Below are 71,729 nucleotides of genomic sequence, written 5' to 3' on the forward strand. Positions count from 1 at the left end.
AAAATTAACATCAAGAAATCAATGGCATTCTTATACACCAACGATGAACTCACAGAAAGAGAAACTAAAAAAAAAAAATTCCATTTACCATTGTAGCAAAAAAATTAAGATACCTAGGAATAAACTTAACCAAAGAAGTAAAGAACCTCTTCACAGAAAACTACAGAACATTGAAAAACGAAATAGAGGAAGATATAAAAAAGTGGAAGCACATATCTTGCTCATGGATTGGAAGAATTAACATCATTAAAATGTCCATACTACCCAAAGCAATCTATAGATTCAATGCAATCCCCATCAAAATACCAACGACATTCTTCACAGAACTAGAACAAATACTTCAAAAGTTCACATGGAACCAAAAAAGACCCCACATAGCCACAGCAATCTTGAAAAAGAAGAACAAGGTTGGCGGGATCACATTATCAGATTTCAGGTTATGCTACAAAGCCACTGTAATCAAAACAGCCTGGTACTGACACAAGAATAGACAGATCAGTGGAACAGAACAGAGAACCCAGAAATTGACCCAAGACAATATGCTCAGTTAATATTTGACAAAGGTGGCAAAAGCATACAGTGGAGTCAAGCCGTCTCTTCAATAAATAGTGTTGGGAAAATTGGACAGTTACTTGCAAAAAAATGAAGCTAAACCACCAACTTACATCATACACAAGAATAAACTCAAAATGCTTAAAAGACTTAAATGTAACTCATGAATCTATAAAAATTCTAGACGAAAATGTAGGCAACAAAATTTTAGACATATGCAGCAGAATATTCACTGATACCACCCCTAAGGCAAGAGAAACAAAGGGAAAAAAAAATGAACACATGGGACTACATCAAACTCAAAAGCTTCTGCACAGCAAAAGAAGCAATCATCAAAATGGAATGGGAACTCACCATATGGGAGACCATAATTGCCAATAATGCATAAGATAAGGGATTGATTTCCAAAATATATAGAGTACTCATACAACTCCACAAAAGGAAGACAAAGAACCCAATTAAACAAGTGGGTAGAGGACCTAAATAGACACCTCTCCAAACAGGACATACAAATGGCCAAGAGACATATGAAAAAATGCTCAACGTCACTAATCATCAGAGAGATGCAAATTAAACAACTATGAGGTATCACCTCACACCTGTCAGAATGGCCGCCATCAACAAATCATCAAACAATAAGTGTGGGCGAGGGTGTGGAGAAAAGGGGACTCTAGTACACTGCTGGTGGGAATGCAGACTGGCACAGCCACTATGGAAAACAATATGGTGTTACCTCAAAAATGTTAAAAATGGAATTGTCATTTGACCCAGTGATTCCACTTCTAGGAATATATCCTAAGAAGCCTGAAACACTAATTAGAAAGAATATATGCACCTCTATGTTCATAGCAGTGCTATTTGCAATAGCTGAGATCTGGAAACAACCCAAGTGTCCATCAGTAGATGAGTGGATAAAAAAGCTGTGGTACATGTACACAATGGAATACTATGCAGCTGTAAGAAAGAAAGATCTCTTATCATTTAAGATGACAAGGAGGGACCTGAAGAGTATTATGCTAAGCAAAACAAGCCAAGCAGAGAAAGACAAATATCACATGATCTCACTTATTTGTGGAATATAATGAACATAACAGTTTGAGGAATGGGGTAGTCCTAGAGACGTGGAAGTGGAGTACAGACTGACAATCCCCAGAAAAGGGGGTGGGGGGAGCGATAAACCACAGAACTTATATGCATGTATTCATGAACAATGGACATGGACAACAAAGCTGGGGACAGGGCGGGGAGGGTGGGGGAGGAGGGAATCAGTGGGAGAAAAAGGAGAAACATCTGTAACAAAAATAAATAAATTAATTAAATAAAAAAATAAGTACACATAAGGTAATACACAATTAAATTGTTATTGAAAGCCACCAAGCAGCAAAATACAAGTAAAGATGTTAAAACCTATGTGGTCAGTGTTAACCAGTTATTGGAAGGAACACATCAAGTTAATAACTGAAAAATTAACCTGATGTTGAACAAAATACAGTTTGTCGAAATTTATCTGTTAGCATTTACCAAATTCCTACAACAGGTTGGAATTTCACTGTTTTAAACAAGAAAGAGGGAAAGTTGAGAAAGAGGGAAGAGAGAAAAATTATCAAGTGAATCAAATGATTTAATAATAAAACAATATTGGTGAAGGAATTGGATTGTGAATGAGAAAAAATGAACACTGGATAAGGGGGCTGAAGAGCAACCAGCAAGGAGTCAAAGTTGCTATTTGGAAGTGGTGATTGGCAGCTATTAAGAATTTCCAGAGTGTGGGTGAGAAGAAACAAACCTCTGTGCCTGGGGGACCTCAGCTGGGTATCAGGAAGAATCGCTGACTGTAAATGTCAAGAGCTCTGGTTTACTGGATCAAAGGGAGGCTTCTGGGATGTATCTATCCTTGGAGTATTTTTCAGCCTCAAGCAAGAGACTGTTTGGGAGGTTTTCTGCAGCCCTGTGGATAGACTGGACGGCCTGCTCAGAATCTCATGTTGCTGAGAGGCGTGCCGAACACAGCTGCATTCACAGTGTCCTTGCCAGCTGCTGACTCCCAGCTCAGAGGCCGAAAGGAACAACTAAGTCTTTCACTCTCTGTTTCTCACTTGGACCAGTCCTCTGGTGTATAGTGTGGTTTTTCAGCTCTTGAGCACTTAGGTACTTTTCTTCTGAGCCAAGGGCCTCCTGGGAACAATGTAGCATCTGTGTGTTGACAGTAACAGCCTGTGAGCCAGAGACACTTGGCCAAACTCTCCCTCCCACATGGGCTGGATTGCACACCTGACCTGCAATAATCCATGCTTAGTCAGCACTAACCTGCCCCAGGGCCAAGTGACCTGCTCCTCCTACCCCTTCCCCAACCTGTTACCTGATTCAGTTCTGAGCAATTTGGCTATATTTGTAGTAATCCTCATGCAGATGGTCTCTACCCACCTCCCATCCCACCCACAGAGTGAGCAATAACACATTAGTGGCTCATAGCCTGACACTAAACAGTGGTACTGAAGGGTGAGGTACCTACTGCTCAGTTGGGCAGCTGGGTATTTACAAAGGTTTGCAAAGAGATGCCAGTCTTCTCCTATAACATTATTGCCTTTTATTTATCATGTGATTGTTGATTTACATGGGGGAGTTAGGAACGCCAAACAAGCATAGAGGTTTTACAGGGTCTGTTTCTGCTGAGTTCAGAACCTTGGGAACATCATTTGACTTCTGGCAAAAAGACAATTCCACAAAGGTGTTTAAAACCGTCCTTTTGTTCTTGGCCCAGAGTGAAAGAGGGGGACATGTGCTTATGAGGAAAATAGAGTTTCAACTCTTCGGTAACCCTGACAGAGAAGAAACTGTTTAAGTCATGTGCAGTGTCCAAATTCAACATTAAATGGCAAGTCAGAGCAATTCCCTTCGAGTCATGTCCCTTCTTCATAGTGGTTTTACAGTATTTCTCTTAAAGCCTCCATCCAGTGGCATCATAGTGGTACTACAGCATATGGCCTACATGATATGGATGCATAAGAGAAAAATGAATGGGCAGTGAGAGAATAGAGGCAAATTAAGAGAAAGGACAAGGAGAATACATGAGAATTTAAAGAATAAAATGGAGCTCTGTGTGTGTGTGTGAGGGCCTGATGATTTTGTTCTTTGGTGTCTCTGTGGTTTGAGTTGCCCTTCTTTATTCAGCAGAAAGTAGATACTTGGTGTTATGCAGAAGTAGCACAGAGAAATCAGAGTTCCACCTTATGAGTCTTTTCTTCTGATTCATGATTTTCTCTCTGAAAAACACCATGACAAGATATTTAGATCTGGAGTCCACTCTTATTTTTGAGCTCTAGGATTAGAAAATTTAGCTATTTAGTTACTCCTGGAAGCCTTAAATCTACCTGCAATTTTTATCTCATAAACTCCTTTAAAATTTTTTTCTTCTTTATTGATTTTTTTAGAGAGAGAGGAAGGGAGAGGGAGAGACAGATAGAAACATTGATGAGAGAGAACATCGATTGGCTGCCTCCTGCATGCCCCCCACTGGGGATTTGGCCCACAACCTGGGCATGTGTCCTGACTGGGAATCAAATTGGTGACCTCTTGGTGAATGAGTCGATGCTCAACCACTGAGCAGCACTGGCCAGGATCTCATGAACTCTTTATATGGGATTTGATTTGTTTCCCATTAATATTGTTCAGAGAATGGTGAAATCCAAAATTCAGCACCTTTGAATAGGCAAGACTTTCCCCCAAATTCTTTTGTAGTTCTATTCACATGACTATATCCTAAAGAGCATCCTGACTTTGTCTACTGTGTCCTCATATACCTTTGCTCTTAATTGACCCCAGTGGAGTCCAAAGAGTTTTTATTCAATAGGAATATTAGAGACATAGGAAGAAAGCTCAACTTGCCTTCCCTGTAGTCTCACACTCACCAGCCTTTTCCCGCCTAGGAATCCATCACAGAAGTTCTGCACGAGCTCTATTGAAACTTCTGCCGTGGTCAGTGTATCCCACTCCTCATCTAGAGTCCGGTAAATGGCCAAAGCAGGCAGTTCAGACTTCTTTAGTTTGAAAAATGATATCACCTTCCCATTTTCCTTTACACCACTGTCCACCAGAATAAAAAGAACCTGCAGTTGGAGAAGTTCGAAAGAGAAGGTCTATCTGAGATTCCGGGGAGAAAATGACACCTCGTAATTGTGGCAGTTTACTCTGACTGAATTTATAGTTTGTGCCACGTAATTTAAATCTCAGTGGAATCAGAATGCATTTGCTCTTGCTTTGTATTGCTTGGGTATTTTTATCCCTTTGATTGGTTTGGTTTAATTTTAAGAACACAGAATTGGAAGAGACTTTAGTGATGAATTTTAGTGATTAAGTAGAGCCTAATGGTTAGAAGTGGAGAATAATTTTAAAATTTTGCTTCTGGTACTTTTTATCTGTGTGACTTTGAGCACATTACTCAGCCTCTCTGAGACTCAATGCTCTCATGGGCAAAATGGGCTTTTTTGGGGGGAGATTAAATGAGAGGACGCATTTAGTATTTCTAAGACATTTTTGGCATAAAGTAGGTGCTTGACAAATGTTAACTATTTTATATTATTAAATCAAACCTTCCACCTAAAGTAGAAATCTTATTTATACTATTTTGGTTAGAGGATTATTTATATTTAGCAACACTGAAATTTACAGTGTTATGGAAACAACCACCAGAAGTTCAGTTTATTTTATCATCAGACAGTTCTTATCATTGAACAGGTCATTTAGCTCAATGCAGTGACCTTGAAGTTGTTTACTGGTAAGTGATATAAAGCTGAACTGTACAAGGTAGGGAAGGGGAAGAAATATATACTTATTGTCCATTAGGCACCAGGTACTGAACATTCATTAGGTACCAGGTATGTGATACTGTTTGATATAGAAAATAAGCACTGAGGTCTAAAACTTTAACAGATTATGGCAGAAATAAAAAAAAAAAAAAAAGGTATGAAATAGGTGATTTTTATTTTCCATATCTTTGAGTCTCTGTTTTGTCTTCACTTCTCAATGTAGGAAAAAAGCAACAGACGTTACCAGTAATGGAAGATGTAATTATACAAGTCTTAAAAAGTACAAAAAACAACATCTTTACTTTTAAATCAGAGTAATGTGATTTATTATGTCCCAGTTCTTACTTTAATCTCTTAACCAAACTAGTTTTCCTTATTAATCTCACTGCCCTAGCTCCACCTCCCCTTTTGTACTGCTCTGGTGCTGAGTTTTCAAAAAGGTGTCTCACATACCAGACTTACCTTCCCCTGGAAGAGCTTAGCTGCCTTCTGGTATCTGTGCATGCTTTCTTCATACTCTGGGGAGGCCTTGTTCATCATTAGGAGAAGATGAATCTGAACCATGCTGTTAAATAGGCCAATCACAGTCTGGCAAATTGAAATGTATTTTAGTAGAATAAAAGAGAGAGGGAGGAAAACAAAACCCATTAGTGACTAGGTAGACTGCAATATAAATGAGAGTTGTTAATCTACAGCACAAATGGTAACTAGCCTCGAAGATGCTTATCAGGAAGGCTCACCCTCTGGTTCTCATGCAACCGTGTTGACCCCTTTCCCTAACACTGAATAGGGCTGAGCGGGGTAACCAGTGAGATATTACAGAGACGATGGAGTGTGACTTCCAAAGTTAAGTCATAAAAGACATCATAGTTTTTGCTTTGCTCTCTCTTATATCACTCATTATGGGGAAAGTCAGCCCCAATGTTGGAGAAATTCACATGGCAAGGGAATAAGACCTCCTATTAACAGCCATCATTGACTTGCCGGTCAGGTGACTGAGCCATCTTTGGAAGCAGATCCTCCAGCCCCAGTCACACCTTCAGATGCCATTGCCTCCCTGACCAGTGACTGTACCCTCACAAGATGCCCAGATCAGAAGCATCTAGTCTAACCACTCCAAGACTGTTGACCCACAGAAAATATGTGTAATCAATTATTACCGGTTTTAAGCTGCCAAATTGGGACAATCTGTTATGTATCCATAGACAACAAATACACCATGTAATATACTTGTCACTTTGACTACATATTAGTAGTGCATACTTTTGAGTGTCCACTGTTTGCTGGGCACTGTTTTCAGGTCTCTATGTATAACAACTAATTTAATCCTCTAAGTCACAGTTTTATAAATGAGAAAATTGAGGCAAGAACTCCCAAAGTCACATAAACGGTGGACTGGGATTAATACCAAGCTGTCTGGCTCCAGAGTCTGTGCTCTGAACCATCAAGATGCACTACCTCATACACAGCTGAGTGCAAAACCACCTCTGAAGCAGCTCTGCGCGCAGTGTGGTTGAAGCAGTCTACTTCAGGTCAGCCATATGATAAGTTCTTCCGGAGACCAGAAGCGGTGGCCCTTTTTCCTGATTTCCTATGAAGCTGTCAGTGATAGAGGTGGGTGGGATAGCATGAGCCAGTGAGGAGAGGAGAGAGTGAAACCCGGGCACCGGGTCCCTTCATTTCACTTTCCTGAAATAGTATTACAAGTGTCTTTATTTAAATAAGTCCCATTCCATTCCACCTCTCCCTTTAAAAAACAGAAAGCATTGCTATGAAACCAGCACACGCAGGGAGAGAGAATATGGGGGTTAATGAACCACTGGGCAGAGTCCCAGGATGGTAGGAAGGGGAGCAACTAGGTAGGATTTTTCTGGAAGCTACACATTGCTCTGTACAGATTCTCTAGCTCTCTTGGCCAACACATAGGCAAGAGGGTCCCAATAGGTTCTTTCCCCAAAATTTCTCCCTATCGTTCAAAACTAGTTCTTAGATTTTAAATTTCGGAGACCAGGTATTAAATAATTGTCTCTTGTTTGATTAGATTCTGCTACTTAAATTTAGAGCAGCATTTACCCCCCCAGAGCAGACATGGGGGGTAATTCTTGAGAAGAGTCAATAAATCAAAGCTAAGTAGTTAAAGGTGCTGTTGTCTTAGCAGAAGGGATTAGACATATCAGAAGTGATTAGTTTAATCTTAAAACACAGCCTGATAATTCACCTTGAAGCCAAGGATTGAGTGTGTGCATTAAAGTGCAGAGAAGGCCAGACACATGGCTGTGAGTTCTGCCCAGTTGCTACTGGTGCCAATCTCTGCACCAGAAGCAGCCGAGAAATAGCTATGCAGTGTGGGCAGGTCTCTAAATGAGAAAAGTACTACTTTTGGGAAATGAAGAAGTTACAGTAAAATTTAAACTTGCTTATCTAAAGAAATTCTTATTTAATTTCTTCTTGATGTGGTTTGCCTTCACTATTAAAGTGCAACTTAAAAAAATATGTTATTGTTCTCTACAATAAGAGCTGGCCCGGGCATAAGAACTCAGGAAGTTCAGTCTCTGCCCCTGCCTTAGCCTGCAGAACTCCAGGAACCTGAGGCCATGAACTCAGGGATCATAAAATACGTTTTTCTGGTTCTACGTGCACTCCTGGAAGAGCTATAGACACAATGATGAGAATCATGATGGTCTAGGAGAAAAGTGCCTTTTCAATTATTGCTGCCAGCACCCCCAGGGTGTATGTGTCTGAAATCTTAGCAAAAGTGGAAATGGAGTCACCACTCCACGGAGACAAACATGGTGTGAGAGGTGGACAGGAATTTAGTCAACAGGAAAAGGGGTGTTTTCTGTTGAAGGCTGTGTAGGGCAATGGAAAAACCACAGGCTTCAGTCAGACAGACCAGTCATGAAAAAAGCAGGGACAAGTGCAGAGGGCTGTTTCTGAAGCTCAAATTGTTAGTCATATGGCTTTGAGGAAATTACTTCACTTTTCTGAACTCCCCTTTCCTGAGCTGGAAAATGGAAATAGACAATATGGATTAACGCATCATGAGTTAAATATTCTGCCTTGAATTAGGCCTTTTTTGCTTACTGTGTGATCTTGAATAAGTCACCTGGATTTTGAATGTTCTCTTCTATAAAATGGGCATAATAATTCCCTCCCTTCTACCTCAAATAATCATAAGTGAGAACAGGGTGGGAAAGGGTATTGTAATTTCTAAAAATCATGACACGCATGTAGAATACTGTTATCAGAGAATGCACAGCAATTCTGAGCTGATGTAGATCACTAGAAATTAATACTCCATCACTCTATGATCTCTGTCAAAGAAAATAAAGGTCAGGTTGTGTAAGGTAATTCTATAAGCGGTAGAGTGTTAGACGGCCAGAATATTATCAGGACAGGTAATAGACCTATACTTTTACCCAGCCTACATACAGCATGCAAAACTAAAAGAAAACAAATCTAGAAAGAAAGCTGAGTCCCTGAGAGTCTAGGTACCCTCAAACACATGAGGGTCTAGGTATGTGCAGGAGGTGGTGCCAGACCTGGAACTGTTAGTTACTGGTCCACCAGGAGGTAGGCACAAAAAATGGGCAGAAGTGCATCAAAACTTTTATAGAAATTTTACATAACGGTGACATCCAAATATGTTATCAGTACGCTCTATTTTTAAAGAAATTTTTTGTCTCTTAATTTATTTTATTGCACTTCCCAAAGGTATTGCTTCCTGATACTTTAGGGGAAAGGGGGCCTTCCACATAGATTGCAATCCCGTTGAGGAGTGTGATCAGAGTTGCCTTCATGGAACACTCTCAGGCAGCAAAACTCAGAGGTTTTTGAATCAGTCACCTTGATTGCATCATGCTCTCTTTTCTTATTAGTCCTGTGATAGGTCATTCAACTTTTTTGATTCTGTTTATGTCTTTGTTGAAAAGGGACAAGTCTCTCAACCTTATAGGTGTAGCAAGGGTGACAACATAAACAACTAGTTGTTCAGTTTGTTGCAGATATTATTGGTCAAAGTATCAGCACTCCTGGAGGAAAAGACCTCTGCTGTGGAGACAAGCACCTCCCCTGACACAGGGACTCAGGGCCTATTGTTTACCACGGGGTTGTACTCTGTCACGAAGCGGAGACTGTTGATCTCAATGAAACGGCTTAATTTGCTGTCATCAATGCTTTCGATGTCTTCTGTCCCTAAATTCAGTTGTTCGTTATCCACCTGGGTAACACAAAAATAATAAAAATTGTCACTGTTCTGTCTCTATTCATTCATTGACAAATGTTTCTGGACTATCTACCATGTGTCAGGCCCTGACTACAGCTCCAAATGCAGAAAGGTAAATAGGAAATGTTACCTGCCCTGGAAGAGCACACTGTCCTGTGGGATACAGAGTGAACAGACATGTCCCACAGAATGTAGCAAGTGTCACCACAGGGGCATTATAGGCCCATATGCCATCCGAGGAAGAACAGAAATGCTTTCAGGAGCAGATAGCTCCCTTAGAAGGCTATAAATGCATCCTTAAATTTTATATATAAATTATCTTATCATTCAGCTCAAAATATTTTTAAATTTCTGTTCTTATCCCTTCTCTAAACTATTGGTGATTTAGAAGTGTAGTTTTAAATTTTAAAGTAAGATTTTCTGGTTATTTTCTTGTTATCAATTTCTAGCTTAAGTTTTATATTTTATATCTTTTGTCAACTTCTATATATGTTATATGTGCCTTTAATATTGTGTATATTCTACAGTTTTTGGATGTAATATTCTGTATATGCACATGTGGTCACACAGTCAATTTTATAGTTCAAATGATCTCCACTCTTACTGATTTTTAAAAATCAGTTAATTCTATCAGAAAAGAATGTTAAAAATCTCTCACTCTGATTGTACATTTAACCATTTTTCTTACAATTCTGCCAGTTATTCTCTCTCTATATTATCGGGTGATGCATTACATAAGTGCAAATTTAGAATCTTAAATCTTCTGGGAAAATTTAAACTTTATCATTATGAAAAGTCATTCTTTATTCTTTTTTTTCACCTTTATTTTATTTTATTTTTGTTACAGATTTCTCCTTTTCACCCCCATTGACACCCTCCTCCCCATCCCCGCCACCCTGTCCCTGGCTTTGTTGTCCGTGTCCATTGGTTATGCGTACATGCATATAAGTTCTGTGGTTTATCTCTTCCCTCCCCCCAGAAACCCCACCTCTGGGGGTTGTCAGTCTGTACCCTACTTCCACATCTCTGAGTCTAACCTATTTTTTAGACTGTTATGTTCATTATATTCCACAAATAAGTGAGATCATGTGGTATTTGTCTTTTCCTGCTTGGCTTGTTTTATTTAGGATAATACTTTCCAGGTCCCTCCATGTCGTCTCAAAGGATAAGAGATCTTTCTTTCTTACAGCTGCATAGTACTCCATTGTGTATATATACTACAGCTTTGTTATCCATTCGTCTACTGATGGACACTTGGGCTGTTTTCAGATCTTAGCAATTGTAAATAGTGCTGCTATGAACACGGGGGTACAAATATTCTTTCTGATTGGTGTTTCAGGCTTCTTAGGGTATATTCCTAGAAGTGGGATCACTGAGTTATATGGCAGATCACTTTTTAATTTTTTGAGGTAACACCGTATTGTTTTCCATAGTGGTTGCACCAGTCTGCATTCCCACCAGCATGTATTAGAGTCCCCTTTTCTCCACATCCTCACCAACACTTGTTGTTTGATGATTTGTTGATGGCGGCCATTCTGACAGGTGTGAGGTGACACCTCATTCTTTATTCTTTATGTCTAAGGATGCTTGTTGCCTCAAAGACTACTTTGTCCAATATTAATATACTTATTCCAGGTTTCATTTGGAAGTGTTTGCATAGTATATCTCTATCCTCTTATCTTTATATTTTACACATATTCTCTCAGTTTGGTTGTTTCAAATATCTTTAGTTTGCCCTGGCTGGTTTGGTTCAGTGGTTAGAGCATTGGTCCATGGACCAAAGAGTCTCGGGTTTGATTCTGGTCAAGGACACGTACCTTGTTGCAGTTCATCCCCAGCCCTGATCGAAGTCACGTGGGAAGCAACCAGTCGATGTCTCTCTGTCTCTCACGTGAGGTTTCTTTCTATCTCTCTCCCTCCCATTCTATCTGAGGATAAATGGAAAAGGTGAGGATTAAAAAATATATCTTTAGTTCACCTTTAATTTTAAAGGCTATTTTAGCTGGGGGTAGAATTTTAAGTTGACAGTTTCTCCCCCCAGTTTTTGCAAGATACAATTCTTTATATTCTGCATTTCATTCTTTCTTTTGAGAAGTCATTTGTGAACCTTAATATTGCCCCTTTGAGATTACTTTGCGGATAATTTATTTTCTCTGATTTAAGACCTTTCCAATTTTCTTTGAGAATCAGCTATTTTCTTTGAGAATCAGGTATGGTTAAGGATTATATGTAATAATATGCATAATTATATATGTCTGCAATTGTCTGTGTGTGTGTATATTTTTATATTCATATATGATAATTCTAATATAATTTCAAGAGTTGATATAACTTGAATCTGTGCTGCATCCCTTGGTTCTTCCTTGGTTTTAGTCTCTTGTTCTAATTGTTCTTTAGGGTCTAAAGTGGAGCAAAGGGTATATTACTAGATTTACTTCCTACTTTGTCTTCTGGGCTGTGGACTTCAACATCAACTTTTCTGGCTTTTTTGAGGGTCTTAAAAATGCTAATAAAACTCTCAACCTCTTGGCTGCTGCTTCTGGAACTTGCAAAAGCCTCCCAGATGAAAAGCACCCACAATATAGGGTTTACCTTTTAGGTTTCCATTTTCTAGATCTTAGTCTAGACATTTTCTCCTCTCTTGATAATTCTTTAAAACCCGCATTTTTTGGGTAGAGGTTTTTGGGTCTAGCTTTTTAAAAAATTGCCTTTGGTAGAAGGGATGCCTTATTTATTATCTCAGATTTACATTTTAGAACTACCTTTCCACCATACTCAGATATATTAAAAGATAGGGCTTCATATGGCCAATCACTGTTCCCAGATTTTCTCATTCATTTCCCCCAGTCTATTCATGCCCATAAAAACACAAGGTAGTGCTTCCATCAGACATAGCAACTACGTCTACAAGTACAAATGATCAGGGCCAGGTCCTGAACAATTTTGTTTCCTAAAATAGTTTGGATCACTTTTGAGATCCTTGAGCCACCACCTACCTTTGGAATCTCTTTAACCTCTGTTTCTTACATCTATTATATTATATAGGTTGTACCCAATCATATCTTGTCAAGGATCAGAATCATCCTTTATCTCAAGACACACTCTCCCATTCTACCCAGCAAAGTCAAAGGTAAGTACCCTTTTAGTTTCTGAATGAGGGAGTTTAGGCAGAAGGAAATTTAAGTCAATAAACAGCATGAGTCCAAGATTGTTCTTTATTGTCAACCCTACAATGACTCCATTGTCTATGTTTCACTTCTTTTGTTCAAGATGGTCTCCCATTGGGTTAATTAAAAACAATATGGACCTCCAAGAAGCTCAATGCACTCTTCTTGGTTAATTTTATTAATTCTCGGTGTGTCTAGTCATTCTTTTAAAATCCATTTGTTTATGAATTATTTGTTGTACGCCTTGTATATGTTAGGTGCTGAGGCACAGGCATGCTGACATTCACTCAAATAGCAATTTAATTACTTAATTTAATTTTATGAAAGGTGTAAGAGATCTTTCCTTCCTATCTTTGCAACTGTTATTTTTTTTTTTTAGTTTCTTCATATTTTATTTAATTTTTAATTCTTATTCTATTTATTTAACTAAAAAGGTGCAACAACAGTTTAAAAATCTGTATTTTAATCACTTTATTTTATGACCGTTTTCACAACTCAAATGTATCAAATAAATGCTGAGGTGCAGAAAATATTCACGTTTCAAAAAAGAATTTTGAAAAAAATTCATCAAAACCAAAGGAGATTTTAATTGTTTTAAAATTTACAAAGTTCTGAGTAGAAAGCTTGGGGCAGAGTATAAAAGCAAGAGAAAAGGTTTTCTTAGGTGAAGTCCTTGCCCACTCTCCTACCAAATCTCCCTCCCAAGTCCATAAGAGTGACGAGAGGAATAAAATAAGCACGTATAGATCTTTGCTGCTTACGACTTGGTTTACCAACTGGCATGTCTATTCCATACTTAAGTGTTTGCTAACTGCAACCATCGAAATCATCATTATTATAACCACAGTCGGAGTCTTTTAATACATAACGTGTCTAAGTACTTCCTGAATATTTTTCTAGGAACCTGGTGCCTGCCCTTCTGACAGCTGCCATCGCTGTGCTCTGGGCCAGGACCCCTCCCCCAGCTCTCTTTCCAGTCAGTCCCTCACATTTCCCAGAACAGGAAAACAGGAAGCGCCAGTTACATTAGGTATTGCTGGACCTGCTGGTCGCAGTATATTGGAAGCAGAAGATATTAAGTGATAACATTCTCCAAGAAGCAAAGAGCTCTAATAAAAATCACCTTGAAGTCTATCCACTTTGTAGCACTTCTTTTAAGGAAACACTCCGGCTTATTTCATTATTTCTTCAACTAGTAAACTCCGGAGCCTTCCTGTGTATGGCTCCTGGAAACAACATTTGAACAGGAAATCTCCCTTCTGTAAAGGGAGTTATTTGCATAATGCGCTTGAAAGAAAAATCTGACCCTGGAACTAAGAGTTAAGAAAAAAATTTTTATGTATTTTTTCATTTTTTGGAAAGACTTTAACTGGAGATATCATATTATTTTTCTTTCCAAGTGAAGAGACACCAGAAGAAAAACAGAAACAGTACACCAGAAGGTTTTCCACCTTAAAATATAATTTTGAGTTTCCCCAAGAGTACCTGAAATGAATTATATTTTAGACACTACTTATATCATACCAACAGATTTAGTCATTCCTTTTCTGTCAATTAGTACGTCAGCAAAATTCCTTTCAATTCCTATGTATTTCTCTAGTTAACCCAGTTTTTCATAAAATGCATTAAGGTCATCTTAGTTTACACCACAGTTATAGTATTAAATATCTTGTATAGTACTGAGAAGTCATTTGTTAAACAAATGCCCTTGTGTTCCTGGGTTTCTTTTTATAAGCTGCTTAGCTACTAGTTCTATCTGATTATTTGGCAAAGTGCATTTCTTACAAGTATCCAACAAATAATTGTAAAGGGAATAACAGAATGTCTCTGCTATATTTTCATTACTATCCCAACGGAACAAAGTTAGACTAATATTTTATTTTATTTTTTAAATAGAAGTGATTGAGAAAACCCAAAGCAGGTTAAATGTTAAAATAATATCTGAAATTCCATTTTGGGACAGGTTCATGGCTTATTCAGCCCAGGACTACGTCTCTGTTTGGACAATAAGTGTTCTTTTGACGAATGGGAAGGGTCTCTCTGCAGGCCCACTCACACAAGACGCGCTGCCATCCGTAACAAACAAGCTGTCATTCACGACTTCCTATTGTTCTATTTCACATATATTTTTCCTGATGATATTTACATAATCAGCTTGTACTATTTCCGGACAGTGATGCATTCCACGAATACAGATAGCATTTGCTGGTCTGTCATTTTTAGGCCCCGGCATTTCAAGCATCCAGTCATATTAACCATTATAGTCTTATTATGTTTTCACTCATTTAGTTTATCTCTACATATTTTCTTACAGTTGAAAATTCTATCTGTCTAAATTCTGAAATTTTCTTGACAAAATAAATAGTGTCTGGATTAAATCTTGACCAATCACCCTGGGGTTGATCAGCAGTGCCAATGAGATCTGGAAATGGTTTAGAGAGAGTGGATAAAAAAAGCAGGCTTTAGGATGAGGGGCATGAGAGTAGGTAGAATCTAGGAATAAAAAGAAAGGTTTTCTTCAGGAACAGTGCTTTGGAAAGTTGCTGTCGTGTCAGGAAAAGTCATGCTCTGAAGTGAGCAGTACAGAGTATAGACCATGTGTCTGTCGCGTTACAGTTGTGAGACGTTGGACAACTGAATCAACCTCATTGATAACGCAGGGGTATCAATATTGATACCCCTTGTTTTCCTTATTGATAACGCAGGGGTAACAATAATTATTTCATTTGATCCTTGTGAGAATTAAATGGCAGGACAATGGAATGCCTATCATGAAGCAGGCCCTGAAACAACGTCCAAATCTAAGATGAAAGGAGGTACCAAAAAGCTTGTACCAGCTCACGTTTCCCAATGTAAAGAATAGTTTCGGTTGATACTCTCTCTCTCTTTTTAAAAGGTATCTCAAACTCCTGAATAATAGTTCTACTAAAATATGGACTCAACTTTGAAAGTGTGAACTGAGAAAAAAGTGTTTATCTAAAAGCTGGAATGGCATCAGTTGAACCCCTCCCAGACCTGCAAATGGAGTAGGGCAAGAGCCAGTGTTTGTTTTTGGTATGGTACAAAATAATCCTGTGCGCAGAGGTCCCCAGAGTTCATTCAGAGCAGGTCTGTCACTAGTGGTAAACAAAAAACAGACGCTAAAGAAGAGCAAACAGCTCTGGGAAGTCATCATCAGGACTTTATAAAGAAAAAAATTGTAAGCAAAGTTACAACCCCTTTAGAGGTTGTAAAGCCTGTAGCGACATTGGAAGCAACAGCACTTGTTTTTCTTCCCCACGTGCGTATCTTGGTAGCACTAAGACTTTAAAGTCAGGCCTTCACAAGATCTATAAACCATAAACCAGGAAAGAAGTATTTATGGAGCCGTAGCTGATTAGAATTTTTGTATTGAAGGGTTTACTACCAATGGTTGGACTGCAACATGAGGGGCATTAACCTAACCTTACGTGTCTTTCTTACCAAAGCTTTTCACGGAAGAGCTTGATCCAACCCTTTGTCACAATGGTGAAAATGCAAACCTACACCTGCTTCCAGGTGGGGAAAGGGCTGCTGAAGGTACTCACGCACCTGCAGACAGATTTTTGGAGGTGAGTTAGTTCCTCAAATACTTTGTGAGAGTCTTCTGGGTACTAAAGACATATTGTAGACCTTTGGAGTGGAAAAATGAATGTCATTGTTTTTGCCCTTGAAGAGTGAGGGAAAAGACGAGACAGACACAGAAACACATGACCTACACTGTGAAGTGGTAAATGGAAGCAGAGGTATGAAAATCTGGAGGAATAGTTAGGCCAATCTGGAGATTCCAGGGAGGTTTCTGAAGGATAAGATGCCTGACCGATGCACTGGAATGTGAGGGTAAGGCCCAGGGAGGGGGAACACCTGGGCAGTGGGATTCCAGGCAGAGGACTAGCCTGTGTGAAGCAGTGGAACTGTATCATCATACTGTGTATAGTTGGGTGTTAAGAGGGTAAAGCTCAGGGTGGGAATGTGCTGGAAGAGGGAATAGAGAAGCAGATAGTGGCTAGGTCACAAAAGACTATATGTTTCAAAGTCTTGATTTTTTTACCTTGTAAGAAATGGGAAATATTTAAAAAATTTTAAGAAAGAAGTGGCATGGTCAAATTGCCATTCTAAATTCATCATTGTGATACCAATTTGGAAAATTACTTTTAAAGTAATAAAGGAAGATCAAGAAGCTAGGGATTGTCTGTGCCAAAGATGCTAAAAGTCTAAAGGAAGAAGGAAGCAGACAGGGAAAAAGAATACAGGCTCAGTAAGACAGGAAGTACAGTCAGAAAAAATGAGAGACTGAAGGACCATAGCCATTCAATAAAAAAGTATTTTAGAGGGAAGACCGTGATTCAGAAGGCGAAGGCGATATATTCAGTTTTGAACACGTTAAGATGGCAGTGCTTACGAGTATATTTAACCAGCCAGCATTTGAATTATGATAGATGTCCTGGCTAGAGATAAAACATTCCAAACCCTCAGCAAACATTTAATAGTCAAATGCGAGAAAAAAATTATATTACCTGAGGATTACACATTCATTCATTGATTCATCCACATATTTAATGAACACTTAATGGTCACCTGATACATGGTAGGCATGACTTTAGGCTCTGTGGCTGAAGTAATGAACTAAACAGTCTCTGCTTCTATGAAGCTTGGATTCTATAACCTACACTGGAAAGAGCATTGGGTCAGGCAGCAGTGTAGTTAGAGGAAGAGAAGGTCTCAAGGAGAGGAAGAAAAAGAAGAATACCAGGAGAAGTCAAGGAAAGAGAGATTAAAGAGAAAAAAGTGGTTAATGTGTCAAATATGGCAGAGATGTTCGGTATAATAGGACTTAAAGGTGTTCATTAGATTTGGAAATATGGGAATGTGCTGACCTGGATGAATTTTTTTTTTTTTTTTTTAAAGAATAGTTTATTGATTTTTAGAGAGAAAGAAAGGGAGAAAGAGATAGAAACATTGATGTGAGAGTGTAACATCAATCAGCTGCCTCCTGTACGCCCCCTAGTGGGGATCAAGCCAGCAACCACAACCCAGGCACGTGCCCTGACCGGGAATAGAACTGGCAACCTTTCGGTGCACAGGATAATGTCCAACCAACTGAACCACACCAACCAGGGCTAGATGAAAGCAGTTTTAATGTAGTGCAGGGGATAAACTAGATAGCAGTGTATTTAAGAGTTAAAGAAAGTTGGAGACACCGAGTACAAAATACATGTAACAAAGGTTTGGGTGAGAAGTGAAAGAGAGAGAGGATAGAGGCTAGAGGGGAAGGACATTCAATCCAGAAATCTTGAAACTATCTTTTGCTCAATTTTTCATTTCCAGTGGACTCTGGTCATCTTTTTTTTTTTTAAATCCCCACCCGAGGACATTTTTTTTCTCATTTATCCTAAGATAGAGCAGGAGGGATAGAGGGAGGAAGAGAGAGAGAGAAACATCGATGCCAGAGAGACACACAGTGGCTGCCACCCACATGACCCCAACCGGGGCCGAGGACAACTGCAACTGAGGCATGCACCCCCAGTGGGAACCAAACCTGGGAGTCTCTGGTCCGCGGGCCGATGCTCTAACCGCTGTGCCAAACCAGCCAGGGCCAACTCTGGTCATCTTTACTTTGATACTCTACCAATAATAGAAACTCAGCAACTAACCACAGCATCCCAAATCCTTATTTCCATATAGGCTCTCACTAGTCCTAGGTACCCTACCTTTAAGCTTTGCCTCCTTTCCATCATTGTGATATCTAATCTTTGCAGGACCTGCCTTTTCTTCACTTTGTGTGTGATCTCTCTACTACAAATCCTGAGTACATGATCTGTTTGCCAGCCTAGCAAAATTCTCTCCACTTATGTCTTTCTGCCTGGCAATCCATCCTATCCATCTCCAAAATCATGTTGCTAAAATACATTTCTATTCATGTTAGTCCTCTGATCTAAAGCCTTTAGGGTCTTTTTTGTGCCAACCAAATTAGTGAAAACCCATCAAGCTGGTATTCAAATTTCTCCACAATATGATTTCAATCAAGCTTCTCTGTCTTACAGTCATTTCCCCAAAGCAGGTACCTTGAGATCCAAAGTGTCCTGATCGCTGTTTCCCAAGTTACATTTTTGTTCCCATTTTGGCCATGAATTCTCTTTCGTCTTGTCCAAAAGTTATCTAGTCTTTAAACCCCAGTTCAGTTGTCTTTTTAATAAATATTTTGGTCAGAATACCTACACTGCTTTTATTCTTTGAGCACTTATAATACATTACCCATAGTGATGCTATTTGTATTATAGATACTTGTATATTATGTTTATAATCTCTACTCATTTTAAGATCTATGAGAGAAGAGAATATACTTAAGGTGTTTTTATTATTAACATCTTGCATAAGATATACAGTAGTTGTTTAATACATGTGTATCAATGTAAGTGAACTCCCAAAGAGATAAAAATATACATTTTGGAGCTCAAATAGATTTTAGAATTGATATGGTCAAACCATTTTATTTTACAGATGAAAGAATTGGAGTCAAGAAATGTTAAGTGACCTGCCTAAGTCACATGGCTGGTCAGCAACAGATCCCCTCTCCTGCCTCTCAGTCCAGACCTCTTTCCATTTCATGACAGCATCTGTTTGGGAAGCTTGAGTTGAGCCGTCATCCCTGTCATCGTTGTTCCTGACGCTGGCATCATCGTTAGTGTTAAAGACACAGACTTCTTTCTAGTCTCACAAGTTTGTGAGTTCACAACCTAAAGTAAGTAAAACTAGGAGAAGGCTCGAGATGCCCACCCAGCTTACCAGACGGAAGAGGGAAATGGTGTTCTCCGTGATGTTGTAGTGTGCCTGAACCTCGGAATCAGTGCTGATTCCAAATGACACGTCGTGGAATTTTTGCACCACTCCATGGAATACGGATACTGCTGGTATTTCTAAATCCTAAAAACAAGGGGAAAGAAAACCCCACAGAGATTATTTTGGAAGAAAAAGACATGGAAACAGAACAGGGAATTGAAATGTGCTCATTCATACCAGAAATCAGAAACTTGATTTCGTTTCCAAGTTGATTATGTTAACTGGTAACTACAAAATTATGGCTAAGCCCGAGACTCCTGTCTGGCCTTACCATAGCACTTGCAATTTATCAGTAGCTAAGAGAGGCCTCCAAATCACAGGGGCCTGCAAAATCGTGCAGTGTTGTCACTGGTATATCCGAGAAGGTAAATGCTTTAGGAACAATTTGTGGATGCAAAGAGAAATGCAAAAATAAGAAAGTGTTATCAAAAGGGCCAGAAAAAGGAGAGGAAAGAAATAAAAATGGAAGTTTAGAACTTTTGTTCACAAAGGTTTGTGCAGGGTGTGAAAGAAGTTTTCCTTCTACTGTGTGCAAGCCTGAGGTATTGTCCATGAAAGACACTGTTTACGAGTTGCTTCAACTCTGGGTCCCAGGCCAGGCAAACCACTTCTGAGCAGAGTGCAGTCTTACTATATAGCAAACCGACATAATTTTCCCTGTTGTCACAGGACCATTGTCCACAGCAGCTCCAGGTCATAAACAGGAGTCACACATTCTACCCTGACATCTCTTTGGGCTGAAGGAGATGTGCAAAGAGAAAAGAAGATGGAGCCACAGGGCTGGTACTTGGCTCATCTGAAAGGGTGTGTGGAGTTCATTGGAGCCTACCAACAATCGTTAATCTAGGCTTCCCCTTTTTTATTCTGCTCCTTAAAATGAAATTGCTCACAGATCAAACATCGGCCTCTGGTGGCTGTTTAAGTTATTGCACCTCCTCCAGTTCCACTTTCTTGCTCCTCCCTGCCTTGCAGAGGCTGGCTGTCTTTGTCGACAGCTCACATCTCTCTCATCACTGAAAAACGTGCTCTCTTCTCTTCCTCTCCAACTTACACCTCTCCTCACCGCTATTTCCAGCTGTGTACACAGAACCCACAGCATGGAGGGCCTTGGAATGAATGAACGGAAACTGACAAGGTCTGCCATGAGAGAGAAGGGGCTTGATCCGCTGCAAGAATCACCAGATGTTGCCTCCTGAGAAAGATAAAAATATTGGAGTGCTGCTCTAATTTATGTCTGCTTTCCTTATCCAGGCAGTCAGTCTGGAAGATGGAGGCTAACACCGTCAAACTATACAATGTCATCCATTTTCAACATTCAGCAAAAACAGAGAGATAGAAGAATGAGGGACTATCTATTTGGTAAGGCGTTAGACAGAGGTCATTGTGACTAATGCATTGCCTGGATGATAGAAGCTGGGTTTACTCTGGCCCCTGACTCCGCAATCAGACTCTGACTTAAGTTGCAAAGCATCCATCGATGAGGAGACCCAGTCAGCAGCCTCAGAACTTTTGAGAAAGACATACTTGAGAGACCGGGAATGTCTAAAAATGGAGAGTTCTTGAATGAAAAAGGGGAAAGCAAACTCTCAGCCCTTTGGCTTTTAATGTAGTGTCATCTGGCCAGCTGGGGACTCTCATGGCTCCTTTGAGGACTAGCATTTCTGGTTCTTTGGGGGGAGTAAGTGGGGTGTCTGGACAAACCTGGAAGAAGCCTATGACAGCCACCTCGGAAGCAGCAATGAATTTCACGGCAGCTGGGACATCCGTGAGCTGCACGGCTTCCTGGGGAGCACCGGAGCCATCTAGACACGCAGAGAGACAATGAGCGAGAAGCAGGAGGTGCCAGGCACCGAGCAGAGAAGCAGCAGCTCTGAATAAGAAGGGCATCTATTCTGCCTCTCTTCACACCAAAGCCAAGCGGCTCGAAGGGTGCAATTGTTATTCCAACGCTTTGTTTACTTTTGCCAACATACAGAGGGTGACCCCACCTTATGGCCGCTCTCTGAAGGATAATGCCAGTCTTTCTTCCTCTCCGCTAGGCAATACAGGTGTTTATCCAGCATTTCCTAATACATTTCCTAGGTTTAGAGGAAAAGTACGAAGAGTACTACCTCGTTCTCTTATTCCTGTCCCTTCTCCTATCACTTTCACCTTATGGCCACCCAAGTGTTTTTGGTATTTATTATTTTTATTTATTTATTATTTATATTTTTACCTGAGGATTCTTGAATTTCTGCAGCAACATCTGGGGACAGCTTGCACGTGAAGAGAAATAACAGAAACAGGCATCTGGATGGTGTGGCTCCCATTGTCCTTCTTCTGCTCCTGACCCAAGCCCTGGGCTTGGTGTTGGGGCACCGACTGGGGCACTGACTGGGGCACTTAATGGGCTGCTGTGTTACTAGAGCTTTGGGAACTTTGCAGCTGGCTCTAGGGGGACCTTCAACTTCTGAGATAAAAGACCGAGTTTAGTGACAGGGCCTCAGAACAAAACCAAACAAAAGAAAGTCAAGTCAGTTTATTTAAATAAGAAAACAATATTCTATGCCAGGCATTGACCTAAGCACTAGAGATACAAAAATGACTCGGATCTGATCCAGCCTGTCCCAGCTTAGATTGCTAATGTGAGAAGTGGACAAATGAACAGATCATTTACATATAAAATGAAAAGTGAAGAAAATGGGGAGCTCTTAGGGTGCTCTGAGAGTATGGACTAAGGCTACTCAGGCCAATGGTGGGACTCAGTGAAGGCTGTTTTTCCCTGCAGGGGATGCCCCAACAGAGTACTGAGTAAATAATTTTGCCAGGCAACAAAGACGAAAACGGAGTTTCATGTAATGATCCAAAGCCCAGAGATGCAAATGGAATGTGAGAGAGAATTATTAGCAACTGAGTATTCCAAAGAGAAGGAGCTGATTCATATGGGCAGAAGGACATGCTGGGGCCAGATCGCGGGGGGGCTTCGGGACTAAGCCCAGGTGCTTCCATTTTATTTTGTAGGTGATGGAAATCCATGGAAAGATCTTAAGTAGGAGAGAAACAATGTCTGATTTGGCCGACAGGCAGTGGGAAACATAGGTCTCAAGATTAGGCAAAAACTGCCATATGATAATACTATAAATAAAACAAATTGAGATTTTCTTCACTCATACTTTTAAGCTCATTGCCCATTGCAGGAACAGAGGACCCACACTGTTCCTAGTGATGTAGGTGCCCTCTCTGTTATGTCCTGCCCCACCCCCTCTGAGGGAACGCAATCGTTAACCATCCAGTCACCATTTGTTCAATGAAGAAAGCAGGGCAGTGAGGGTCTCAGGTCATACAATTGCTTTATTCTCACTCTCTTGAGCTGTTTAAGTGTCTCCCAGAAAAGAAGAACCCAAGTGGCAAGGAATGTGGCTAGGGACATTTACTGAGCCAGCAGTAACCACAGGAGAATCCAGGGGTGGGAATGAGCACTGGAACCCAAAGCAAAAGGGTAGTTAGTGATTGTTTACCCATTTCCTGGACTCTAGTTCCTCAAATGGGAATAAGAGGAGAAATATTAAATGATCGTGTATTGAGGAACAGAACTTCGCAGATCTGGCTATGATGGAGGATCAGAGGAGTGGGCAGGATTAAACCCTGGGGTTTAAGCATCCAGTGCCGGGGACCACTCTGAGAGACTGTGTGGGAGAAGATGCATCAGTAAGATGATGTGAGGGGTGTTGGGGAAGAGGCCCAGCTGTGATCAGGGAGGAGAGATGGGGCTGTGAACACGACGGAGAGGGTTCTTCCAGGTGACAGGGCGTGACAGGGGAGGATAGATGTGCTCATTCTGTCCACTCCTTCTTAATGGACAGGTTCCACTCCCAGGTGAGGTGGTCGTGCTTGTCATCATCGGTGAAGAAGGACTTATTGTGGTAGGTGCCTCGGGCTAGCATGCCTTTGGGAGCTTCCTCAATTGGAGTCAGGAACTCATACTCTTCTGGCCGAGGCCCGTAGCTGCCAACCATAAATGTGGCTTTATCCACTGGGAAGAAAGAAAAGTTCATTAGGGAAAGAGTCTGATAGAGAAAAACAAACACTGTGGCCTGGAGAACTTGGAGCACAGCTTAGAGTGATCAAAGCCAAAAGCAATGTTTCCCAAGCTTGGCTAAAATCAGATTTACCTGGGGCACCGTTTTTTTTCCCTTAAAAAATTTTTATTTTTTATTTATTTTTTACAAATTTGAACACCTTTTAATACTAGTTTTCTTTGAACCAAAGACAATGGTTCAGTAACCTGCTGTGGATCCCAAGAATCCGTGTTTTCAAAAAGTAACATAGCTGATTCTGAGTATCAGAAAAATTGCAGAGCCCTGGCCAGTTTAGCTCAGTGGTTAGAGTGCTGACCTGCGGTCCAGAGAGACCCGGGTTCGGTTCCCACTAGGGGCACGTATCTCGGTTGCAGTTTGTCCCCGGCCCTGGTTGGGTTGTGCGGGTGGCAGCCACTCGATGTGTCCCCTTCACGTTGATGTTTCTCTCTCTCTCTCCCTCCCACTCTATCTGAACAAAAATTGAGGAAATGTCCTTGGGTGAGGATGCAAAAGAAAAATTGTAGAATCAGTGCCTTAAATCAATGGAGATGAAGAATGTTTTTATGAAGATGAAGCAGATTATACCATAAGAAAATCCCAGGCGGTCAAAAGGTATACAATTCTACTTATAAGGTAAATCAGTCCTGAAAATGTAATGTACAACATGGTGACTATAGTTAATAATATCATATTTGAAAGTTGATAAGAGAGTAGATCTTAAAAGATCTCATTACAAGAAAAATATTTATAACTTTGTGTGCTGGTGGATGTTCAATAAACTTATCATAGTAATCATTTTATAATATATATCTATATCTATATCTATATCTATTTATCTATCACCTATCGCTAGACAGATATCTCAAATCTTTATGTTGTGCACCTAAAACTAATACAATGTTAAATGTCAATTATATCTCAACCAAAAAAAAAAAAAAAATCATACTAGTTGAGACCTGGGTTCTTTCCTCAGTTCTGTAACTACCTAAGTCATATGACATTTTTTGGGCCTCCATTTCTTTTTTATATAATGAACTTCAAGGGTCTTTTATCTGAAGACTACCATTCGATAAACATATCAGTTGAAGCAGATAAGATAACAGCTGGTAATCAGAATGAACAGAATTCATGGGTGGAATAATTTGAAGGAAAGGGAAAAATCAATAATTTGGTTAAAAAAAAGCAAGAATTGGGACAAATGGTGAAAATAGCCAACCAATATTATTGATAAGTGACTGGAATGTGTATGAAGACTAATAGGGGATTTGAAAGTATAAATACAGGCAGGTAGGTGGGCAGGCAGGCTACGTGCAGTCAGCTGGTAAGTGTTGTGAACACGTCTGCAGGAGCAGCTACAGAAACGCCAGAGCCCAGTCCCCTAAGTGAGGCGACACAGTCATTAAGCCCCAAGGAAATAAGGAACTGAACTGTTCTTTTCATAAGACTAAATATTGGAAAGACTAATTAAGATCTTCTAGGCCAACAGTCTTCTGTAGGATCTGAGTAAATGAGTGGTTGTCTATGTTATGCAAATTTATCAGACACTTTAATTTCCCCCTCTCCCTTGTTGATTGATTTGGTGGCGCTGGGGCATCAACGTTCCACACCTCTGTGGGAAGAGAGCCCCTCAGGTAAAAAAGAACTGTCAGCTCCTATCAGCTCCCATTGGCTTTCACTTCTCCATGCCCATAGGAAAAGAAGAGAACAGAAGACAGGTTCCCAGGGTGTGTCCAGTTTAGGTAGCTTGTCAAGAATGACTGCAGAATACTTTCAACAATAAAATAAACAGACAAACAAATAAATAAAATGTAAGCTCTCTTCCAAAAAAAATATATATATATATAAAAATAAAAAAGAAAGAACGAACTACTGCAGATTAAGTCACGTTATATTATTTGTTTTAATTAGATAGCTTTTCTCAATTCCAGAATTTTTTCTCTTTCTTTGTTTAGGAAATTAAGCCCTCCCCCCACCCCCATTCCTATTAAACACACAGGCCAGTGAATAGGTCTTGGTCTTTCCTGTTTTGGATTTCTCTGACATCTGGGTTTTATATCTGTGAACTGACTTCTTTTCTTTTACTTTTTTTTTTTTTTTTATCCCCCCCCTAGGACATTTTTTCTATTTTTCGTTCAGATAGAGTGTGGGAGGGAGAGAGAGAGAGAGAGAAACATCGATGTGAAAGGGACACGTCGAGTGGCTGCCACCCACACGACCCAACCAGGGCCGGAGACAAACTGCAACCGAGGTACGTGCTCTTAGTGGGAACCGAACCCAGGTCTCTCCGGACCACAGGCGGACGCTCTAACCGCTGAGCCAAACCGGCCAGGGCTCAGATTCTTAAATGAGTCTATGTCTAAAACTTGCTAACAACCAGAAGTTTTAGTGTCAGTGAGAAGCAAATTTTGAAACAGTGTACAGTGTAGGTCCCTTACCTTTCACCCCAGTCCGGTAGGTGTGCTGAACATACTTCAGGCCCGACACAATATCTCTGTTCACCTGTAGGCGGGAAGGATCCAAGCAATTCAGATTAATGAGGCTCTTTAATTTTTCCTCATTATTCATTTGGATCCTACCTAGCTGGGTCTTCTCTGAGGATAAGAAGACTGAAGACTTAGTTTAGACTAAGTGTTACTATTGTCATTCAGTGTGGTGGTGTGGCAGAGGTTGGAGAGAGTTCGCCAAACTCAATGTTGCCAATCTGGTACTAATCATTGAACACTGTGATTTTTCGGTTTGCAGGAGTGGGCAGTGGTAGTTAATTAAAATATTGTCACAATAGTCTTTATTGCATTTCTCCTTCCACAATGGTCCAAAGAATGGTCTTGAGCTCCCCCTCCCTGTTACTACTGGCCAGAAGACCTTTCTTGTCTTAGGAAAGGTTACAAAGCTACCAATGGAAAATATTATGTAAATATCTGAAAATCCCAACCTGAGACATGATCCACCTAGCATATGAAAAACAAACAAACAGCAAGGAGAAAACCGTAATGGAAAATCAGGTCTAGAGGATGGTTGTGCCTGAGATGTAGGTATGACCGGAGGCCTAGAGTTGAGGAGAGGGGCCACATGGAAACCTCCTCCCTATGGGCAAATAGTGGGTAAAAGGCACTTGTGTCTGGCAAGTAGTTTGGATGTCTGTCATTTTCAGACGTTGTCTGAGGTCATGATACTTCCCTGAGCCTTTCAAAGAAAATTCACTGAAGCAGAATGAAAATATAAACAGTCCAAGGACTTCGTTTTTCCATTAGTCATTTTACCTAGGACTGAACTGGGTTGTCCGTTAATTTTATATGGTGATCATGTTTATACAGACAAAGCGGTCATTGTGTCATGAGCTGGAAGGCTTGGTTAACTGTTCATCGATATGAAGAACGTAAGCATCTTCAAATAATTTCTGCCCAACAATAACCACGTCTCCCTTTTTGTTTCGAATACTTAAAGCAACCTGTCAGTGCTCTCTGGTGGGTAATGAGGTAACATGGCAGTGCATGCTGCCCACTTAGGTTCTAGCCTTCACTCAGTTTTGTAGTATAAAACTATCAAAAGCAGACAAAATGAAAACACTCCGAAAAAATTGTGGTAAAACAAACCCCAACCTTTCTAATTATTGTGACACCCACACACAACTCATAGGAGTAGGGAAAATGCATGGATCTTTCTAGAAGCCTCTAAGCTGGTCCCTTGGGCCTAGTAGGAGATGCTGTCTGGTGGGAATAAGACTTAAAACAGGAATGATGGAGGTGTGAGAATAAGGATTTCAAAACAAAGAGTTTCCTGTTTCTACCGCTCCATGGAATGTCCATTTAACAGAGACATGGAAGTAAGGAACAGACTGACAAACCTCACAGGCAAGAGGGGTGGGGAGTGGGGGGTTGGGAAGAGATAAACCAAAGAACTTATATGCATATATGCACCACCAGTCGACACAGACAATAGTTTGGAGAAAGAAGGAGGGGGGTGGGAGCAGGGAGGAGGGGGTCAATGGAGGAAAAGGGGGGGACATCTGTAATACTTTCAATAATAATAAAAAAGAATGTCCATTTAATATCAACATATTTGAGATGGATAAAAGAAAAGTGTGACTATTCCTAGTATTCTCTTCTTTTGCCTAAACGCCCTCCCACATTGTCTCTCCCACAACAAGAGGCAGAAGCCTCGGTGATACAGTGAAAATGAGAGCGGTGGAAGTCAGAGGTACAACATTCCTTTGGGAGACAGAAGAAAGAAAACCAGAAACTGAAAGAACCATCCCAGGCCACATTTTTGAAGAACACTGAAGTTTTGGGGAAGAAAGAGAACACCAAGAACAACGAAGAGACAAAGAAAGGGAGTTTTAGGGTGTGTTGCTGGTGTGATACATGCAAACTTCTTGGACTTTCTTCAAGAGACGTCAATATAAAGCTAAAATTGCTTTTCAATTATTTTTCATTTTGCACTGTTCCTTCTAACTGTAGCTTCATGCGGGGACAGACCACAGGGCAGTTCAACGTCACTGGGGTTGCCCACAGAGTGATTTTTCTTCTTTTAGAGACAAGGCCAAACCTCTGAAGTGGATGGAGCTTGAAAACTTTCTGTGCCCTCCTCCTCCATCATCTTAATGTGTGACCCTGACGGCTGAGGCCCCACGCAATGACCCCTCCTCAGCCTCCCACGCAGGGCGGACGCACACACGCCACACCATTCCTTCTCCTCTTGCTCACATCAAAGTTTACTGTCATGTTTCATTTGATTTGATAAAAACCGGCTTACTAAATTGACAAATTAAGGCAGTAATATTAATGATTAAAAATCAGACTGCTGTGTAACCTATTTTAGGTATATTTGGGCACACTGCCTTACCAGACTCTCAGGTGCTTCAGTAATAAATAGTACTACAGGAAACAAGGAAGTGAACCATAGCTCAGTGCCTATTATAGAGTCGGCATCAGCAAATATTTTCAGAATGAAATTATTTTGAGGAGTATTTGTATGTGGTGGAGAGCAATTGTTCATAGACCCTGAGTCACACCCTGCTCCTAGGGCACCAAAAGGCCTGGTGCAAATGAAGAGGGCAGTGGGGTCATCCTTGGTGGAGCCCGGGCCTTGGAGGGTATGACTGAGTGGGAATGAGGGCAACCAAAGCAAATATAAACAATTTAGAGCAAACAATACATTTCTGATTTATTTGTCATTCTGACTTATTTGTTTTCAAAGTCAAGGTTATTTTTGTCCTTGATTTTGGCTGCTCCCTGGGCCATGTGCCTGTTTATTATATGTCGGTTTATCTCCTGTTTAGTTTTGTGCTTACTTAGTCACCTGCTCCACAACTACATTGTAAGTTCCAGTTCTTTACATATAATTAGTGAGCTTTATATAATTATTGAGCAATTAGAGCTGGGGCTCTATCTGTTCTATTTCTTTTTTCTATTAATTGATTCATTCATCTATTCCCTCCATAAATGTTCACTGAAGATCTACCATTTACAAAGTTTTGTGTGAATTACTGGAAAGAAGAGACATAAAATCTCTCCCTGTCTCTAGGTGCTCAGGCCGTATAGGGGAGAAATGACATAAATGGTACAATACAAAGCAGCCTGTGCCTCGTGGATGAGAGTATTAGGAGTTTACCGAGAGGAATCCCACCGGCTTAAGTGATCAGTGGAGGAGGTCCTGGCTGGGGAAAGGCCGGAGGCAAGGGTATGTCACAATGGGCAGAGCCTAGAGTTGGGGAGAGGGCAGTCCATCTCCAGGGGGAAAATAAGAAAAAAACAAAAAATATGCCAACATAATAATGCAAGAAATTTGTTTTTTTTCCCCCTTCCTTTGATTATAGGAAGAATATTGGCTTTATAAAACATATAGGGCAAAATACTTACTTTGAAGTGAATTTTCACTCTGTACTCAACACCTTCCTTTAGCACAAAAGTTTCTTTTTTGAGGGCTTCGAGATCCCCTGTGGAAGTGGATTGAGAAAGAATTTATTCTCCTCAGATGAATGAAGTTTAAGCTCCAAAGCCCTTTGCTGGGCCTTCACCTCTGAGCATGTTTGAGATTAGTGGCTGCACAAAGACATACCTGGAATGCCTGAGATCTTATAGCTAGGTATAAGAGAAATGTGACGTAGTTTGACAACACCCTTAAGAATATACAAAGCATTACCAGTAATGAGTTATGTACAAAAATGTCTTTTCTAATTGTCAATAATAAAAACAAGTTTTAATCACCCTCTTAGAGGACAGAACTATCTTTCTATTCTCTCTATTGAACACGACATCACATATATATGACCAAACAAAAAGATGATTAAAGAGTTAAAGAATATACCCCCTACAACTCAAATAAAGAAATATAGGAAAAATACTACATGAGAGTACCAGCTACGTATATTTTTAGATTTGGTCATGTTTGTGGCATTTTCCAGCCTTTAAAAATGTACTTGTTTTTATTCTTTTTTATCATTCTAAATAAAATTTTATTCTTGTACTTAATTTTGCATTTGCATTTGCAATTTCATATTATTTCTCTTAAGCAAAGTCACTTAAATTATAAAAGCTTCAAGTTCCATAAAACTGGGATCTGCCCTTATTTCCTGTACTCTGGTTAGAGAGAGAATCATTCTCCATTCTTCTCCCCATGTGAGCCTGGGTAGTGTGACATTCAGGAGTGAGTGCGTGTGTGCCTGGCACAGCTCTGTGCCCACACTTCATGCACAAGGCTGCTACCAGCTCGCTATATATATCTGGGACTCACGTCAGTAGCTTCTTTGTGATAGAAAACCAAATTTGGGTTTCCTGGTGCTGGGAAAAGAGACAGAGACCAAGTTTTCCCTGCAACAGGATCCAGCAAGGCCTTCTAACAAGAACAAGTTTCCTTAGCACTCATTCGGACCTTATCTTACAAAATGACAGTTGTGCCTGCTCACATTACACAATTTCACACAGGAAGAGGCCCGAGTCCCGTTGAGAGAGAAAGAGCACATCTCTCCTAGAGAGATGCTAGACCGTGGGGGTAGTTGCATTCGTGTGTCTGCTCGAATGATTTCCGTTGAAGAGGAAGTATCTTCTCAGCCTCTGATTTCCTCCCTCTGACAAAAAGCCCATATAAGGTCAAGAGTGGGTATGTTCTGTGAGCGGGGAACTACCTTGCTGCTGAGCCTACCGTTCCAGAGTCATGCTTTGCTCTGTCTCAAGGGTTCACTCTTTAAATCTGGTAATACTTTTATTTTCACTAAAAACCTGCCTTTAATCGTCCAACCCCTTAGCTCTGTGGCCCTTTCCTGATTTCTCTCAAATGCCCATTTCCCCCAGAATAGCCGCCTCCCCAGCCTCTCCTTCTCTGCTCAAGACCTAAGTCTCAGGAAAAGACTTGACCCTGGTTAGAGTAAAGTGAAAGAAAAGTGCATCTTAATTTGTACATTTTTTTGAGGGGCTGGGAGTTGTTTATTTAAAAGAACAGATCTTTAAGTTAAAATAGTATGTATTTAACAGTGGAATTCCTAGAATTCATGAGGTCTTAAATTGCTTCTTGCCTTCAGGTGAGTTAGAGCTGATATAAGATCAATACTGTCTCTGATGTTTAGATTGTGTAAATGTTACAATTCCAGAAGCATACGGTGTGCTTCTCAACATTTCCATCTTTTTTTTTTTTTTTTTTACATGCATAGTAATTCTGCTGTCATGTTCAGATAAAAAATCTGAAGTAAATCTGATACCAGGTAAATCTATCCAGTACCTATGCCTGCACTCTCTTCAATAAGAGACAGAGGTTGGGCTGTCATTAAGCATGGTCAGTACTGTGTCCCCGAGGGCAGTGACTTGTGAACTCGTCCCAGCACATATGTATCTCAGGGACTCATCTTACCAGATTTCCTTTTACTGGGATAGAGACAAAGAGCAAGTTTCTCCAGTGATATCATCAGCTCCCTTTGGACAGAACAGATGTGTCCACTTACCAGTGAGGTCCATGGTGATTGGTCCTGGAGCACTCTCACAAACCAGGGTAAGGCGGGTGACCGTGACATTAGGGGCTGTTGGGTCTGCAGGATTCAAAACAAAATGTAAGCACAGGGAAGAGACACACATATACTCTGTGTTTGTGTGTGTGTGTGCGCACACGTGTGTGTGTATGCATTTCAAGTAGGAGAGAGAGAATATAAAAAGAAAGATGATATCTCTCTAGCTGAAGAAGACATAGAAATGGAATGGCAGGTTCACCATGCTTCATCACAAGGCCTTATAAATTACGGTGATGTTATTTTCTGCTTCAGGCACTTGTAGGTCCATCTTAATTATAAAAAGCCAATGTTTCTCTTGTGACTGTGGGTAAGGTACTCTTCTAGTAAGGCACTGCCCAGCCACATCTTTGGGCCATGTCTTAGTCTGCCACAGACTAAGTGATGAATGGTTAGGTAAGGAGTGTGAAGGAGAAAGAGAAGACTTAGAGAAAATGTGAGAGAATGGAGAGAATACAATTCTAAAAGGTAATCTGAAGTTCTTTCTAAATCCTCCCTATGTGTTATTTTCCCTTGTTTCAATGCGGACTTGCACCTTCTCTCCAAAGAAGACTTAATTATACAGTCCGTCACTTTCTTCAGTACATATAGATTGTGATTCACTCATTGAACCCTGGAAGCACTTGGTACCCTTTCCTTTGTTCTGCTGCTGAGTAGCTGAAATGTATACCTTATGTGGGACTCTGCACCTGACCCCCAGCCCCAGACACACACACCTGCTACCACAGGACCATCCCCCAGGAGCGTTTTCTTGTACTTAGTTAGACTTTCATCATCTTTGTCCATCTCCTGCAGCTCTTTTAGGGACTTCTGAGGTGGAGGCTTATAATTGAGCTTCCCGTCCAGCTCATCATCCTCCTCCTCCAGGTGTGGTTCTGGGGCCTTTTCAGTCATTTTGATCTATTTCAGAGAGAGAGAGGATGATAGTCCATTAGCCGAAAGTCAGTGGGTCTAAATAACATCAGTGGAGAGCTATTGGTGTTATCTTTGCCATAAAGTCCATAGTTGTTAGTGATTTTCCAGGAAATATCCCCCTAATTTCACCTCATTATATTTCTTGAAATAAGAATATAATGCATTCTAATCTTTTCTCTGCCATGCCTGACTTTTTTTTTTTTTGTACTGTGAGAGTATCTCCTATTCATTGCATAAAACTGACAGAAGTTCATTTGTGAATTATATGCTACAATGAAGCAGCACAGCACAAGCAGGCCTAAATAATGAGGAAATAGCCCCCATTTAAATAGTTATAGAGATCATCCCTGTTCTCCAAATCCAGCCAGCCTTGCTAGTATCAAAGCTCTCAGCATGTACAATCCCAGATAGGATGGTTTCAAGAGACAGGTAGAGTGCTTACCAAAGAAAATTGGCTTATTCCCATTAATTGAATCTTTCCTTGAACTCCTGCAATACCTCAAAGGTAACTGATGAGAAGTTGTAGGCCCCCATGATAGCTGCCTGAGGTGTCTGAGTGGTTTCCACTCAACACAGCTAATCATTCCTGAGGGCAGGTATTAGGTTCTGTGTTTCTCTTGACTGTCCTATAACACTTGACTACTTCAGGCATTTTATAAACATTCATTGATTGATTTACTAGGTTCTATATCTAAAGATCTTCTGTTCTTCTGAAATGACACAAAATTATACAAAGGACTCTAAATTTTTCTAGACAAAATTGCAACTCTGACTTTTATACCCCTCCAAGTGATCCCTGTTTTCCAGAACCACTTCCCTTTTAATACTTTCCACTCCTCCCAGGATTTTCAGTGACCTTATGAGCATACACTGGAGTCTGTCTTATTCCATCATCATCTACATGTACTTGTTTTGTGTTTTAAAACACTGAGGGGAGATCTAATACAAGTATTTACACTTAGGTGTTAATGACTGAATAATAGTTTTAACATTTATCCCTCTTAAGGCATGTATAGTTTATAAAGTTCCCTGAGAGTGAAGTTATCTCTGGCCAAAATCAGTTGTGGTTTTGAGTTTGAAGTCACTATCATTGGCAACAAGAAGAAAAATAACTTGGAAATAAAGTCAAATAAAGTAATTTTAACAGAGAAAAAGGAAGGCAAGAAAATGGTATCTCTTGGCTCATTGATTCTCTTCCAGCAACATAACAGGTGAAACACGACGAGCCTTGATCAACTCTGAAAACAGCATTGCAATGCCCAGATCCACTTCCTGTACAGGAAGGAAATATGTAGGCCTGTTCCTATGGCAACTCTTGCCTCAGCTGAAGAACCAGCACCACTCAAAGCTGAGCTTCTAAAGAACAGCACAATAAACATAATGATTAACTCAGCTCATACTCCAAAAAACAGTCAGGGAAAGTGAATGGACAGATTGGAAAAACAATGGAGGATGCCATGGATGGAGGTTGTAGGCTGTGGGTAGTTTAAGGACAATCATTAAGGGGTAGATGAAGAGCAACCCAGAAGAGACCAATCAGATGAGACAGGTTCTCCTCTGCTGGCACATAGTAGCCTGGCCAGATCCCCAGGGTGGAGGTCACATAACAAATTTGTGAATGGAGCATCAGGAAGACTATCTACACATGAGGGCATCTCAATCCCCCACAGACAGGCCTTTCTGGGATATATTGCTTGGTTCTAACAAGTCATCTGCTTGAAGTCTTGACTATTAGTCTTCACACCCAGACACTAACTAGCTCAGAATGATTTCAAAAACTGGCAGGGAATTGTAATCCTGTACCCTCGAACATCAATTTTGAAAGGCAAATAAGAGAGAGAGAGATTTAGAGAGATAGAGAGATGAAGACTGAGAAAGACTAATTAAGATCTTCTAGGCCAACAGTCTTCTATAGGATCTTAGTAACTGAGTGGTTCTCTATGTTATGCAAATTTATCAGACACTTTAATTTCCCTCCTCTTCAAAGTGGAGAAGGGGATGGAGGATGAGCAATCTAATCATACTAAAAAAGTCCAGCTGGTGTGATCGACTTTTGGAGATTTAAACATACATTAAAAGTCATGGTCCCTTATAAAAGGAAAAAAAGAATAAACCCATGAAATTGTTCATGCAATTCAAGAGTTCACGGACCCCTGAAACTTCATAGACTTGACTGGAGGCCAAGATTAGGAACATGACCTTGAAACTGTAACTTTTGGAAATAGGAAACAAATTGTTGAGGAAACATCCTTGTCTCTGAGGCCTGGCTGGATCAACGACACAACTTAGCTGCAAGCTAAGGATCAAGCTGATGACCCTAAAATGTGGAGCGTATGGAAGCAGGAGGGGGTAGCAGGATATTTGCATCTGAGGGAACAGGACCACAAGGCCTGGCAGAGGAGCTGCGGTGCCCAGGGACAGGTCTCGAGGAGACCTGGTCCATCTACTTGATTTTGGATTATTATCTACTCACTGGATTAGGCCTTATCATGCATGCTTTTCAGTTCTGCTGCCACGGAGCAAATGTTTCAACCAGGATTGGTCTTTCCTTCCTCCTCCTGGGAGGCGAGGAGGGAGAGCAGACCATCTCCAGGGGCTGTCCTTTTCTAAGGCCTCTACCTGAATGCTGCTCCTGACCTCCAGCGAAGTTGGCATTCAGTTACCTTATTTCTGTTACTGTGTGTACAGGAGACTGTATCTCTGTTTAACTATTTCAAATTTATGTGACTTCCCCAAAGATGCTATATTTTAAATTTTACAATTTATTTCTGGGGAATCGCAGATTCTTCCAAAGCCCCAGCCATAAATGGTTTATATAGTTTGACAATGATTTCCCAAACTATGTATTTGTGTATATTTAGCCACAAATGTCAGTTTTCTTTTGGGTGCTTGCCAAAGTAAAATTCGAAATTTTATGGAAATTCTATAGACCATTTTCTAATCTCATCATCTAAAGAATAACTGGATTTATTATCGATGATAATTATAATAACTATAATATGGTGCTAAATGCTTTTGTGAGGATTACCTCACTTAGGCCTCACTGCAGACCAGAAACTCTTCTACAGATTCAGGTAAATAACTAGCCCAGGCAGGCATTTTTTTGTAATGGGCAGAGAGCAGGTTGTCTGACGTTTAGCTACTACGTTGTGCTATTTCAGTTATATTTATTAAGAAGTACAATACAATTATGAAGCATGTTAGTCATTTTGGGAATCCATCCAGGGTGCACAGGCAGAGGTAAATATTTCTCTGCAGCATTCTGCAAAAATGTCTGCAGCAAAGCAGGGAGTGTCACATACGGTGCAACTCTGCCCCGTGTCACCTTGTGCAAGCCTCTGAACCTCTCTGAGCTCCAGGTTCATCCTCTGCAAAATGAAATCCTCGCATTAGAAGGTCTCCGAGGCTCCTTCTTAATCCAATGATGCTAATGCTCCCTAATGTAAAGAAGTCTGTGAAATGAGAAAAAAGGAAGTGGGACTGGGAAGGGGGTGGTCAGGAAGCACCCGTCCATCAGGACAGAACGTCTGGTTGGGCTTTTCTGACCTTCCCGGTCGCCCACCCTCTCACAAAGAGCAGCGTTGTTTTGTTTGTTTGTTTGGTGGCCTGTTGTTTTTGACTTTGGTTCTTTACACAGGAAAAACGAAGTGGAGCATTAACAATTATATACGTAATGAGGCTAATGGGGCCTGACTGTGTCAGGTCCCAGAGCCATTATGGCTTTTTTTCACGTGCTTACTGCTCCAGTTTCCTCTTTTTTCTACCTTCCAAGGCCTACACACTGATGAATTTTCATAGCGGAACCTTCACACCCCAATGCCTGCTGTTCTGTGAAACAATGACAAGGATTAGATGTGCTGAGGTGGAGACCTGATCTTCTGCGGCTCGACGAAAATGTCAAATTACATTAAGGTGGTTACTGCTGGCATGAGTATGACACAGCACAAATCCATGTTCTCACTTGCATAGTCAGTGGCATGTCCAAGGCACTGAAAGGGAAATACACTTATGGATCCGCACTGATCTCAGGGTAGAGCACACCCTCTGGCTCATTAATGCAGCCCGGATAGGTGGAGGCAAGAAAAGGTGAAATTCTTGAGTTTAGATAAAACAAATCACCTGGTAAATTCCAAGAAAGGTGACTTTCATGTCTACTGGAGCATGGACTTTGAATCTGAGGTGTCAGGGATTTATTGTGGTTTGCTCTTGATGTATTACAGGACTTAAGCAAGTTATTAACTTCACTGAGCCCAAGTTTTACCATCAGTAAAGTGGGAGTAATAATCTCTCTTTCTTTCTTTTTTTTCTTTATTGATTCTAGAGAGAGAGGAAGGGAGAGAGATAGAGATAGAGAGGGGAACATTGATTGGCCACTTCCTGCCAACCCCACACTGGGGACTGGGCCCACAACCTGGGCATGTGCCCTGACCGGAATTGAACCGACGACCTCTTGGTGCGTGGGTCGATGCTCAACCAGCTGAGCCACACCGGCCAGGCAAATAATCTTTCTTTCAGGGGTTGAAGAGTTGGAAAAACTTAGGAAAAATTCTAGGACGATACTGACCAATAGCAGGTGTTCAATAGCTCCGAGCCCTTCCTCTCCCCTGCGCTGCAATGCTTTGTCGCACAGCCTCAGAGAAGCGAGGTGACTGACTGCCCACCCCAAGTGCTTTCCCTTCCATCTGCGTGTTGACAACGTCCAATCCCTCCTTAAAAATAGAGTTTGTTTCTTTGAGGAGTACGGAAGAGACAAGAAGTCCTGGGAATTGCACAGATTGTTTATTAACGGAACAACCTTAAAATGGGACTGTCACTATTTTATTTCTGTAAAATCTTCCACAAGAACAATTTAATTTTAGATTCTATGTACTGCTCCCTATCATAATGGAAGCCAGAGGTCACTCTGTGAATGATGAGAAAGGCAGAGCTAATGGAGAGAATTCCCTCGGACTCTAGAGCAAATCCTGTGGAGACTTGACTCATGTCCCCAGTTCCCAGATCATGCATCTGAAAGCACAGGCCACGGATGGGCGTTAGGTGGAAGAGGAGGAGCTAAGGGAGGGACTGAGAGGTGTGGAAGCACCAGGAGGGGATTTCCAGCAGAGGAGCACCTGTGGAAGTGAGCATCAGCACTGCCTGTCCCTCCACCCCCGCTGACCTGATTCAGTCCTGCCCTGTACGTGTCTGAGGCTGAGCTCCAGAGCTGGTCATGGAGATCGGCCCATCTCTGAGGGACTGCCGACATTTCAGAGCTAGTCCAGGCTTTGGGTCTGCTTGGCTGCCTGCTTGGTGATTTGGCTTATTTGGGGCATACCAGAGCTGTCTGGGTTTTGGGGTCCTCCCTGGTGTCTCAGGACTCCCTAGTGACACGGAGGAATTGGTGCTCAGGCCTGCTCTCTACCTCTTCCGCTCCATGAAGAATGTTTGAAACTGCCAAGATGGACGAAAAGAACCAACCCAGTGCCTGAGGGCCCAGGGCCTGGTTAGATACACTGAACATTATAATAAATATAAATCCTGAGGAGGGTCCGAATGGCTGGAAGCAGAGTTCTTTAACATTCCCTTTGGCAGCAGAAACAATACATGATTTCTTGCCTGTGCATTCATAGTGGTGTACCCTTCCGACCCAGAGCCATATGCAAAAGGAGGGAGAACTCAGCTCTCCCCAAACTTTCCTCAGGGTCTGCCGTGTGAAGTCACTGTGCTAGGCATTTTCACAAATATTTATTTTAAGCAATCCTTAAAGAAAACTGCATCAAGGAAGTCGTTATTAGACAAAAGACTATACTGCAGTAATGCAATACATTTACAGTTTTAAACAAAACATGAAAAATTAGACAAAAGTAAATATTTTTTTTTTCTGACTGCTTGTGGTTCAAATGTCAGTCGCTTTAAGAAAACTCAAGTAATTTCTATCAGCTCTGGCTGTAGAAACCAGTGTAACACAGCACAGAGCAATTGAGTGCTTATTGAATGAATGCATGTTGAAATTTCGATAGCAACATGAGACCCATCTCTGGATTTGCCAGTGTGGACTCTAATCTAGAATCCTGGGAGGTGATACCACTGACCCAGGAATAGGATGCTCAGAATAGGGGATTAAAGAAAATTTCTCCTGCCTGGTCAGTGTGGCTCAGGGGTTGAGCATTGACCCATAAACCAAGAGGTCGCTGGTTCGATTCCCGGTCAGGGCACATGCCCAGGTTGTGGGCTAAATCCCAGGTGGGGGGCATGCAGGAGGCAGCCAATCAATGTTCTCTCTCATCGATGTTTCTCTCTCTAAAAAAAAAATCAATAAAGAAAAAAATAGTTCTCTCATGGGACATTTCCTAAAACGTCTTTCTGAGGCACTGTAGCTGCCCCCCCCTACCCCCCCCCAGTATATGACTAGTACAATCACTCAACACTTCTGAGGCTTACTGTCCTCCCTGTGTCCTCTCAGGATTCAAATTTAAAAGTCCCTAACGCCAGGCCCGACACATCGAAGGTGCTCACTTTCGTTGACTCTCTTTCTCATTAGGCCTATTTTTTTCTCCCCAGGGCTGCTCTCTTCCTGTGACCTAAAGTTTGTAATTTATTGTGCTCCCACAAACTGGCCCAGGCCCTCTTTTTTCTGCCACATTGCCTTTGCCCATCTGAGCTTCCAATGAAAACAGAACCTTGATGTTGCTGGGGAGCATCCTTCCCTAGGGACAAACTCATGCTCTCCCAAACAAGCAAGAACCAAATGTCAGTGCCTGGAAGACACCAGCTGGGTTTGGTTTGGCTGTGACACGGTCCCTCCCCATGTGCTGGGTCCATGTAGCATAGATGGAGACCGAATTTCACACACCTCACAGAAGGGTGAGATGATCTTATTACTCTGCTGGTATCACATCTGGACCGGGAGAGATGTTTTCTTGTCAATGTAACAAAACGTAGCACTGGCAAACCTGTCCGTGACTGAGTTCTCCAGCCAAAACACTCCTCTTGATTTCCCTTGCTTGCTCATGCCTGCAGTGAGGATCCGACATGCCAATCCTTATTGCAGTGGCTCTTGGTCTCTGTGTGACGGGGTGACTACAGGAACTCCATGTGAGAGCAGTCTGCCTTCCCCCACCTTGGACAGGACACCAGCTCAGGGTTTATCAGACCCATCGCACAGGTTCCCTGACATCTAGAGTTTAATCACAGGCTATGTATATAAAACATGCTGACTGGGACATCCTTGAAAAAGGAAGAAAATATTTGAGGTCATACCTAAAGCACTTCTAATGGCGGCCAAACTCAGACCTTGACAATTTGAATGCCCTTGGACCAGGTGCCCTTGCTGGATCCACTTGGATTTTTCTAGAATCTATCTCTCAGTAAAGTATTCAATGTCTTCCATGTTTGCTTCTCGTTCTCTCAGATGTAAAGAACGATTTTTTTTTTTTTTTTTGCAGCAACGGCAATGATCTTCCTGCCCATCTTATTGCAGGAATTGAACACGAGGGTTCTGTTAGTGGTAGAAAGTCTATCCCTGCATATCTGATGAGTAAATAACAACGCATTCTGTCTACCGTGCTTCCCCTTGGTAGTTAAATCGCATTGTCCTCTACGGGAAGCTTTCACTCTGCATTTCTCTCGTATCACCAGAAAATTCTTTAGTGGAAGACAGTTTAATGTTTGACAGCTTTGAACCATTTTGTTTCCTTTTCAACCAGTCTCTTTAAGTCTACTTAAAAACAGGAAACCACACATCTCCACCCCATCACCACCCCACCATCCTCCAATACGGTCCGTATCAATTTGGATCTACATTCTTTCTGCTTCTGAACCTGGCCAGCTGCCGGCTCCTACCTGGTAGGAAACCCCTCCGGACACTGCCCCATGGTTGTGCTCATTGCCCTTCTCCAGCACATTCGGGATTTCATCTCCTGGGCTGCATGCACACTCTCCTCCCTCCCCGAGCTGCCTCCCTGAGTCATTGCTACCATTCCTGCTCCGACTTCCCCTTCTCTGCAGAACTGTTCCAGAAGCCTTCTCAGTACTTTCTTATCAAGTTTGTTTTAAAGAGGAACTGTCCCTCTAAAAAGATAATAAACTGTAAAGTCCTGTAGCCTACTTTAAAGATTTTCTGTATTTCTCTGTGCCCACCTGGAGCCTCCCCACCCCAGGATATTTCAACTTACATTCAGTGGTTCCCGTCTCTGTCCCTCTGTCCGGGGTGCCTCTGTCTCTCAACTCTGACTTCTGAGCACTGGCAGTTAGAACAGGAAGGAAGTTACTGAGAAAAAAAAATTTTTTTTTTAAACCTACTAGAAGAGGAAACCCTGGGCTGTCTCAAATCCTATTCTGCACGGCATATCTCTTGATCAGCTAACCCTGAGCAGCATTCTTGTCAATTAATGGCACATGTGGGAGCATGACTGACCATGTGAACATGGATATGCATGAATGTTCATGCAAGGGTGTGGAGCCTGCAGCCACGAGGGCTATGAATAATTGTGCGATAAGTCTACAAATCAAGTCATCTCAGTGCACAGCTCACGGAGGCTCCCCGCCTAAAACCAGCAGCAATCAATTCCTACAGGCTTTACTTTGTATCACTAACTTCTGTTCCTGCAGAGTCTGCCAGCTCCTTTATCAGCCAGATATGTTGCAAGTTCGCTGGCAGAGACTGCAGGGTGCTAAGAAACTACGAATGTTAACTGCATATACTTAGCCCTCAATTTTAAAATTTGTCCTCAAATAGATTTTTAGAGTTTTGTCGGTCATAGTTGCAAGATGTAGCTTTGTATTGCAGTACAACCAAATGTTACTTGTCCTAGTTTCTACTAATTTTCTTTTAAATAAAACAAGCCAAAATCCCGCTTTTTATTATTACAAAGGAAAGTAAAGCTTCATTAATTCAGACTTTTCTAACTCAGAATTTGTGAGAACTTAACAAGCACTAACACGGGCTTTGTACCATATCTGGGGAAATGGTGTGTGAAGTGATTGAAATGAGAAGAAGTCGCAGAGGCCTTATTTAACCCACTTGAAGGGACAAACGAGGTGTTAAGTATCCAAACCCCATTTACTCTACACATTTCCAAAGCCGTTTCCATTAATAAATTCTTATTCATCGAATATCTCAATATTCTATATTTGTATTATTTCGATATGTTTGAAGCTGACTAGTCAAACGCATATAGTTGGAGAGACAGACATCGATTTTGTTGTCATTTGGATGTCCTACATTTTGTTCATTTCATTTTGTAAATTGATGCCTCCAGATATATTTTATCTTTAGTCAATGGAATGGAAACAATCAAGGATATGATGGTTACTGGGTGGGAGAAAAGAGATTAATCTATGAAAACATAAAAAGGAAAACAGCATACAAGTGCAATTAATAAAAACATTTGAAAACCAAATACAGATGTGGTTATACATTTCAAAATGATATAGGTAGAAGAGGGCCTTTGAACTAAAGTTTCTGACTACTGTATTAGAAATAGAATCAAATATTCATTTACATAGAAGATGGCAAATTTTGTAGCTCAGGACTCTTGAGAGGAGACACGTTTGTTCTTTCAGTCACATGGTTGAGGTCTTCTCGGTACTGTTCTCGGCACCAACGACACGGCAGCAGACAGCAGACACAATCTCTTTGCTTTTGTGACCTTCTGTTCTACGGGAGACAGACAATGAAAAAACATTGGTAAAATAAAATGCTGTGGAACAAGAGAGATTTAAAAATTGGAATGGTAGATCCATCATCCATATGTTATTTTTTTCATGCTATTAGGGGAAATATCTCACAAGTGAAACGGTATTTTTTTCTGCTAAGTCCATTGTTTGCCCACAATTTTTCTGAATGCAATGCCTTTGGCACAAACATTGAAAGATATCGAGGCCCCTAAAAATTGCCTGCAAAATTAGAATGTATGTGGGCAGTGTGTGTGCGGTTTATTGGGGAGGGGGGGGGAGAGGATTCATAACTTTCACTAAATTCTCAAAGGGGCCCACAACCTCAAAAGGATTAAGAATTGGCCCATTTGGAAACTCTTCCTGATATATCAATGGAGTTTCAGTAAATTGGAGGACAACTGCCTTGTTCTCCTAAATTATCTTCCAGCTTCACAGTCAGGACAAGGATCTACCCGAAATCTCCATTTCTCATTTTCTTCTGTTGCGGTTCATTGTTCACATGTATTTGTCAGATGGGAAAACAGAGATTAAGAGGTTCCTTAAAAAACATTAAAATGGCAGACTCTCCTCTTCCAGCCCATACGGACCAAGATGCACTCTGTACGGAGGCTCCCTTACCCATGCCTAAGCTTCTGCAAATGTTAGAACATGCCTGTCATGGTAGTAAGGATGATAGTAAGGACCTTAGCCCTGTAGTACCAAATGAAATCAAAAGAACTTGGAAACTTGCAGAGAAATTTTCAGAAAAACAATAAAACTTTGAGGTATTTTTTTTCTAGCTCTTCTTTGCTGTTATAGGATACAATTGAAAAGTACATTCTAGGCACAGCTTTCATGGGGTGGTATCTGTGCCATGAACCTGAGAAAGTGACACCTGACTGCAGACAGTTGAGACTTCCCCTTTCTGCACGGATATATTTCTTGGCGGCTACAAGTACAGAAAAAAAAACTTTTAGAGAAGACTGTCTGCTTTGCAAGCTGTGCATTCTGAAATGTGTCCTTGAAGGCTGGTGGGAAGAGCTGCAGGTCGGGCGGATATCCTGGCTCTGTCTTTCGCTGTCAGTGGCTTTCCTTTCTGAATCTCAGTTTTCGCATCTGTAAAAGGGGGATGGTATCAACCTTTAGCGTTGCTGGCAGGGTTGGAAATAATGTATGAGAAAGTATCGAACAGAATTCTGACCTCAGAATAAGTGCTCAATAAGTAGTCCAGGCTGAGAAAATGATTGCCACCATCATTATTTCATGATTTTCTCATCACATTTTGGTCCTTATTACTGCAGAGCAGCTATTAGCATGACTAGAAAAGAGTTGTTCTCCAGAAAGCAACAAATGAATGAACAAAACAAGCAAATAAATGAATGAACAAATAAAAAGCCTCATTTACACAGACAATAGTATAGTGGTTCCCAGAGAGGAAGGGGGCTGGGGGACGTTGAAGGGGGTTAAAGGGGGTTAAATATATGGTGATGAAAGGAGATTCAGCTTTGGGTGATGAGCACACAATACAATATACAGATGCTGTGTAATTTTGTACAGTTGAAAACTCATGTTATCATATTAACTAATGTCACCCTAAAAAACTTAATTTTCAAAGACAAAAATACATAAATAACAAATCGAAAAAGCAGAGTTGTTTTCTTCTAAGCACTCACAATCAGCCTGCATGTGTCTCAAAATATTGCTTCCCACTTCTTTGAAGTTTTCCTCCACTGATTCAAAAGAAGGTGTGTTTTTTCCTAAACTCCCAGAGTGTGCATTGTTTATACAACATACTTTAGTAAGCACTGCCTTGTATTATTATCAAGTGATTATTATTAGATTTATGTCTCTGCACAAATATAAAATGCCCGAGGAGAAGGCTGTGTCTCACATACTTCAAATTCCTGGGAATACCTTTACTGAATCGTGCAAGAATTTGAGTGAAATTCTTCAGAAGTGTGTGTGTCTCAGTTAGACAGACATGCCTACATTCTTTCTTCCCCCCCCCCCCCCCTTTCCTCTGGTGATACTGTTGCCTTGGGGAAGAAGTACGGTCATGTGTTTGCAGGGGTTACTGATACCAACTTTACTTTTCATAGATATTACATGTTAAACTACATTATGCTAGATTTCATAGCCTTGGCATAAAAGCTCATTTCTAAATACAAATCCCGTATGGGGTGTGTGATTTGCAAATGTTTTCTTCCACTGTGTAATTTGTCTCTTCATTCTCTTGTCAGAGTTTTTTAGACAGCAAAAGTTTTTAATCTTGATAAAGTCAAATATATTCATTTTTTTCCCCCTGTTACAAATTGTACTTTCACTGGCTAATCTAAGACCTCTTTGCTTAGTTCAAGGCCCTAAAGAGTTTCTCTAAAAGTTTACAGCTTCACACGTTACAAAGAAGTCTGATACATTTTGAGCTAGTTTTTATACAAGGTGTGAGATTTAAGTGTGGAGTTCTAGGAGCATAAGGTGTGAGGTTTAGATGTTCATTCTCTAGCTCCAGTTGCTGAACAGGCTCTCACGTGTCCAGGCGATTTCCTTCACAGCTCGTTCGTGTGGGTCTACACCCAGGTTCTCTATTCTGTTTCCCTGCTTGTGTGTCTAACCCTCTGCCAACACCACACATCTTGACTACTGTAGCTGTACAGTGAACCTTAATATTAGGAAGAGTGATTTGTTCCAATCTTACTTTCTTCTTCTTTTGGCTATTCTACAGTCTCTGCTTTCGTATAAATTTTAGAATCAACTTATCTATGGCTACAGAAAATTTTGCTGAAATTTGTATAGCCAATTGCAATAAAGATAGGCCAATTTAAGGAGAATTGACATCTTTAGTTTGTTGAGTCTTCCAATCAATAAACATGGTATATTTCTCCAATTATTTAGGTCTTCTTTGATTTCTTTAATCACCATTTATCCTTTTTTAAAAAATGTGTTTTTATTGATTTTTTAGAGAGAGAGAAAGGAAGAGAGAGATAGAAACATTGATGTGAGAGAGACCCCCGCCCCCGCCCTGGGGATTGAGCCTGCAACCCAGGCATGTGCCCTGATCGGGAATCAAACCAGGACCTCTCAGTCCTTGGGATGATGCTCAATCCACTGAGCCACACCAGCTGGGCACCATTTGTAGTTTTTAATCATATAAATCCTATAAGTGTTTTGTTAGATTTACACCTAAGTATTTTATTTACTTTAGAGTAATTATAAATGGCACTATTATCATTGTTACATTTTCAAAAGATAAATTATAATTTCTTTACACAATGAGAACAAATGTTTTCCCTTCAAACTTGTCATATCTGGTGACTATTTGCCTGTTTCAATGATATTTTTCTAAAATTGCAGTATAATTGACATGTAACATCATATTAATTTCAGGCATACCACATAATGATTCAATATTTGTATATATTGTGAAATGATCACCACAATAAGTTCTAGTTAACATCTGTCACCATACATACACATTTTTTTTTCTTGTGATGAAAACTTTTAAGATCTACTCTCATAGCAACTGTCAAATATGCAATACTGTACAGTATCATTACAGTCTTTGGTTTTAGTATCAAAAATTTTCATATTGGTAAAACTAGCCTGATGAAATGAGTTAGGAAGTGCTCCCTCCTCTCTATGCTCTCAACGAGAATGTTGTATTTTTTTTTTTATCCTTACCCGAGGACATTTTTCCATTTTTTGTTCAGATAGAGTGGGAGGGATAGAGAGGAAGAGAGAGAGAGAGAAACATCGACATGAAGGGACACATCGAGTGGCTGCCACCCACACCACCAACCAGGGCCGGGGACAAACTGCAACCGAGGTACGTGCCCTTAGCGGGAACCGAACCCGGGTCTCTCTGGACTGCGGGCCGACGTTCCAACCGCTGAGCCAAACCGGCCAGGGCGAGAATGTTGTATTTTTAATGCATGTTATTTTTTTCAAGATGAACAATGTTGCTCTGGAGAACACATTATCACAGCCGCATATTAAAGGAAAGAGGGGTCAGCTTTACGCATTCCTTCTCCGCATTAGTGCGTTCACCACTGGAGTCCACTGTGCATTAATCAGAGTTGGAAGTTCAGTTCAGGAGATTCCAAGTATGGTGTTTTAAGAAACACTCAAGAAAAATTAGAGATTAGCACTTGGGTAAGCAGCTTATAGGACAGCTAAAATTGTAATCACTTTCTAGTTACTTAGTACCTGCCTTTTAACTCATTTCTTATATATAATTAATAATACCTTCTGATCTGTCAGAAGAGATCAGAAACAAGGATTATAGAGCTATCAAATATGGATTTCTTTAAAAAAAATTTATATTTAGTTTTAATACATACATACAGTAGAACTCACTCTCAGTGGTGTACCATTCTATGAGTTTTGACAAATGCCTAGAGTTGTAATCTACCACTACAATCAGGATAAATAGTTTCATCATCCTTCAAAAGTCCTTTGTATTTTTTCTTTATAGTCAACCCCTGTCCACCACTGATCTGTTCTCCAACCCCATAGTTTTGCCTGTTTTGAAAGTCATAAATTAAAGCAGATAGTATAGAGACTTTTGACTCTGGATTCTTTCACTTAGTAAAATGTATTTAATATTCATCTATGTCATTATATCTATCAATTTATTTTTCTTCTTCCAATTTTATTTTTCTGGCCCAGCAAGTTTTTTGCTGGATTTATTTCTTGTGTTTGTGAAATCTTAGTGCCCAGCACACCCAAAGTGTTACCAGAGAAATTCCTTGGTGATTCATCACCTTGTTTACAACAATGCAACCCCATCACCTGGTTGATGAGATCAGAGACAGGACAACTGACCAGAAGTCAGCCATCTACTAGGCTAGCCAGCAGCCAATGAAATGGCCTGTCAGAAGAGTTCTGTCCAATGGAGGCAGTGTATGGTGACTGCTGATTGGTGACAGCCTACTCAGATCCTTTAAGCAGTATCAGAATGAGCAGCCACTTGGCACAGGGAACAAAGGATGCATTCCCTGCAGCTACAAGATGGCCAGCTCTTTAGAACTTCAGTGGTTTGAACAATGTTTCATTCCCTACAAAGGCTTGCTGAGGGTGGTTGAGTTCCTGCTTTCATACTTCCCCTTGTATGTCATACTTTTGCTCTTCTCATTGTTCTTTGTTTCTAGATATTCAAAAATCCCTCCGTATCATTTCCTTTCGGTTTCAACAACATTCTTTATCATTAACTTTAGGAGAGTTTTTCAAATGAAATACTTGGCCTTTCCATACACCTGCCACCCCTCGCTCTCTGGGCTCCTGGACCTCCCTTGGAGGAACAAGAGTTGTGGCAAAGTCGTCTCCCTACTGCCACCTCCACCCCCTGCTGAGAATCACTGGGCTACAAATCCTGTTGCAAACACATGTGGTCTATCTCTCAGGAGTGTTGAGATGGCAAAAAAAAAAAAAAAAAAAAATGGAGAATGGTGACATGCTAAATCATTCATTTTACATATGAGAAAACTGAGGGTCAAAGAGGTGGCCATGTTCTCACATAGATGAGATGTGGTGAAACCACACCTACACAGGGCCTAGAATAGCACTTCTCACATGTTAATGTGCAAACGAATTACTTGGTACCTTATGAAAATGCAGATTCTGATACAGCAAATCTGGAGAAGGCTCTGATATCCTGCATTTCTAACAAGTGCCCAGGTAGTGCTGATGCTGTTACACTTTGAATGTAACATTATTTATTGCTCTTTCCACTGCCTTTATCAATGACAGAATCATTCTCAAATTAATGAAGAATGTGTGAAGGTTTGACAGGTTAGTATCTAAATATCCATATGCCTGATGTGTAGGAAGGAGTAGAGAAGATGGGAATGGTAGTGGAGACACAGAGGAGCACAGGGAAAGACCCATCCAGAGATAAAACACTCTGCAGACTCTGTCTTCAAAACTCCTGTAATTTTGGTAAAGACCCTGGGGAAAGCTCATAGAAAACTCGTAAGCTATTTAACTGCCCATGTAATCTTCTTGGAGCTGCAGGTTAAGACTCTTTCCCTGCCTAGGAAGGATAAATTGACCTTCTTTCTCTATAATCTTTTGGAGTGCAGTTCTCTGACAAGTAACAGTTTAGAGAAGGCACAGTGCAGGTCACGGGCAAGGCATGAGAGTGACCAGCAACACATGCTTCTTGGCCCATATCTGTTTTGCTGTGTATAGTAGAAAGGTGTTCCCAGATTTGGGCCTTGCTTCTAGCTCTGCTGCTAACTTGATATGCAGTCTTGAATAAGTCACTTAATTTCTGCATGACAAATTTTTCAGAGCTTAATGATACTGGCATATGGGTTAGGTCCATTTAAAACCTGGATAAAGTGATGTACAAATTAATACTAGTAGCTTAATGCAATTGGAGGACTGAAGCCAAGTGTTCCACTGCATTGGATTATAACCAGAGCCCTACACTCTGAAGCCTTTGGGTATGGAAGATCCAGCAATAATTCTCAAATATATGTCAGCAGTGAAGAGTTTCCAGTGATCACCTGGGCTCCATCACTGAATGTTATGTCATTTCTGCTTTGTGGTCCTGTCTCTCCTAGGAAATGCATGCAGTATCAATTAGGGAAAGATGTTGTGTATTTCTTAGTGTCATTGCTCACATGATCAGCCACCCCACTGCAGTAGGGGGCACTGTGGTTCGCTCTCTTCTTTTCAGTTATCTGAAGTCTCATGAAAATTATGTCATGGTGTATGTGAGAGAGAGAGAGAGAGAGAGAAAGAGAGAGAGAGAGAGAGAGATTATATATAGGGTGGGGTGTAAAGGTAGGTTTACAGTTGTGAGTATGGGAAACAGAGTTTAATTATGTACTATTATTTATCCATTATTGTATTATTTTTCCATGTGAACAGCTGTAAACCTACTATGCGCCACCTTGTACACGGGTGAGTGTGCATCAGGAAAAGGAGGGCATGGAAGGAGCACAGACTAAAGGTGGGAATGGAGGACAAAACATATTGAATCACAACCTGCAAATCCACTCTTGGCTATAACACTGTGTACGTCTGTGAATTTGATATCTATTGATTAACAGAAGAGACAGAGGCAAAGTCAGTTTTGTAAGAGTTTCCAATGATCGGAGAACTTCTAAGTCTCTCCTAGTCTCACCCCATATTCTCTCGACTTCTTTGCACCTGGGCTGGTGCTCTAATCTGGTGATACTGGGATTAGGTGGCATGAGGGTATTACAGAGAGATAAATCAGGATGCAAAGATCCTTTATTTATCTACTGTGAAGAAGGCAACTGGACTGCTTATAGAAGCAACATTCAGCTCTGTGAATATTTCTCAACTTTTGGTAAGTGTGAGCATGGTATTTGATCTAAGGGTTTTGGGGTGGGGTGTGGGTTGATATGGCTCTAAAACAAAAAAAAAAAAAATGGAAGAAGAGAACGGGTTGAACCTGTGGGCCTGGCCTGGCTCTGGGAATGAAAATGAAAGAAAACATGAAGGAAATGACCCCAGACTTCCTCGTACTGCCATGTGATAAGCTAATTAGTGAAACGAGTATTCCAAGGTCACTGAAAACCTTGATCACTAAATTTATTTAAAAGGAACCCAAAGTGTACCCTCCTTTTTGTGTGTGTGGCTCCATAGAAAACAGTTTTCTGGGAAAGGAGGGCTCTGGGGCACTGAATGACCACAGAGCAAACAGGTCTGGACTCCCAGGATGTGCTTGCAAACTTGGCTCAGGCACCAGGAAGCCAGAGAAAAAGAGCTGGAGCCATGGTGGGAAGGACTGACCGCAGTGCAGTGTGGGTGGCTTAGCCTGCTCCTGCTGAGGTTCAAGTGTGTGTTTGTTCCAGTGTGAAGCAAGGTACTTGCTGGGGTTTTTTTTCCCCATGGGTTTGGTTGGGGTTTTCCTTGGTTCTCTAAATTATTTGCTTCTCTCTGACTCAGCAGGGCCCTAGGACATTTATGGGTCCAACTCTATCGGAGGAAACAGTACTCCTATACCTCTGGCTTCCTCACACCCTCTCTTAGTCCACCAACAATAAAATTGTCTATCTGCCCATCCCTGTGCTGGGGACACTGGAAGTCCAAGGTGACAATAGCAACATCAGAAAGGCTGACCCAAGAACCTTCTGAAAGTGTTTTCTGTAGCTGGAGATAATGGAGGGTCATCCCTAGTAGCTTCCTACAGCTTCTGCTGCCTGGGGTCTAACAGGGCACCGATCCCACTGCTTCCCTACAACATTATGCCTTGAAATACCACCTGGTTGTATTCACATCTTTCTGCAGAAGAGTGGTTCGTACTCTTTAAAAGGGGAAGGATTAACACTGCTTAAAAAACAGGAATATACTCAGCTTCACAAAGGAATGAATTGCTTGATACTTTTAAAGGCAAAACCACGAAACTTCCTCTTATAGCGAAAATCAAGTCTGATACTAGATTCAGGATTATTCAGCTCCAGGAATGCCTTTGTACTTCCCGGGAAGGCCTGGTCAGGATGCGTTCAGCATGTGGCGAGAGCTGTGGCAGAGAGGACTGACTTTCCACTTAGGAAATGTTCCTATTTGTGCCGCTCCTGCCAGAGGTTCTACAGGAAGAACTGGAGGCCAGACAGCTGACAGAAACTCCCTAGGGAGAGTGACTATCCTAGGTACTTAAAATGAAATATAGCACGTGAGACACACAACAAACATAGTAACAGTTATTCGAATCCCGAGGGCCATGAAGATCCAGGGATTCACTGGGCCTCTGTGATATAACTCTTTCCGAGGAGAATTCTTTTAAATAATGCATCACACTCAGAGTTAGACGTGAACTCTGTCCAAGCCTAGAGCTGCAACTTCAAAATTATATAAATATGCAAAAAAAAAAACAAAACAAAACTTATGAGAAAAAAATATAAGTGCAATCAGGGGAAGATGGAAATCAAGTGCAGTTTTTAAATTCTTTGGCATTAATGTTAAGGGTGTCAAAAGACTCCAAGGAAGGCAGAATTTCTTCTTAGACAGAAGCAGGAATAAGTTAACAGTTGGGGCACTTGAAGAACACAGAGGATCACCCAGTAAGAGCTGATGACAATCACCTCGAAGGTTTATGACAAGGGGTCTTCGGCAGGTGGTCCAAGAAAAGGGATGTAAGGAGTCCAGGTGAGCTTGTGTTGCAACCATTGATCTGTTTGCATGGCTTTCTTGATTCCCAGAAGGTCTCGTACCTAATTGCTCTTTTTTGGGGCGGTACTTTTAACCAAATAGTCTATTGACATGATCTCATTTAATTTTCCCCATAACCCTAAAATGAATGTATTGTTTGATTCAATGTATCTATCTATTTACTTTATAGATAGAATAAAGCCCAGAGAGTTTATGCAATTTATTCAGGGTCACACAGTCAGTTTTGTAGAGCAAGAACTTGAAACTATGTTTATTTGATTCTAAGACACATACTTTTTACACTGCACTGCTCCCAGAGGGTAATTTTATTAATCCAGTGTATCTTAGGCCCTCACATTACATACTCTAGATCTAACATAGCAGGATCCTAGTTAGCATTGCCAGATGAAATAAAAGATGTCCAGTGAAATTGAAATTTCAGATAAACAACAAATGTTTTTTGGGTATAAGTATGTACCATTAAATATTTGGGCTATACTTATACTAAAAAGATTTGTTGTTTATCTGAAATTTAAATTTAACTGGATGTCCTGTATTTTTTACTTGCTAAATCTGACAATCCTAATCTTAGTAGGCACTTCAGAGGAGAGAAAGAAATGTTTGTGATTTCTTACTACTTTGAAAGAATTGAGAAGTCCAAAAACTTGATCTGAGAGAAATTCTCTAGTTTTTCCCTGTGGCTTTGGAAGAACTGGGTGTGTTAGTGACTGGCGGCACACTGAGAATAATGCTGCCGTTGGATGCCCACCAGCATCTCCATGGTCCGAACCACACTTCGGAAAGGCATAAACATTGCCTGTGTACTAGGGCAGGAGAGGGCCCACAGCACAGAACTGGATTCAGTGAGCAGAGGAGCTGGACGTGCACCTCCTAAGCCACTGAGGGCTTTGTGGGGGAAGATCTGCTGATGCCTTCTTTGTGGTTTGATGGAGAAGGTCACAGCGTCAGGTTCTCATGTTCAAGGTATTAGTTCAATTTCTTCATTTATTTATTCACTCGTTCAACAAATGTACATGGCATATCTAGTAAATGCCAGGCACTATTGTAGGGTCTCCGACCACAGAAATTCAACAAACACTGAAAATGCAGCCTCATGGAGCATATTTCAGTGGGGGGATTAAGACAAAATCCAGGGGTCTGGCCAGGTTTACCATCCCTGGTTCTAGCTCACAAATTAGTCAATGTGTTTCTACTGAACAAGCTGAGAATTGGCAGGCAAGGGTGAAAATAATAATTTGGGAAAATGCAAATCAGGAAAAAATATCTTGGAGGTAAAGATAAGAATTTAACATGATTTTGAAAGTAATAAAGAGCTAATGAAGTTATGCAATATAATATTTGGGGGATATGCCATGTGGCAGAAAGAGAGAAGAAAGGTCAGCACAAGCCAAAGACCATCAGGGAGAATTGAAGTTAAAGATATTAGAATAAATCTATTTGGGTAAAGTAAAGAATTCAATAAAAACAAAGCTCCCAGGCAGGGGATTATGACAGGGGTTGGCTCAAGGTGAGAGATTAAGGGTATTTGGAAGTTCTTTGGAGCTTTTCAGAATCTTCCCTCCCAGGGTAAATATTATCAACTTTTCTGATAGAAATAAAAAAATGTTTAGCTTAGCATATTTGTTTTATAAACATACCTTCGTTAACCATGGTCTTCGTGCTTGAAGAATGACAATTACATTTCTATAGCTAAAATGGAAGTCTGGGAAAAACGTATTGGATAGGTCCATGATTTAGATAGCAGAAAATGTTGAAGATTTCTGAGAAATATGTAGCTGAAGAACATCATGTCTGGATATGAAGTTAAATCACAAATTTACTACTTAATCACCCTGCATCAACTCTCCTATTTGTGTGTGTGTGTGTGTGTGTGTGTGTGTGTGTATGCATGTGTATTGGGCCGCATACTTTCATGGGTATTGGTATACCTGATTCAGAGCTACCCCATCCAGACAATTACATTTTCATCAGAACTAGGAGGGAAGTTTCTGTATCATGTGAGGATTAAATAAAATAAAGACTATAAAGAATCAAGGCCATAACAATGGGTCAATAAACATTTTGTCAAGCTATTTTGCAGTGGGATGAAAAAATGTGTAAAGCTTAAATAATATGTCAGTGCTGCAAGGACTACAGATATCATTTAGTCCATTCTCCTCCCTTTACAGATGGTGGGACTGGTGATCACAGAGGAGAAGTAGACCATTCTAATAAATTCACATAGAAAGCTAGTAGAGTTACTGGAAAAACATATCTACCTAGATTTTTGAAATCTATCAGTTGTCTGTTTGTATTCCACTTATGTTGAGTGTCTCCGTTGATTTATACCATATTTTCTTTAAAATCTCTTTAAAAGATGATAACTTCTCCTCGATAATGTCAACACAAGATACGTAAGCTTCTTTATCAAGGTGCTTTTCTTTCCCAGTTTACAGTGAAGGGTCTAATACGCAATGGTCCTCATACCTTGAAGGGTCTTTTTCTCTCTCACTGTTTAAGGACCCTGAGGAGAATCATCAGCTACCCAAGAACCATCAGAATGAGTGACAATGCCACTTTGGTTCCTCCGGCTTTAAACCAAGGTCCCATCACCCCACGGAAAGGGCCCCCCAAGTTCAAGCAGAGGCAGACTCGCCAGTTCAAGAGCAAACCTCCTAAGAAAGGTGTGAAAGGGTAAGAGCAAGCTGAAAAAGACTTTCTATTGTTTCTTTTCTCCCACAAGATTGCTTTGGGTTTGTTTTCGAATTAAATTTATTGGGGTAACATTGGTTAATAGGATCACATAGGTTTGGAGTGTATATTTCTATGATACAAGATCTGTATATTGCTCTGTGTGCCCACCACCCAAAGTCAAATCATCTTCCGTCATCATATATTGGATCCCCTCCACCATTCCCCTCCTCCCCCCGCCCCCCGGCAACCACCGCACACTGTCTGTGTCCAAGAGTTTCTGATTTACATCCCATATATGAGTGAAATCATATGGTTCTTAGCTTTTTCTGACTGGCTTATTTTACTTAGCATAATATACTCAAGGTCCATCCATGTTGTCACAAATGGCAGTATTTTGTCTTTTCTTATGGCTGGGTAGTATCCCATTGTGTGTATGTACCACATCTAGTTTTGAGATGTAATGCTCACAATATTAAGCAAACTTACAAAAATTTCCACCCCATCTGTTTTCCTCTCTGCCACGATCTTTGCTGAGTCATGTTTTCTGCCCTGGAATGCTTTTTCTCTCAGCTCCCAGGTCTAAGGCCAAATACAACACGGCAAGTGGAGCTTTCACAGCAACCTGTACCTTGACCTTCCAGAGTTGACCACTCCCTTTCACCAATATACCCAGGGCTTTAATCGGGCACAGAACCCCTGGCCATTTCCAGAACTCACAGTTTATTTTTATGGCTTCAATCTTATGTCTTAAGTACTTTGTTTTTCTCTATCTTACCTTGGCAATGTCTTATTTATTTTTCAACACACACTCATAAGTTAATTTCTTTTTGAAGCCATTATTGACTCTCTTAGACAAATGTTATTATTCCGTTTGCATTTTGTACATTCAGTTATCATAACTTGTACTACTTTATATTACACTTATTTGTTTTCATTTGTGCCTTGAGACAGAGCTTACTCAGAGAAAATTATTTCTTTTTTCCCTTAACTCCTTGTGTCTAACACAGTGTCTGGCACATAGTAGGTGTCTAATAAAATACTTTTGGGATGCCCTACCTGGTTTGGCTCAGAGGTTAGAACATCGGCCTGCGGTCCATAGAGACCTGGGTTCAGTTCCCACTAAGGGCATGAACCTCGGTTGCAGTTTGTCCCTGGCCCTGGTTGGTCGTGAGGGTGCCAGCCACTCGATGTGTCCCTTTTACCTCTCTCTCTCTCTCTCTCTTTCTCTCCCTCCCACTCTATCTGAACAACAACAAAAAATACTTTTGGGCAACTAGACAAATAAATGAATTAATCATTTTAATGCCTTTCATGTTGCTTTCTCATTCCAATTTCTATTTTTAAAAGTGAAGCTTAACTAAATTGCCCACTGATAATTCTTTCTGGCCCTCGATTGCTTCAGGTTAGATTTTTATGGGGGAAAAGTTCTCTCCACTGGGACACACTGTTTAACACCTTCCTGAATGTCATTTTCTTTACCTTAATTCAATGCAAACATAAGGAGTTTTTTAAATGCAAAAGCTTAAACCTCTTCTTCCCTCTTGAGTCAGGAAACTCTCTACAGGAGTATTTCCAAGATCCTTTTGCTCTGATTTCAGCTAATTTTTATTTTTTTCCATAGGTTTGGAGATGACATTCCAGGCATGGAAGGGCTAGGAACAGGTGAGCTACCTGAAGACTTAAGTGAGGACATTACACTTGAAGTTTCATCTTTTTATCTGCTTCAGGCCTTAAGGGGCATCTGAAAGTTACCAGAAAACCCTAAGGAAGCAGATCCTTTGCAGACCTAACAATGTGGGGTTTTCTTTTTCTTTTTTTCAATCCTCACCAGGGGATATTTTTCTATTTTTTCTTCAGATAGAGTGGGAGGGAAGGAGAGAGAGAGAAACATCAAAGTGAGAGGGACACATGGACCACTGGTTGCCTCCCACATGACCCTGACCGGGCCAGGGATGAACTGCAACAGAGGTACGTGCCCTTGACTGGAACTAAACCCGGGACTCTTTGGTGTGCGGGCCAACGCTCTAACCACTGAGCAAACTGGACAGGGCCAATGTGGGGTTCTATTTTGACCTCCTAAGTAAGTATGTGTGTGCCGAGAGGCAAACACTCTGAAAAAAATCAGGCCAGGTCCAGTGTTTCATGAATTATCTTGTTTTGTTAAACAACCATTGAGAGAATATAATGGTGAATTGCAGACTTGGTATAAGGATTCTCAGATTTAGTCTAGACCAACCTTTTTATTTTTCGGAAGAGAAATTCGAGACAGAGCGGAATTAAGTGACCATCTGAGGCCACTGTGAGGTATTGGAAACAAGGGTGGGGCTGGGGAGCCTTTCCACTCTACCAGGCCAGCCACTCCCTGCCTACTTCCTCTTTTTGCACACACTCTGGCACCCAGAGCAGGGGCCCCCACACTGAAAGTATCCAATGCAATTTTTTTTCATTGCCTAGAATTTTTATTCACTGGATGATGAATGTAAATTACTGCATATTCCTTTAAAAAAATTAATAGCTCTGCCCTGCTGGTGTGGCTCAGTTGTTGAGCATCGACCCATGCACCAAGAGGTTGCCAGTTTGATTCCCAGTCAGGGCACATGCCCAGGTGTGGGTCCCATCCCCAGTGGGGGGCGTGCAAGAGGCAGCTAATCGATGTTCTCTCTCATCAATGTTTCTATTTCTCTCTCCCTATCCCTTCCTCTCTCTCTAAAAATTAATAAAGAAATAGGCTTTATTTTTTAAAGCAGTTTTAGGTTTATAGAAAATTTAAATAGAAAGCATAGAGTTCTTATATACCTTCCTCCCCTGTAAATAGTTTCTCTTATTATTATTAACTTGCATTAGTGTGGTACATTTGTTGCAACTGGTGACTCAATAGTGATACATTATTATTCACAAAAGTTGATAGCTTACATTAGGGTTCATTCTCTGTGTTGATGTCCAGTCAATGTGTTTTGAAAAATACACAGTGTCATATAGCCACCATTACAGGTTCATACAGAATAGTTTCCCTGTCCCCCAAATCCCTGTGTTCTATCTGTTCAGTCCCCACCCATATATTCCTGACAACCACTGATCTTTTTGCCATCTTCATAGTTTTGCCTTTTTCAGATTATCTGTCATGTAGTTAGAATCATACAGTATATTGCTTTTTGAGATTTCTTTCAGTTAGCAGTATTCTTTTATTTAAGGTGCCTTCATGTCATTACATGGCTTGATAGCTCATTTCTTTTTATCACTGAATAATATTTCACTGTATGGTTCTATCACAGTTTATTTATCTGATTGAAGTACATTCTGGTTACTTCCCAGTTTGGGCAATTATGAGTAAAGCTGCTATTAACATCCTTGTGCAGGCATTTGTGTGGACATACATTTTTAACTCATCTAATTCACTAATTTTTTTTTTTTATCCTTACCCAAGGACATATTTTTTTATTAATTTCAGAGAGAGGAAAAGAGAGAGAAACATCAATGTGAGAGAGAAACATCTATTGGTTGCCTCCCATATGTGCCCCCACTGGGGATCAGACTTGCAACCTAAGTATTGAACCTGCAACCTTTCGTTGCATAGGATGATGCTTCAACCCACTGAGCCACCTGCCCGGGGCTCATACAAGACACTTTTGACAAATGCTGGCACTCATAGCAATGAGTGTCCTTACCAGGCAATTCTCAGGGTATTTGTGTTTTACAGTCAAATGCCATGTCTGGAATCTCAAATAAAAATTTTTAGCCACTTTATAAAGCTCATGTGTTATTTTTCTAAATCAACTGTTTCTATATTTTGGCCACATGTATTTAAGACCAGTATATCCAGTCTGGAAGATATGTTTACCTCTGCTAACAAATTTGTAATAATAGAAAGAGGTTTACACTAGAAGAAGGTTTGAGGTGTTTGATCTGTTCTAGTCCCATCTCTGCCACTGTGCACTTTTTTTTGCTAGGTGTTTATTTTTCCTGGGTTTCAAAACGTTTCTCTGTAATTCAGGGACAATACTGTCTTAATGCCTGATGCAAGGCACTGGATTAGAGGGTCCCTTGGGATCACTTCTCAACTGGATGTAGGCATTTCAAAATGTAAAGGAGCTGACAAGAAGTCAGAGAAGCCCAGGGAACCAATGTGGACGGGTAGAGGGCAAGGAGGATGCGGGTTTCCAGACCATGGGGATTTGAAGCGCCCCTACTTCTCATTTGGCCTGACTAGAATTCTACTTGCGGTCTCTCCTTAGTGGTTGTGCTTTGGGGAAGTCCCAGGGGATCAGTAAGAAGCACCCCCACAGGGTAGCTCTAGTCAAAAGCCTTGGGTCAGCTCCACAAAAGAGGATGCAGAATAGAACCTACAGTGATACCTAGTAGGCCTGGTTTGGGGCCAGCAGAGTCCTCAGAGGGTTAACTAAGCAATTGGTCTGATCCTTTGGGCTTCTGGGGCCCTTCTAGGTCACTTCCCAGTCACCTGGACAATGAATAGGAGAGAGAAGTGGGGTGTCTTCTGCGTGAAGGATGTCTTTCTGAGCAGAAGAGGCTCTCCTGGGGGTGAAGTTGGCTTATAAATTCCTCTTCCCTCTCTTGCAGATATCACAGTGATTTGTCCCTGGGAGGCATTCAGCCACCTGGAATTGCATGAGCTGGCTCAGTTTGGGATCATCTGAGGCAGCAGAGGTCGGCCAGTCTCAACAGCATCTGCTGCAACCTGGATTTCTTTTGTCCTATGGCGTCTTGAAATTTAGTCTCATTAGGAAGTGGTTTCTTTGTCTGACACCATCATTTTCTGTAAGGCACCACTGAGAGTTCTCTTAGTGTCAGACTCTCTCATAGAGTATAGCTTAGTTCAGATTAGTGGATGAAAATCAACTTTTGTTAGAACATTTCAAACTTGACCACCTTTCCTAGCAGCTGGTTAGAAGTCATCAATATTTCTCTACATTTTGTTTATGTTAGGTCCTTCAAATCTATTTTTGCTAGGCATTCTTTATGATTAATAAGTAGCAGGCTTTATAAACAACATTTATGCCATTCCCTCCCCTTGTCTTTAATAAAGAAGAAATTTACCTTGACCCTTACGATGGAGTGGTATTAAATGCTACGTGCAAATATCTGATGCCTCGTTCTTAAAAAAAAAAAAAAAAAAATTAAACACAGAAGGCACATTCCTGCAGGAAATAACCACAGTGCATGCAAAGAAGCACAGGATTAAGAGTCAATTTCTGATTCTTCTTTGTAAGTTTGTAAAGCACGTACGTTCTGGGTCTAACTTTCATTGAATAAGGTTGTCCCAGAAGTCCCCTGCTGCTTTAAATTAAACAGCTCTCAACGGGTAGAAAACTGGAGACTGAAAGTCAGGACTGACAATGGGAGCCTTCTTTTCAGTGCCCTGATTCACTTGATTGAAAAGATTTATATACGCAAAAGTGTAGACTCAGACGCAACTCAAAATGAAATGACGGTTTGCTTTACCCTCGAAGTTGTGTCAAATGCAATGTGCACATAGCTGCCTTTCCCCAATACTTCCAAGGCACTTGTGCAATTCAAATGCTGCCTCTGTCTGCCTTGGATGCTTTGGGTACCAGCTGTATTAATTTCTTCATTTCGGTTTTGTAATCTGTGGTAAAGCAATGAAGTAAACTAACTGAAAAGGCAGACAGGATGATGGAGAAGAAGGACATTCAGGTTCTAATCCTGGCTCTGCCAGTAAATTGCTCTGTAACTTTGGGCAAAGATGCCACCCTTTGGATCTCCCAGTTTGCCTGAATTTGATATCTAAGGTTCACGGCAGCAACCCATTCTGTGCCATCCTCAGAGTCTGAATGTGGGAACTAGAGGCTCAGCACTCAAGAAAACCTCTTTTGCTGCAGGTTCTATGCTAACTGTTCCACACAAATGACCTAGTTACTTTTGGGCTAGAAAACGAGGTGTCCACAGAACACATCTGGATTGGTGGGAGTTAAGGAGACCGAGGAATTCCAGACCATGGGAATTTAAAGTGCTCCTATTTCTCATTTCAGCTCGTGGCCTGACTAGGATTTCATTTCTGTCCCCTTCTTAGTGGAAAAAATGTACAAAAGAAAAAGTAAGGTATAAATTCAAAAGTGGAACCACAACTTGCAAGGAGTGTGGTGGTAATGTGCCTGTCCCCTTCGGCAGGGGCTCCTGCCTCCACCCACACATCTGGGTTCAGTCAGTGGCTCCATTTGACAGCCAGAGCCTTGGGTCTGCGGTTGTTCATTCCGGTGTGCCTTTTGGTTGGGGAGGTCTGGGTGAGACTCTGTCCACTTTTGGCTTACTTTGCAAATGTTTCTCTAAACATGAAGCAATAGCACTGACAAAATAGAATGCACCCAAAGGAACACCTCCAGTGGCCAGGAGGGAGAAGGAGCCAGAAACCACACTACATGAGGAACTGCTGAAGGAGCTGATAATATTTAACCTAGAGGAGAAAATGACAATTTCCAGTAAATATTTGAAAAGTTGTCATGAACAGGATGAAGCAGACCGATTTCATGTAGGATTCTAACATTTAGTGGTAAGCTAGAATATATATATAATGTAAAGCCCATTTAAATTCTAGAATTCTATTCTTTCTACTCCTCAATTCTATAATTTCTCTTATTTGTAATAAGAAGCAAGAAAACCTTTATTTTGTAAACAGCACATATGAAAGAGATAAAGGTAAATCATCATCCCTTTCTTTTATTTAAAAAAATTTTTTTTTTACATTATTGATTTTTAGAGAGAAAGGAAGGGAGAGGGAGAGAGAGATGGAAACATTGATGAGAGACAACACCAGCTGACCATCTCCTGCATGTCCCCCACTGGGGATTTAGCCCATAACCTGGGCATTTGCCTTGACCGGGAATTGAACCAGCAACCTCTTGTGTATGGGTTGACTCTCAGCCACCTAGCCACATGGGCTGGGCAATCATCGTCCCTGTCAAAGTCCTGGCAGCAGAGATGCATACTCAAAGTAACTGAGGAAGTTTTAGCAAAAACAAAAGTACTATTTACAAAGGCTTGAGAAGGGTTAAGGAGTATCTACAAGATACTTCAGTAACTTTGGGCTACAATATTACCAACCCTAGGCCTGAAGGAACTCCCAAAGGTCTGCTCTAACTATAAGAGGACCCCCTGAAATGGCTGTGACTTTCAGTAGAGAGGTGCAGCCAACCCACAGTGATTCCATGGGTCATTAGGAAGGAGAAGGGGTCAGGATAATAAATGTCCCCAGAGTTGTTCTTCTCCCATTCTCTACTCTCCTGTTGAATCCTCCCATTGGATAAACACAACGGGAGGTCAGAAGGCAAAGGAGCCCATTGGTCAGTAAAGTTCACCTCCAATGGCAAAGATCAGGTGGAGAGTGGGTGTGAAGGGGGAGAGGGAAACATCCGGCTTAGCAATGGTATTGATGAGCAAGTGCTGTTCATCAGCCAGTGATGTTTTGTTAGAGCTGGGAAATAACATGGACATGTGATTCTGATGCAAATCACTGAGGTGGAGGAAGGACAATGTTTAATAAGAACACAATAGACACACGAGAATACTCGCAGAAGAAAATTATCATAGAATTTAAAGGTTTGGAGGACTTTTTGAAATCATCTGAAATTTTCTAGATAATAAGAACCATTGAGGATCTCTTGTTAAAAACACAAAATGTGGGCCCCACTCCTGATTTTCTGAATGAGAATCTCCAAGGGAGGGACCTTAGAATCTGTATTTTTAATAAGGGTCCCAGGTGATTCTCCTATTTGTGCCCGTTTGAAAACACTGATGTGGTCCAAGCCTACATTTGAAACATTGGGAGTCAGTGACTTCTGAACTTGTTACCACCCAGTGACCGATTTAACTGGTTCTACTTGTCCCCAATAACATATGCAGTATGTGTGACACGGAGACTAACATTCAAGTATTCTGACTCTCACACTGTTTTTATTGGATAATAAAATGCACATGTCTCAGTATTCCAGACCTAACACAGTTAAATGCTTCTTCAATTGCAGAAAATTAATAATGTAAGTGTTGAACTGAAGCAATTTCAAGAAGTATAGGGCCAAACCATTATTTCCAGGATTACCTCTTGTCATTGCCTCGCATGGCCACCCTTTCTCCATAGCCTATGTCACCCTCTGTCCTCATTGGGAGTGGGGGAGACCAGGGAGGGAGACAGCTCTGTGTCAGCAGCTGGAGAGACAGTGGCTTTCACTTTTTCTCTACCCCTTCCTGTTTGTTTGCATCATTGGGTAGAAGTTGGGGTGGATGGTGCTGAAGATGTAGGTCCCAACCCTGTTCTAGAACTCAGGAGCATTATGGTCACAGCAGAAAACAGCATAAAAGGCAAAAATCCTCCTGTGGAGGGTCCCACTCTAGGAAAATATGCACAGCTGTTATTAAACACTGCACTGTTGACTTCTGCTTTCTTCTTTGCACAATGAGAAAAGCAGAAATCCCTATAAACTGAGGAAAGAAAGGAGGGTGTTTCTTCAATAACTAAGAAGTGAAGGGAAAACAGGAATAGACAAGAATAATCAATATGATCAATATTTAGCACAAGAAGAAAAACTATCACGCAAGGCTGAACAGCACAAACACTAATATTATGAGAACTGAGCTAACATGACACTGAATTGTCTTAAAGAGAGAAACAGAAAAGGACTTACGTTTTATACAGGCCACAAAAGTTGTGTGTGTGTATGAATAGTACAGTGCTTTGTGCAACTCTAACTGAGTTGTTTGCCTTTCTTCCTACTTCTTGAGGGCAGAGTCAGACCGATGAACCCTAAAATTTAAAAACAAGATTGATTAACTGATTGTCTTCATCAGTCACACCATCTCCTTGTGGCAGAACTAAGGTGGTCTGGGTTCTGCCTGGCTTTGCTACATAACACCTGCTAGATAATAGGCTAATTTCCCTGTCTTCTTTGGGTTCAATGTTTGAGAATAAAGGGAGGACATTGGACTAAATGATCTCCGAGGTCCCCTTCAGTTTAAAATTCTAAGAACCAAGTAATACATTTATGCTTATTTCAAACATGAACAAATCATTCTCTTTATGACCAAAAGTCCTAAGGAACAGGGGCCTCCTCAGAACGTGTGTTAACTACTAGCCTTCCACGCTTCTCCAGATCTTAGTGCTAAAATCAAGTCATGTAGAGTACTGCCACCTGCTGTAATGCACGAACACTTGGAGGACAGAACCATTTCAATTAGAAGACAGAAACCCACTGAGCTAATTCTGAATGTGTTCCCACTCACAGACAAATTTAAACCGTTATACTACTTGGCTATTGATAGTTATCCAAGCATAAGAGAAATGTTAAAAAGTATAAAAGTGAACATAATACAAGTTTCATTTCCACCCATTGCCTATGGCCCACTTCATTCACAGCCAATCCTTGTTATCAGTTTGTTGTGATTACTTTCGGAGACAGTCTGTGCATAGACCTATTTATGTGTACGTAGTAGCATTCTTGGCTGTGTACTCTGTGTCCCGTGTGGAGGCAACCAGATAGTAAGCACTCAATAAATATTTGCTGAATGAATGAATTAATAATGAATTAAAAGACTCTGGCCCCAGTATTCCTATCTTAACCTGGTTCATGTTGGCCTTATATTCACGAAAGCTCACTTGGCCAAACTGGAAAAATACTGTGCTGACCTAGATGTTTGTAAGTTCAGCTTTTGTAGACTCAGCTGAAACTTCCACATATATTCTTGTTCTTCATAAAAGTCAAGAAACTTGATGAAAAATTTTAAATAAAGACATATCTACTAGCACCTTGCTTGCATGTTTTTCACTGGTTTAGTAGAAGTCTGTTGCTCCATGCTTTAAAGAATCCTCGCATAGTAAATGAATCTTTTTGCTTTCTGTTAGAGACCACAAGGCTTAGAGCATACTAGCTACTGGTTTTAGCTCTGTTATATAGCGTATTGTCCAGAGGTAGAGGCAGGGCATTGCAGATGATTAATTGTGGGGTTAATATACAAAGTTTCTGGGTTTGTCCATTATGTTTCCATTGCTTGACACATCTGTCAATACCTTTAAACATGCTTGGGAAACACCACGGTGGTCAACTTTGTCTCACACTTCAGAGTCTGATGTGGCCAATTGCCTTGGTGCTATAATTACTCTCATTTTTAATTATGTGGTTTTATTTCTCTGCCCTTTGAAATGGGGTGGTCTCATTTTACAGATAATGCCTTGAGAGAGTGAGTGTGACTTCTGGAATCACAGAGAAAGCTAAGGGTGGGCCATGAATGTGAACCTGGTGGGTGACCAATTCCTGGCTTAAAACTTTAGCTAATGATATGGATTTTCCCATGTTCTTCATAGCAAACATAGAGCAACCCCTCCAAAACAAAGAAACAAACAAAAATATATAGTATGTATGCATACACACAAATAAAATATACATAAATGCACATATATACACATTTATATACATTCATACATGCGCTATATCCATATGTGTATGTATGTATATATATATACACTATATATACATATGTGTATGTATGTATATATACAGAAATATATACATGAATACACATACATAGTATGCATGCATATTTTGTGTGTATGTGTGTGTGTTCTCAGATGAGACAGTAAAAATATTGTTGTACAAGGAAAAAAGAAATTAAAAATTACTTAACACCTCCTATGTGCCTGATGATTTAAATTAATCCCATTGAGTCCTGAGAATTACAATGTAATATATACATTATTAATACCATTTTACATTACAGAAAAATAAGTCTTAGCGAGGCTAAAATAGCAGAACTATGATTATAATGCTAGTCTTTTAACAGCAACTGAAAACTTTGTTTTATTACACCTACTATTTTCACAAGATTAAAATGGTCAGGAAAGTGTAAATTACCAATTCCATGGAAATGCAAAAAGTAGTACTGTTTGGAGATATACTGGGAATAAGATATATATGGCCATAGTTAAAACATATTCAATTATGTGATGACATTTCTGCTTGAAGTTAAGAGACATTTATGTAATTTATTAGACATTTTTAGTATCGATGATTTTTGAAACTGTGTTGAGTTGAATTATATTCTCCCTCTAAAATACATTGAGGTCCCAGCCCCCAAGACCTGTGAATGTGATCTTACTTGGATATAGGATTTCATAGACACAATCAAGTTAAGATGAGGCCGTGCTGGAGTAGGTTGGTCCCCTAATGCAATACGACTGTTGCCTTTACAAGGAGGAGGAAACTTGAACACGGAAGCAGACACGCAGGGAAGATGCTCAGGTGACGACGAAGGCAGAGAAAGCGGGTGTGCTGTCATAAGCCAAGAATGCCTGCCAGGAGCTGGACAAGGCAAAAACATCCCTCCCTGGAGGCTTTGGAGGGAGCATGGCCCAGTCAGCACATTGACTTCAGACTCTGCCTTCAGAACTGCGAGAGTCAATGTCTGCTATTTAAAGTCACCCTTTAGTGGTTGGTTGTTTTGACGACCCTAGTTGCCTTTGTTACGGCAGTGTATTAGAAAACTAATACACTCGGTTACATCTTGAAAGGGATACAAAGGCTTATTGTTTATTCATTAGTCAATTTTTTTGAGCACCACTTTGTGCCAGATACTCTTGCCAAGTGTTGCAGATAAAATAAAGGGCGAAAACAGACGTGGTCCCTGCTCTACTGGGGAGAAATACATTAAACAAAATTGACATACAGAAAAATAAAATTTTATCTGCACTAAGGTCTGTAATTATTTATGGTACATAAAATTATAAGCATATATAATAGGGAAATAAATACTTGGGTAAGATGGTCAGAACAGAGATCCTTGATGAAACGACAATTAAAGTGAGATCCAAAGGAAAAAGATAATTATCCAGATGATGGGGTCATGAAGGTGTGGAGTGGAGGGAAGCACACCAGGCAGAGGGAGAAGCGCATTCAAAGACCAGCGAGTGAGCGGGCGAGGCCAAGGACCTGCCCAGGGATCACCGAAGCAGGATGTGGAGAGGCAGAGGAACACAGTGCAAGATGAGGCTGGAGAGGCAGGGAGACTCTGACCATGTGCACCTCGTAGGCGGTGCCAACAGTGAGACCTTTATTCATCCATTCGAAGAGAATGGAGGAGAAAGTTACGTGAGTTTAGTCCAGAGAAAGATAAAGGCTGAGGATGGATTTGTAAAAGAGCACGTCGTGAGGTTTTCCCACTCAGATTACCCTGTGTTCTAAGGCCCAGGGAGGAGAGGCTATAATCAAATATCATGTCACTGAAATCTGAGAGAAACATTAAGAGGGCAAAGGAGCATGAGGATAAATCCAGGAGTTCCAATATTTACAGTTTCCAAGGAGAGAATAAATTACCACAAATAAATACACTTTTGGTTTTGACCTATATACATTTCATATAACGAAATACATACCATCCAGCTATTTTAAACAGAGGTAGATCTTGCATGGAACAACCTCTAAGAGGTGGAAAAACATAGTGCATGCAGCATGCTAACACGTTTACAGGATTTCTTCTGGAAAGACACCCAGGAGACTGGTAACTGATTATCTCTGGACCTAGAATGGGCCAGGGATTTTATTTTCACTCTATCTTTGACATTTTTAAACACCATGAGCATATATTCTTCTTGAAAGGTTGTTTTTCTTAAAGAATCAACTATAAACAAAGCATGGGTTTCAGAACAGAATGGAAATGTCACCAGCTTTCACAGTGTAAGACTGTGGACATACTGGACAGAGGTACGCGTGGGGATGCTAATTACCGAACAGCCCGCACTCGTTTGTTAAACCATGTGACCAACTGCTCTAGCCACCCTCGTCCAACCGTCAGACACATGGGAAGGATAGTCCACGAGGCAGAAAGCACGTGCTGTTTTCTTCATTTGATCCAGGCCCATAATGATTTTCTTTATGTCACCACTTTTGCTGAAGAGTTCATAGATTTGTTCTTTCGTTGTGTAAAAGGAAAGATTTCCAACATAACAACGGTACAGCTTTTCTTCAGTGATTTCTCCTGTTCTCTGTTGTCACCTGCAAGAGAGGGTCCTGGGCCTGGCTCAGCTCCATGGTGGGCATCTCTGTGCAGCGCCTCGAGGAGGCCACCCGACACAGTGCAGAGAGGTAGACCAGGTCTCCACTTGGAAGCAACCAGCCGGGGTGGAGGGTTGACTGCTACAGTCAGTTGACTTCTTCTTCTTCTTTTTTTTTTAAAGGATTCCTTTATATTTATTCAGATAGATTTTTATCATATAACCCATTGGTGCAGTGGGAGGGAAGGAGAGAGAGAAACATCATCGACTGGTTGCCTCCTAAACAACCCAAACAGAACTGACCACAACCGTGCCCCTGACCAGAATCGAAGCCGTGACTCTATGGTCCGAGGGCCGACGCTCTACCGCTGAGCCAAACTGGCCAGGGCAACTTTTGAATAAAGGAGAATATCCTTGATAACTTGGGTGGGCCTGGCCCAATCAGTTGTGAGGCCTTAAGAGCCGGACAGCAGTTTCCATGAAGAAGAAATTCAAGTGGTGGATGGCACCTTCAGCTCCTGCCCGAGTTCCCAGGCTAGCCTTCTGACGGCCTCCCCTAAAGGTTTCAGACCTGCCTAACCGGCCCCGCAACACATTTTTTAGTGTAATTATATCTTATTCTTTCAGTGTCTCTATTAGAATGCTGACTGATACAGAAATGAGAGTGCTAACAGGTTTGGTTGATGACACTGTCAACACAAGAAATATTCAAACCTACAGAGAATTTTTGTGCGTTTATTTGAGACAAACTGTTGACAATTTCCGAGAAGCAATATTTCAAGGATTGAGACAATGCTCCAGAGAATGACAGTTTTCTATCTTTTATTATACATTACACTACAAAGGGAAGATGTAAATGGGTTGCATAAAATCCACTGGTGACAGATTAGGGAGATGGGATTGGATGAAAAGTAAGATAGACATATACATTTTTTACATAGGTGGGTACAGGACAGTTAACACGATAACAATGAGAGGATTTACAGTCTCCACCCTGGTGCACTGGTTGCCCTGGGGGTCTGGAAAAAGGGAGTTACTCTGACATTCGAAAGGAATGTTATTGTAGATGCAAAAGACAATAGACAGGCTCAGTTAAGGTAAAGATTGACTGTTGTCAGGGAAGATTCTAGCCTAGGACACGACTACCTGCCATAAACTGCTTTTAGTTAAAACGTTTCAATTTCAGACCATCATTTGTGATTACTTTAAATCTGAGTTTGCAAGGCCACCATGAAGCCTTCCCTGAGCTTGTCAGGTTAGCATGTGGCCCATTTTCGTCCATAGCACACGTCCCAGGGATCTCAGAAATAGCTGGTGGGGTAGAGTAGTGGGCAGCTGACTGACCCTCCCCAGTGGTAGTAGAGATCCAAGCCAGAGAAGAACGGTTTTGTGATTGTTATTTCAAAAATCCCTTAACATGCAGGCTGCTCTGACCTGTGGCAATGCAATTTATGTGCTGGTGGAGAGATTTTCAGAAAATGCTTGAAGACTAGGGAGAACTAAGCCTGGTCTCGGGGTGTTACTTGTGGTTCTCCTGAAATTTTCCTCAAAATATTTTCATTAGATTTTTATGTTTTGTAATGTCTATCAGCAAAACTAGGAGAATTGCAAAGAAGAAAGGAAAAAAACAAAAAAACAAAAACCAATTCTGTATAGAACTGGACTTAGACTGCCATCTTGTGGATATTTAGCTTTATATTCTAGTGCCTACAAAAAGTACATAAATAAGTGTACACATACATTCTTAAGAAATGTTAAAACTGGAAGAGACTTTAGATTAGTCATTGCACATCCTCATTTTGCAGACAAAAAAGCTTGAGATTCAAAGGGTACAATGACTGGTCATTTGTGATATTTTCATTTGGCAAATCGTATGGGCCCTTGGATACACCCACTATGTGCTCCTTCCTAGCTCATTAACAGAGTAAGGTGGTGTAAGCCACAGGTTAGACAGATGTAAATTTGGGGTGAGAATAAAAATAGGATTAAATTCAGAAGTGGGATGGGGCTGAGAGATTGTTCTTAATACGTAATTGCATTACAGAATTAGTATTATGAAATCAATGTAAAACTACATGTTGAATGAAACTAAAGAGCTTGTTATACATATGAAGAGCGGTGTCCACTATACCATTTCTGTTTTCCTCCTCCTAGAGGCAACACTTTATCTGCTTCTATTTTTATTGTTTCATTATTTATAACTTTAAACAACAGGCTTTACCTTTATTTAGTTAATAGTTATTTATAATAAAGATTTATACTTATAAGAATTTATAGACTCCCTGCTACAAAAGATGAGATCTAATGTACACCACTGTACTAGGACAACTGGGTCCTGTTCCTGTTGACTCTCATGAGCTAAATTTAATATTTGTACGATCTCCTCTTGATTGTCTATAATGTTAATAGTTCAACGGATATTTCTTCTTCCATCAACTTCCATCATGGTCATGAATCTCTGCTTATTTATGATGAGGCTGTTAGTGCCTGTACCTCTCCCTCTTGTTTCTTCCTCTATTCTGTCAGCCAGAACTTTTCTTTCATATATTCAGGGTCTTAAGCATTAACGTTGTGTTCACTAGCACTACATTGATCTCCTATATTTTTCCTAGAAAATAAATTCTAAAAGCAAAACTAACCAACAGCAGTTACAGTATTATAATTATATGATTTTTTTTTTTTCAAAGCAGGGCCAAGTTGTCTGCTTAGAAAACATTTCCTAGTCTATCCATTCAATGTCCACACTTCTGGGCTTCTCAGTGGAACATCTTTCCAGCCTCAAGGTCAAAAAGAATGTCTTTCCTTAATGGCACCAATTACTTAAAAGTCTTGTAAATGAATTTGGCAAAGTAGCAGGATAGAAAATTAAAGTTAAGAAATCGATGGCATTCTTATACAGCAATGATGAAATCACAGAAAGAGAGCTTAAAGACAATCCCATTTACCATCACAGCAAAAAAAATTAAGATACTTAGGAATAAACTTAACCAAAGAAATAAAGGACCATTCTCAGAAAACTACAGGTCATTGAAAAAAGAAATAGAGGAAGATATAAAAAAGTGGAAGCATATACCTTGTACATGGATTGGAAGAATTAACATCATTAAAATGTCCATACTACCCAAAGCAATCTATAGATTCAATGCTATCCCCATCAAAATACCAACGACATACTTCACAGAACTAGAACAAACACTCCAAAAGTTCATATGGAACCAAAAAAGACACTGAATAGCCACAGCAATCTTGAAAAAGAAGAACAAAGTTGGAGGGATCATATCACCAGACTTCAGGTTATACTACAAAGCCACTGTAATCGAAACAACCTGGTACTGGCACAAAAGCAGGCAAATAGATCAATGGAACAGAATAGAGAACCCACAAATTGACCCAAGACAATATGCTCAGTTAATATTTGACAAAGGTGGCAAGAGCATACAGTGGAGTCAAGACAGCCTCTTCAATAAATGTTGTTGGGAAAATTGGACATCTACATGCAAAAAAATGAAGCTAGAACACCAACTTACACCATACATGAGAATAAACTCAAAATGGATAAAAGACTTAACTGTAACTCGTGAATCAATAAAAATTCTAGAAGAAAATGTAGGCAACAAAATTTCAGACGTCATACACAGCAGAATTTTCACTGATACAACACCTAAGGCAACAGAAACAAAGGAAAAAATGAACACATGGGACTACATCAAACTAAAAAGCTTCTGCACAGCAAAAGAAACAACTATCAAAAGGGAAAGGGATCCCACTATATGGGAGACCATAATCACCAATGATGCATCAGATAAGGGGTTAATTTCCAATATATATAGAGGGCTCATATAACTCAACAAAAGGAAGACAAATAACCCAATTAAAAAATGGGCAGAGGACCTAAATAGACACCTCTCCGAAAAGGACATACAAATGGCTAAGAGACATATGAAGAAATACTCAACATCAGTAATCATCAGAGAGATGCAAATTAAAACAACTATGAGTTATCACCTCACACCTGTCAGAATGGCAGCCATCAACAAATCAACAAACAACAAGTGCTGGTGAGGGTGTGGAGAAAAGGGGACTCTAGTACACTGCTGGTGGGAATGCAGACTGGTGCAGCCACTGTGGAAAACACTATGGTGTTACCTCAAAAAGTTAAAAATTGAACTGCCATTTGATCCAGTGATCCCGCTTCTAGGAATATACCCTAAGAAGCCTGAAACACCAATCAGAAAGAATATATGTACCCCCATCTTCATATTAGCACTATTTACAATGGCTAAGATCTGGAAGCAGTCCATCAGTAGATGAGTGGATTAAAAAGCTGTGTTACATGTACACAGTGGAATACTATGCAGCTATAAGAAAGAAAGATCTCTTATCTTTGAGATGGCATGGGAGGACCTGGAGAGTAATATGCTAAGTGAAACAAGCCAAGCAGAGAAAGACAAATATCACATGGTTTCACTTATTTGTGGAATATAATGAACTAAACAAACTGCTGGACAAAATTAACCCAGAGACGTGGAGGTGGGATGCAGACTGACAAGCCTCAGAGGAGGGGGGTTTGTGGGGGAAGAGATAAACCACCGAACTTACATGCATGTTTGCATGACCAATGAACATAAACAACTAAGGTGGGGATGGAGTGAGGGGGAAGGGGAGGAGGGTGTCAATGGGAGAAAAATGAGAAACAT

General features: G+C 40.7%; 3 protein-coding genes across 5 annotated transcripts; 1 reads left to right on the forward strand and 2 right to left on the reverse strand.

Annotated features, from left to right (window-relative positions):
- Positions 1–3,619: 3,619 nt before the first annotated feature.
- ERP27 (endoplasmic reticulum protein 27) lies at positions 3,620–21,975 on the reverse strand. 2 transcript variants are annotated; one of them, XM_036251610.1, is made up of 7 exons: positions 21,823–21,975; positions 21,309–21,409; positions 19,554–19,691; positions 9,460–9,576; positions 5,820–5,945; positions 4,461–4,658; positions 3,620–3,815 (listed from the first exon to the last, which is right to left on the reverse strand). In XM_036251610.1, the coding sequence occupies exons 1-7, from the start codon at positions 21,914–21,916 to the stop codon at positions 3,768–3,770; spliced, it is 822 nt and encodes a 273-aa protein (XP_036107503.1). In that variant the 5' UTR covers positions 21,917–21,975; the 3' UTR covers positions 3,620–3,767. The 2 variants fall into 2 exon arrangements, with proteins under 2 accessions (XP_036107503.1, XP_036107502.1); XM_036251609.1 differs by lacking the exon at positions 3,620–3,815 and having other exon boundaries at positions 4,154–4,658.
- Positions 21,976–22,898: 923 nt separating this feature from the next.
- ARHGDIB (Rho GDP dissociation inhibitor beta) lies at positions 22,899–40,827 on the reverse strand. The gene is made up of 6 exons (XM_036251611.1): positions 40,727–40,827; positions 32,375–32,558; positions 31,599–31,682; positions 29,524–29,600; positions 26,101–26,164; positions 22,899–23,619 (listed from the first exon to the last, which is right to left on the reverse strand). The coding sequence occupies exons 2-6, from the start codon at positions 32,550–32,552 to the stop codon at positions 23,420–23,422; spliced, it is 603 nt and encodes a 200-aa protein (XP_036107504.1). The 5' UTR covers positions 32,553–32,558; positions 40,727–40,827; the 3' UTR covers positions 22,899–23,419.
- Positions 40,828–49,449: 8,622 nt separating this feature from the next.
- On the forward strand, positions 49,450–59,091 carry PDE6H (phosphodiesterase 6H). Of its 2 annotated transcripts, none has more exons than XM_036252497.1 (4): positions 49,450–49,527; positions 53,853–54,026; positions 55,648–55,688; positions 58,602–59,091. In XM_036252497.1, exons 2-4 carry the CDS (start codon positions 53,893–53,895, stop codon positions 58,676–58,678), a joined length of 252 nt encoding a protein of 83 aa, XP_036108390.1. In that variant the 5' UTR covers positions 49,450–49,527; positions 53,853–53,892; the 3' UTR covers positions 58,679–59,091. The 2 variants fall into 2 exon arrangements, with proteins under 2 accessions (XP_036108390.1, XP_036108391.1); XM_036252498.1 differs by lacking the exon at positions 49,450–49,527 and adding an exon at positions 49,994–50,046.
- Positions 59,092–71,729: the final 12,638 nt, after the last annotated feature.

This window comes from Molossus molossus, unplaced genomic scaffold (assembly GCF_014108415.1).
Source record: "Molossus molossus isolate mMolMol1 unplaced genomic scaffold, mMolMol1.p scaffold_m16_p_10, whole genome shotgun sequence".
In the NCBI taxonomy this organism is placed as follows: Eukaryota; Metazoa; Chordata; class Mammalia; order Chiroptera; family Molossidae; genus Molossus; species Molossus molossus.

Coding starts and splice junctions, on each gene's coding strand:
- ERP27 (XM_036251609.1), bottom strand. CDS start 21,916: ATGGGAGCCACACCATCCAGATGCCTGTTTCTGTTATTTCTCTTCACG. Junction 21,410..21,822: donor AGAAATTCAAGAATCCTCAG/GTAAAAATATAA, acceptor CTGCGTGTCTAG/ATGGCTCCGGTGCTCCCCAG. Junction 4,659..5,819: donor CTAAGCTCTTCCAGGGGAAG/GTAAGTCTGGTA, acceptor CTCCAACTGCAG/GTTCTTTTTATTCTGGTGGA.
- ARHGDIB (XM_036251611.1), bottom strand. CDS start 32,552: ATGACTGAAAAGGCCCCAGAACCACACCTGGAGGAGGAGGATGATGAG. Junction 29,601..31,598: donor AATCACCATGGACCTCACTG/GTAAGTGGACAC, acceptor CCACTTCCACAG/GGGATCTCGAAGCCCTCAAA. Junction 26,165..29,523: donor GAGTGAAAATTCACTTCAAA/GTAAGTATTTTG, acceptor TCCCGCCTACAG/GTGAACAGAGATATTGTGTC.
- PDE6H (XM_036252497.1), top strand. CDS start 53,893: ATGAGTGACAATGCCACTTTGGTTCCTCCGGCTTTAAACCAAGGTCCC. Junction 54,027..55,647: donor CCTAAGAAAGGTGTGAAAGG/GTAAGAGCAAGC, acceptor TTTTTTCCATAG/GTTTGGAGATGACATTCCAG. Junction 55,689..58,601: donor CATGGAAGGGCTAGGAACAG/GTGAGCTACCTG, acceptor CCTCTCTTGCAG/ATATCACAGTGATTTGTCCC.